The sequence below is a fragment of the Molossus molossus genome, unplaced genomic scaffold (assembly GCF_014108415.1).
Source record: "Molossus molossus isolate mMolMol1 unplaced genomic scaffold, mMolMol1.p scaffold_m16_p_1, whole genome shotgun sequence".
Lineage (NCBI taxonomy): Eukaryota > Metazoa > Chordata > Mammalia > Chiroptera > Molossidae > Molossus > Molossus molossus.
The window spans coordinates 93,182,875-93,254,963 of NW_023425344.1; the positions used below are offsets into that span (position 1 = coordinate 93,182,875).

Genomic DNA, 72,089 nt, shown 5'->3' on the forward strand with positions numbered 1-72,089 from the left:
CATTTTATGTTTTCTTTTCCTGTGAAATTAAAGATGAGGTCATCGTTGAGTTGTGTTTTTGTTGGGATAGTAAGAAAAAAGTGTAGAAGGTATTAACAAGTAATTTGGGGATTTGGGAAAGCAATTTGCTTAGGGAAATAAAAGTCTGCATACATGGCAGTGCTATGAATCCAGCTGAATTTTTTTTAAAGAGTATGTTACAAATGTATATGTGTAATATTGTTCATACACACACACACACACACACACCCATAGATACACACATGAGCATATACATATACATATACATATACATATACATACACATATGCATGATGTTGCCTAGTTGGATAATTCTATATATTTCTCTGTGCAAATATGAGAAATGTCTGGAAGCTTATGAGTATAAAGAATTGGTCAATGATATTTTATATATACATATCTGATATTCATGCAAATAGAACCACCTTCAATGATGTATCTATGTATCAATCTAGGATAAAATTTAAGATGGTTTTCACTTTGTTTTTTGTACTTTTATGTATTTTTGCACATTATGAATGAGCATTAAGGCAAAGAAAAAGGAAAAATATTCTGTAAGTTAAATTGACTATGTATCTGTAAAATAATTTACTGCAATAACCTAACTATATATTTTAGCTTATAGTACTCGTTCAACTCTAAATAATTCAGAGGGCAATGTTTCAACAGGCTCCAACCTCATTTAGGAGCTACAAGAAACCAGTGTCAAAGCTCCAATTTTATAAGAGCCTACAGCTTTCTTATAGTTTCCTTTTTAATGTTACTGACACCAGAAATTGCTAATGAATAATTTCCCTTTTTATGCCAGCAGCTACAAAATATATAGTCAATTAATTAATATTCATAGGGGTCTCTGTCTCCTTTTGTCCCAGCAGGATGACAAAAAAAAAACAAACTAATTCTAAGGTATAGCATTAGGTATTACTCAAAAAAAATTCTCTGATGTGTAATAAGTTAGGGTAACTACGGATGAAATAAAGTTGAATAGCAGGTTTTCTGGCTTTGTAATTTTACTTCAGATGTTCTCAGAGCCTTTAAAGACTTCTCTAAAAGGTGAATTTTGCAGTATTTCCCAGGCTGCCTTGTCTCAGGAAGCGCGCATGTGCATACGTGCGTGTATGTGTGTGCACACGAGGATGTGTGGAATGCACTGGCATGGGTATTGCCTCACGGAACATATTCTGAAAACTGGGAAATGCTATTTGATGGCATATCTTAGTGTATGCCTTTCCCCACTGAATTTTTTAATTCCTCCTATCTCAGATATTTTATTTTATTTTTTATTTTTTTAAATAAATTTTTTATTTATTTTTTGTTACAGATATTTTACCTTTTTTACCCCATTGGCACCCCCTCCCCACCCCACTCCCACCCCATCCCTGGCTTAGTAGTCCATGTCCATTGGTCATGCATACATGCATATAAGTTCTGTGGTTTATCTCCTCCCACCCCTCCCACCCCCTCTTCTGAGGGATGTCAGTCTGTGCCCTACTTCCATGTGTCTGGTTCTACTGTATTCCTCAGACTGTTATGTTCATTATATTTCGTATATAAGTGAGATCATGTGGTATTTGTCTTTTTCTGCTTGGCTTCTTTCACTTAGGATAATGCTTTCCAGGTCACTCCATGTCGTCTCAAAGGATAAGAGATCTTTCTTTCTTACCGCTGCATAGTACTCCATTGTGTATATGTACCACTGCTTTTTTATCCATTCGTCTACTGATGGACACTTGGGCTGTTTCCAGATCTTAGCTATTGTAAATAGTGCTGCTATGAACATGGGGGTACATATATTCTTTCTGATTGGTGTTTCAGGCTTCTTAGGGTATATTCCTAGCAGTGGGATCACTGGGTCAAATGGAGGTTCAATTTTTAATTTTTTGAGGTAACACCATATTGTTTCCCATAGTGGCTGCACCAGTCTGCATTCCCACCAGCAGTGTATTAGAGTCCCCTTTTCTCCACACCCTTGCCAACACTTGTTGTTTGATGATTTGTTGATGGCGGCCATTCTGACAGGTGTGAGGTGATACGTCATTGTTGTTTTAATTTGCATCTCTCTGATGATTAGTGATGTTGAGCATTTCTTCATATGTCTTTTGGCCATTTGTATGTCCTGTTTGAAGAGGGGTGTATTCAGCTCCTCTGCCCATTTTTTAATTGGGTTATTTGTCTTCTTTTCATTGACTTGTATGAGCACTCTCTATATATTGGAAATTAACCCCTTATCTGATACATCATTGGCAATGATGTTCTCCCATACAGTGGGTTGTGTTTCCATTTTGATGATTGTTTCTTTTGCTGTGCTGAAGCTTTTTTAGTTTGATGTAGTCCTATGTGTTCATTTTCTCCTTTGTTTCTGTTGCCTTAGGTGATGTATCAGTAAAAATTCTGCTCCATATGATGTCCAAAATTTTGTTGCCTACATTTTCTTCTAGAATTTTTATGGATTCACGGGTCACATTTAAGTCTTTTATCCATTTTGAGTTTATTTTTGTGTATGGTGTAAGTTGATGGTCTAGTTTCATTTTTTTGCATGTAGCTGTCCAATTTTCCCAACACCATTTATTAAAGAGGCTGTCTTTACTCCACTGTATGCTCTTGCCACCTTTGTCAAATATTAATTGAGCGTATTGCCTTGGGTCCATTTCTGGGTTTTCAGTTCTGTTCCACTGGTCTATATGCCTGTTCTTGTGCTAGTACCAGGCTGTTTCGGTTACAGTCGCTTTGTATTATAACCTGATATCTTGTATTGTGATCCCACCTACTTTGTTCTTCTTTTTCAAGATTGCTGTGGCTATTCGGGGTCTTCTTTGGTTCCATATGAACTATTGAAGTATTTGTTCTAGTTCTATGAAATATGTCGTTGGTATTTGGATGGGGATTGCATTGAATCTATAGATTGCTTTGGGTAGTATGGACATTTTAATGATGTTAATTCTTCCAATCCATGAACAGGGTATGTGCTTCCACTTTTTATATCTTCTGCTATTTCTTTTTTCAATGACCTGTAGTTTTCTGCAAATAGATCCTTTACTTCTTTGGTTAAGTTTATTGCTAGGTATCTTAATTTTTTTGGCGCGATGGTAAATGGGATTGTTTTTACCATTGTTGTTTCTTTCAGTGAGTTCATCATTGGTGTACAAGAATGCCGTCGATTTCTTGATGTTAATTTTGTATCCTGCTATGGCGGGATGGTAAATGGGATTGTTTTTACCATTGTTGTTTCTTACAGTGAGTTCATCATTGGTGTACAAGAATGCCGTCGATGATGTTAATTTTGTATCCTGCTACTTTGCCAAATTCATTTATTAATTCTAGTAGATTTTTGATGGAGTCTTTAGGGTTTCTATGTATAATATCATGTCATCTGCAAATAATGACAGTTTCACTTCCTCCTTTCCAATTTGGTTCCCTTTTATTTTTTCTTCATGTCTGATTGCTGTGGCTAAGACTTCCAGTACAATGTTAAATAAGAGTGGCGAAAGTGGACATCCCTGTCTTGTTCCTGTTCTTAATGGAAATATTTTTAGTTTCTGTCCATTGGGTATTATGTTGGCTGTAGGTCTTTCATATATGGCCTTTATTATGTCTAAATATGATCCCTCTATTCTTACATTGCTGAGCGTTTTTATCAGAAATGAATGCTGGATTTTGTGAAATGCTTTTTCAGCATCTATTGATATGATCATGTGGTTTTTATTCTTCATTTTGTTTATGTGATGTATCACGTTTATTGATTTGCGAATATTGTACCAGCCTTGCATCCCTGGAATGAATCCCACTTGGTCATGGTGAATAATTTTTTTGATGTATTTCTGGATCCGATTTGCTAATATTTTGTTCAGGATTTTGGCGTCTATGTTCATCAGGGATATTGGCCTGTAGTTTTCTTTCTTCATAGTGTCTTTTTCTGGTTTTGGAATTAGAATTATGCTGGCCTCATAGAACGTGTTTGGAAGTCTTCCTTCTTCTTGAATTTTTTGAAATATTTTGAGGAGAATGGGTGTTAGTTCTTTTTTGAATGTTCGGTAAAACTCCCCCGTGAAACCATCTGGGCCTGGGCTTTTGCTTGCTGGGAGAGTCTTGATTAGCTCTTCAATTTCCTTAGTTGTTATTGGTCTGTTCAGGTTTTCTATATCTTCCGGGTCTAGTTTTGGGAGACTGTGTGTTTCTAGAAATTTGTCCATTTCGCTTAGATTGTCGGATTTGTTGCCATATAGTTGTTCATAGTAGCTGTTAACAATCTTTTGTATTTCTGTGGTGTTCATTGTTACTTCTCCTCTTTCATTTCTGATTTTGTGTATTTGGGTTCTCTCTCTTTGTTTCTTGGTGAGTCTAGCTAAGGGTCCATCAATCTTATTTATCTTTTCGAAAACCAGCTCTTTGTTTCATTGATCCTTTGAATTGTTTTGGTTTTGGTCTCTATGTCATTTATTTCGGCTCTGATCTTTACTATTTCCTTCCTTCTACTTGCTCTGGGGTTTTCGTTTTGTTTGCTTTCTAGTTCTTTAAGTTGTGAGGTTACATAGTCTATTAGAGATTTTTCTTGTTTTTTGAGGTAGGCCTGTAGTGCTATGAACTTCCCTCTCAGAACTGCTTTCACTGCATCCCATAGATTTTCTGTTGTTGTGTGTTCATTTTCATTGGTTTCCAGGAAGTTTTTAATTTCTTCCTTATCTCCTCGGTCACCCATTCATTGTTTAATAACATGCTATTTAGCCTCCATGTGTTGAAATGTCTTTGCATGTTCTTGTTGCAATTGATTTCTAGTTTCATGCCATTGTGATCTGAGAAGATGCTTGATATGATTTCAATCTTCTTGAACTTGTAGAGATTTAGTTTGTGTCCTATCATGTGGTCTATCTTTGAGAATGTCCCATGTGCACTTGAGAAGAATGTGTATTCTGTAGTTTTGGGGTGTAATTCTCTGTAGATATCTATTAAATCCATTAGGTCTAGTGCTTCATTTAGAGTCTCTGTTTCCTTGCTAATTTTTTGCCTAGAGGATCTATCCAGTGCTGTCAACGGGGTGTTGAAGTCCCCTGCTATGATTGTATTGTTGTCGATTTCTCCTTGGAAGTCCTCCAGAAGATTTTTAATATATTTTGGTGCTCCTATATTGGGTGCATATATGTTTACCAAGGTTATATCTTCCTGTTGGATAGATCCTTTCAATATTATGTAGTGGCCTTCTTTGTCTCTAGTTATGGTCTTCATTTTGAAATCTATTTTATCAGATATGAGAATTGCTACCCTGGCTTTTTTTTGCTTTCCATTTGCTTGGAAAATTTCTTTCCATCCCTTCACTTTCAACCTATATGAGTCTATTGTTGTGAGGTGGGTCTCTTGTAAACAACATATAGATGTGTCATGCTTTCTTATCCAATCAGCTACTCTGTGTCTTTTTATGGGAGCATTCAATCCATTTACGTTTAAGGTGATTATTGATATGTACTTATTTATTGCCATTTTAGTTTAGTATGGTTCTATTTTTCTTCCCATTTCTCCTGCTAATTACAGCCGTCCTTTTAACATTTCTTGCAGTGCTGGTTTGGTGCTAATGTATTCCCTTAGCCTTTTTTTTTGTCTGGGAAGCTCTTTATTTGATCTTCTATTTTGAATGATAGCCTTGCTGGGTAGAGTAGTCTTGGATTCAGATTCTTGTTTTTCATGACTTTAATTATTTCATGCCATTCCCTTCTGGCCTGTAGTGTTTCTTGTGAGAAGTCAGCTGAGAGCCTTATGGGGTTTCCTTTGTAGGTAACCTATTGCTTATCTCTTGCTGCTTTTAGGATTCTCTCTTTGTCTTTAATTTTTGGCATTTTAATTAGTTTGTGCCTTGGTGTGGGCCTGTTTGGGTTCTTCTTACTTGGGACTCTCTGTGTTTCTTGAACTTGAATGCCTTCTTCCTTCACCAAATTGGGGAAGTTTTCTGTCACTATTTTTTTGAATATATTCTCTATCACTTGCTCATTTTCTTCTTCTTCGGGGACTCCTATGATGCAAATATTATTACGTTTCCAGTTGTCCCATAGTTCTCTTAAGGTGTCTTCCTGTTTTTTAATAGTTTTTTCCTATTGTTTTTCTGATTGGTTGATTTTTTCTACCCTGTCTTGTAATTCACTGATCCGGTCCTCAGCTTCCTCCACTCTGCTTTTAAACCTTCCAATGTGTTTTTCATTTCTGATATGTCATTTTTTATCTCTTCTTGATGGTTTTTAATTTCAAATTGGCTTATTTTCATTGTCTCTATGTCCTTACTCATGCTGTTCAGCTTCCTCAAGATCATGGCTCTGAATTCTAGCTCTGTTAATATGCCTAATTGCTCCACATTGCTCTCATCTTCAGTGGAGGTCTCTTGCTCTTTCCTTTGGCTTCTGTTTCTGTGTTTCACCATTTTGGCTATCACTGTGGGCTCTGGAGCCTGTCAAGTTTTCCCTGTGGGTGTTGGTGTTCTGCTGTTTGTGGCTCCCTCTCCTGGGTTTAGATGAGTGAGGGATGACCCACATTAAACACCACTGTCAAGTCTTACTTTCCTGTTTAACGTTGCCAGCCCAGGAAAGGTACTGTTACCCTCTAGCTTTTTGCCTGGAGGCTAACAGTCAAGGTTACTTGATGAGTTTTGGGTTGTCAGTTGATTGAAAAGCTCCCTCAGGTGCTCAGCACAAGGGGATTTCCCGAGGGTGGGGCAGATGCTGGTTGTTAATGAGCTTCAATTAGCACTTCAATGGCCCACAGGGTGGGGTTGGATCTCCGAGGGAGGGGCTGCTGCCTCTCCCCAGAGCTCTGGGAAGGAGCAATATGCCCACCGTCCTGCGTGGCTGCACTCAGCAAAAGCTTTGAGTGCCCTCCAAATCCCGAGTGTCCCCACACCGTTCCAGTCCTGTCTGCCCTCCCTCTGCCGGAGCCCAAGGTGAGTGGCTGTGGCTGTTTCAGCCTCTGTCCCGGCTGCACTGTGGGGCCGCCTGGGAGTGTAACCCGAGGGCGCTGCTCCCAGCTGAGGCCGCTGCCGAGCTGCCGACCGTGGGCTCCCAGCCCCCGTCTCGCCGCCTTCGCAAGCCTACCGGGATGGAGTGAGTCAGTGTCCCTCGTCGTATGGCCCTCGCAAGCTGCTTTTCTGTTGCTTTTTCCTGTCAATTTGTCTGTGTTATAGTTGTAATTCCAGTTTGGTTCTGGGAGACGGTCTGTGTAGCTCCGTTCACTCCGCCTCCATTTTTTCTCTCCTGTCAGATATTTTAAATTTACATATCTTGCTTACTTTTCTGTAAGACCACTTAATTTTTTTAAACAACTGAGAGTAAATAAACAACTTATTATGTAACGATAGTATAGCACTTTTTTTTCTTACCAATCAACAGGGTTTTTATTACAAAAAGGCTCCTATAAATGTCAGTCTGTTAAATGACTTTCAATTTCTATGATAAAACTGAATTATAATATTGGACTATATATAAAATATGTAATTATATAAAATTGAATTATGATGTGTCTTAGTTGTTATATATGGACAATTCTCTACTTAATTAGAAAATGGTGGTAAACTGACCTTGCAGAGATGTGATGGTCAAAAAATTTCTATCATTTTTCATTTGTAACTCCATTGGTTATTATAAAAATAAGTAGTAAAATATTATAAGTTGCATTACATTGTTTAATCCCTTTAAATTAATTTAAGTATGTAATGTTGGGTAATTAAGTCATTTGCATTGAATTAATAAAGATAGTCAAAGCACTAAAATAAATGAGAAGGAATAGACCCATGATAATAACAACATCTGAGAACTAATGACACTCTTCTTTCATTGTCATTGTTACACATATATGGTTTTATATGTATACACACACAATGCCTAAGTGGTGCTCAGCTAGGTCTAATTAATATTTGAAGTTATTTTCAAACACTGAATTTGCCAAAACAAATTTTAGCAATTAATTATCCTTGATTTTTATACTCCTTTTATTTGTAGAAAAACTCAGTCCATGTGTTCCTTATTCTTCAACATTTAACTCATCAAAAAAAAAAATGTTTTGGAAAGAACACATATTGTGCAAAATCTTTTGCGGTTTTATAATAACTTCCTTATCCAAGTATTCTGGGATAGGTATTTCTATGAAAAAAATTATTAAACAAAAGTGGTAAAAGATATTAATTTGGTAAATTATAGTGAATTATTCTCGGCAAAATTTCTCCTAATACTTATAAATATGATCTGCTAAATTACTCAATGTATATAAGAATATACCTTTTGCCCCGCTGGAGTGGCTCAGTGGATTGAGCAGCGTTCCATGGACTGAGGGGTCCCAGTGTGATTCCTGGTCAGGGCACATGCCTGGGTTTCAGGCTTGATCCCCAGGAAGGGATGTGCAGGAGGCAGCTGATAGATGTTACTCTGTCACATCTATGTTTCTATCTCTCTGTTCCTTCCTCTCTCTCTAAAAAATCAATTAAAAATAAAATAAGCCCTCGCCGGTTTGGCTCAGCGGTTAGAGCGTTGGCCTGCGGTCCTGAGAGACCCGGGTTCGGTTCCCGCTGAGGGCGCGTACCTCGGTTGCAGTTTGTCCCCGGCCCTGGTCGGTTGTGCGGGTGGCAGCCACTCGATGTGTTCCTTTCACATCGATGTTTCTCTCTCTCTCTGTTCCTCTCTCTCCCTCCCACTCTACCTGAACAAAAAATGGAAAAATGTCCTCGGGTGAGGATAAAAAATAAAATAAAATAAAAATAAGAATATACCTTTTAAATAATCTGGAGAACCTAATATGGACATAACATACAGCCAAAAATATAGTTTAATGGTAAAAAGAGAATCAGGAGAAAGTAGTGGAAATTATATGTACAACAAATAGATTTTTATTACATAGACATGTTATTAATAAACCCAAGATAATCTAAATCAGTGATGTTGCTTGAAACTTTCATGTCCATATTTATTGGCGCTATATCTATGATAAACATTCTAATATTTAAAAATGTTCTTAGAATTTTTTAATTAAAAAATATCCATATCTTAATATTTTATAAGCTATAAAATAAGATATAAGCTATATAAGAAGATATAATCGTTTAATATCAAGCAAAAAATAATGCCCAAAACTTAAAAAGAAAAAAAAATGAAGCATATGAGAAAGCAAGTACTATAGATTTAACAGTTTTCTGAGTTAGCTAAATTCTGAAGAGATCAAATTGATTTAAGCCTGAAACACCAATCAGAAAGAATATATGTACCCCTATGTTCATAGCAGCACTATTTACAATTGCTAATATCTGGAAACAGCCCAAGTGTTCATCAGTAGATAAGTGGATAAAAAAAGCTGTGGTACATATATACAGTGGAATACTATGCAGCTGTAAGAAAGAAAGATCTCTTATCTTTTGAGATGACATGGAGGGGCCTGGAGAGTGTAATGCTAAGCAAAACAAACCAAGCAGAGAAAGACAAATACCACATGATATCACTTATTTGTGGAATATAATGAACAAAATAAGCTGATGAACAGAATAGACCCAGAGACATAGAAAGGAGTACGGTTTAGACTGACAGACCTCGGAGGAGGGGGTGGGGTGGGTAGATGCGCTAAACCAAAGAACTTATATGCATGTATGTGGAACCAATGGACATAGACAACAATGCACGGGGGGTGGGGATGGGGAGGAGGGTGTCTAAGGGGAAAAAAGGAGAAACATCTGTAACAAAAAGAAATTAATAAGAATTGCAGAAAAATAAAACAAGAAGACAAAAAAATATGTTTCAGGCAAATAAGATGTACTAGACTTAGAAAGTTCAGACATACTGAAATACATCTAAAGAATAAAGTTTGATAAAATAGAACTAATAATAGTTTTATATCTAGTCTTATATATATTATATATATATCATGTATATAATATATAGTTATATATATGTATATTTAGTTTGTTTGTTTTGTTAATCCTCACCCAAGGATATCTTTTTCAATGACTTTTAGAGAGAATGGAGGGGGCAAAGGGAGGGGGGAAGAGTGAGTGAGAGAAACATAGATGTGTGAGAGGCACATTGATTGGTTGCCTCCCGCACTTGCCCAACTGGGCCGGAGATCCAACCTGTAACCCAGGTACCTAAACACTGAGCAACACCAGCCAGGCCTATATGTATGTATTTTTAATCTGACCTGCTTTCTTACATCTAATCAGCAACCCATATATAATAGAAATATCTATGTCTATGTTTATGCCTGTATGTCTACATCTATGCCTGTATGTACCTATGTATGTATCATCTTTCAAGATATGTATAATCCAGGTGTATAACCCTCCTTCTTTAATGGTTGCTTAATATTCTACATTATGGATATATCAAAACTGTTTTACTACTTGTTTCCTTTAAAAAAAACAAACAAACAAACAAAAAAAAAACAAGGACCTGACTAGTCAATAATCTATAAGTACTAAACTCTTAGAATCTAAAAATTATTAATTTCATTGTTGTTGAGTGGTATTCATTTATCACATGCACACTTAGCAAGGTAAGGTAAATACTTATCAAGTGCCTGTCATGCCCGTGATGTGTATTATACCAGAGTCGCCTAGAAGAGCACAATGCCCTCATGGAGAAGACCATGCAGGGGCAGATTTTACACATCTGTGAAAATAAGTCAAACATGGAGTTGTGCAGAATTATCATAGGAATTTTGAAGTATTCAGGAAGGTCTAGGAAAGTTTGTGGGGATAATTTGAATTTGGCTGAGATCTGTATCATGAGTAGGGGTTAGCATGGAAGAGGAGAAAACAGAGCAATTTCGGGAGAAGGGTATGATGGGCTGGGTCGAAAGCCAGGGGGGACCGGAAGAAAAAGCGTCAGGAGTAAGGTGTGAAGAAGGCTGATTCGTCCTCAGTGGGCTGACCACACAAGACCCCCTATGCATTTTAAGTAATTTGTTGTTATCCTAAGATTAATGGGATGCCAATGTACAGTTTTTAGTTAAATACATCAAATTTGTGTTTCAAGTCCTTTAGTATGGAGTAGAGAATGAATTGTAAAAATGTGCTTCCTGCCCTGGTTGGTTTGGTTCAGCGGTTAGAGCATCAGCCTGAGGTCCAAAAAGTCACGGGTTCAATTCTGGTCAAGGGCACGTACTTCGGTTGGGATTTGGTCCCTGCCCTGGTCAGCGTCCCGGCAGGAGGCAAACAATGGATCTCTCCCTCCCTCTTCCTCCCTCCCTCCCACTCTATCTTAAGATAAATGAAAAAAATATTCTCACATGAGGATTTAAAAAAAAGTTCTTCCCAATAGAACTGAGGAGTCCTCTTTGGAAAGCCTTTTTTTTTTTTTTCTTTTTAAGTAATCTAGGAAGAAATGTTTGTAGCTTGAGCTATACTGTAATGATGGAGAGAAATAATGATGAAAGGAGCAAATGTATTGTAGGAAAATTGTACAATGAAATCAACAGGATTTGGTTTAGTTAATAGAAAGTTAATTTGGCTCTAAGATGAGCTACAAGTTCTAGGCTACAAGTAATTAAGAAACTTGTTATACTCAGTATTTAAAAGAAGAAATTAAGTGGGAGAATTTTTTAATTATTATTTTTATTATTCTAAAACTGATGATTTATGAAAGCATTTAGTGTTTAAGAGTTCAGGCACTGGGCAAAGGATGTCTTCATTTGAGTCCTAGATTCACCATTTACTCATTTTGTGGTGATAAATAATGTGACCTCCCTCTGTGTGTTTTTTGTTTTGCCTTTTTTACCTGTAAAATGCAACTGTCAACCTCGTGAAGTTGTGAGAATTAAAGAAAGTATTAAAAAAGAGTGCTTAAGATGACATTTGGCACATTTCATGGAGCTAAATAAATATTTGTTATTATTGAAATTACTCTATTATTACCATTAATTAGAAAAAGCATTGTGATTAAAGTTTATTTTAAAATTCCAAGTAAAGGTGAGAATCACAGTTTCTATTCATTCAATTGTTATTACCAGGTTGGAAATCCTCTCTCCTTTAACAGGAACATTCGGTGTAAAGGGGGATTTTGAGCGTTAATGTTCAATCTGCTTATCTTTGACATTCCCCAGGGCACATGACGACTCAGAGCATCTCAGCAGTGTGTGTGCTTGCCTTCGGCTTACTCAGGGAACAGAGAGATCATGAAGAGACACGGGATCGATTGCCTTGGACTAACACTATCGTGAGCTGCATAATTATTATCGAGATAATCAGAAGAACATAGTAGATTTATTTCTAGGTTGAATAAAAGAACATGGATTTCCACACTATGCTAGCATTCACTTCAGATATCCTACTATTTCATTAATTTAGGAAATAAACATTTTCTGCTGCTTTAACTCCTCGGTGTAGCTATTCTACTCACTGGAAGTCACTCAGTACCAGTAATGTATTATAATTGGTTGCTACAGGGTACTGACCATTATTTGGCAATGAGAGGTGAAAACTACACCAAATATTAAATGCTAATATATGTGCTGTGTCTTAATTCATCTTTTTATTTTAGGATAAAAGGAAATCAGGGGAAATGAGTTTGCCAATAAACCTTGATATATTTCTCCCTAGAGAAATTATCGTAAGATTAAATTTCAAAGAATACAATAGTATTTACATTAAGCAATTCAAAATATGTCAGCCCCTACTAATTGGTCAAAGTCTGGAATTTTTAAAATAGGAAAAATCAGCTTCTGTTTAATTTCATTTTATGCCTTATGTTAGAAATTTGTAAAAATGTCTCTTCCTAGGTATCAGATAGTAAAATAACAATGAATTCAGCTCCAGGCAAGCTGCTTTTCAGGCAGACCTGTCAAGAGAGAGACCGGCAACCCAGGGTAATTCATTCTTGCCACTGGATCGGAATTTCTAAAATATAAATAGTACTAACTTACAACAAGAAATAGAAAGTGGTGTTCTTTGTATTTATTGAGAGGCAAAAGGTGAGCAGTAAACAACCGAAAGCTGTATGGGATTTAAGAATAATAAAAGGGGGATTTTGTCAATTTTTTAAGGACACACCTGAATCAAGGAACACGAGGAGTAAGGGATTCCAGTGTTTTACAAGTCTTTTAGCCCTCAAAATGATCTGGGCATGCAAATAAATCACATGCAAATAAGCTCTGGATCAAGATTTGAAAATAAAATATACCAATGAAAATAAAATAAATAGAGAAAAACAGAAATACCCAGAATAAGCACAAAGCTCTGGTCTTTTTGCTAATTAATTCACATGTAACTTGCATTCCAGAAGTAACAGAAAGACTGAGCTGTCCGTGGATCCTAAAGCAGAGCGGAGGCCCGGTGTTTCTCACTGAGGTCACCTGGCAGATCCCCGCTGAGAGAGCTCGCCCTCGGGGCTGCCACCGTCCTTGCTCTCAGAGTTCCTGTGGGGGAAAACCTGATACCACTTTACCACGGCAGATGTTCTTACTTCGATATCCATCCCACAGCATTTATATATCTTTGAGTTTTTAACACTAGTATATTGAAGTACACAGGAACATATGAGGATAAGGAGATGGAGATAAAGGCAAACAAGCCTCTAGGAAAGGTTCCCACCCCCCACCCCCACCCCCGTATTAATTCACATAAAAACATGTCTCAGAACTGCCCATCTAGGGTACTTAGAGCTACTTCCCCTTGGGTTCACTGGACAGAGCCTATGAGGGAGGCAGGAAAACATCCTGTAGTTATAAATTTGTCATCAGGACAGGTCAACAGGATAGAAAAGCAGTGATGCCAAGTGCACACCCACTTGTCCCTGTGTCAAGATAGGGAATGGCCCTTGGTCGCATCTCTGGGTGTGTGGTAGGCAGTTAAACAGACATGAGCAGAGAAAGGACGTGACTGCTCAGGTACGGAAGATCACCCGGGAGGAAAGCCCCGGGTGCTAAGCAAGGGGCAAAACTGGGAAAACCAGGACCTCACCCCTTTGGTGACCTTTCCTCCCCTAGCATATGGCTAGTCATGTGGTAGACCCTTCAGATGGTAATAAAAGGGCCAGAGAATAGCCTCATACAACTCCCATACAAGCCTTGTATGACCACTCCCTTAAGCATTGGGCTCTCAGAACAATGAAGTTCTGACCTGCATCAAAAAATATTAGGGACAAACCAGACATGACTTTTAGGCCTCAGTTGTATTTCAGCTCAGGGCCCAGAATAGCAGCAGAATCGGACAGAGAGACACCATGGCAGAACATCAGGACCAGATGCAACAACCTTCTCTGCTAGAGCAGACCAATCAGTGGAAACCACAACCCTGAAAGGACACACCTGGAAATCTGGTGAATAGTCTATTGAGATACTCCCCTAAAATTCCCCATTTTTAGAAAACAGATAAAATCCCTCAAGATGAAGGAAGCCAGCATGGGCTCCTCTGGAGCTCAACCACAGCTTTCTTTCCCCTTTCTTCTTCAGACACATATCTCTGCTCCCTGTCCCTTAAGCTGTAAGGGTCCCAGCAAGACTTGCAACCAGGGGAGCAGTGGGCAGCTGCAGCTTATCCTGGGCTAACTCCTCTGAACCCATCTCCAAGGCCCCCTTTTCTCTGACTTTTCAGAGAACTAACAGCAGCCTTGCCTTAGCTCACTTCTCTCACTGTGACTTTGACTTCTCAGTGAACCCACACCACCCTGCATGGCTCACTTCTTTTCTACAACATTTCTAGAGATCCCAAGCAGAGCGCCGCAGAGGCTCTCTCCTGTTGCTTGTTCTATCCTAAGCCCTTCCTTTGTTTCACTGTCTCCAGCTTTAGTAAACATACTCTTCAAATCACCTGGACTTGTATTGGGACATCTTTCTTGCATGAAGTCAAGAACCCACACACTGCAGGCTGGACTGAGGTAGACCTGCTCAGGGCCCAGTTCCTTTCTGGTGACAGATGTCTATGGTCATTTCACTCAACTCTCTTTCCTGATGTTGTCACATGAAGCATTTTTATGTGTCATTACATTTCCAGCATCACTGGGGACTAAGACTCAGGCTGTTTGTGAATAGCACAGACCATTTCTATACACTTAACAGATGAATATTATTGAAACGTCCTTTGTAGGAAATTTATTTCAAACTAATCTTTCTCCTTGTCCTTTATAGTAACAGCTCTATTAGCACATACCTATACAAAAAGAAAAAAAAAGTCAAAGGCTTTTAAATCTACCAAGACCATTAAGATTTTTTTTTCTTTGACCTTGGAGTAAAATCTTTCTCAAGAACAGGGTTCAGTCCCAAAACTCACACAATGAGTGTGAATCACTGCCTAAGTGTCCATAATCTAAATAGTTCGAGTTCTAAACTTAATTCTGCCTTGGATTTGCTGCATTACACTGGGAAATGCCTTTGCATCTCTATTTTCTGGTTCCTACATCACTAAAATGGTGTTAATAAAAGTCATCACCTGTCTGCCTTCCGGGGATATTGTGAAGATAAACTCATATTCTCAGTCATGCACACAGCTAATAGAATTCTCAATAGTAACTGTGTTAATAACCATAACAGCAGCAAGGAGACGTTATCCTGCTGTGGGTGTTATAATTTATTGGCTTGGGAACTCAACTCAAGGCCCATGATTATAGAAATCTATGAGGAAATGACACTCTCATCTGCACACTCTTTGGAGATGGCTGTTTCTTTAGCTTTTCTATAGAAATTAGAAATATTTGTCTTCATTTGGAAAGGTGAAGAGAGTTTATTCTCTTATAACTTTAAATTTACTAATAAATGATGGTACATTCTGCCTGCATTCATGCATAATACAGTTTTAAGAATAAAATAAACTGGTCACTTTGTTTTTCTTATTGTGTTTGAAAGTGTTGGCAGAAAATGGAACAGAATGCACATAGGACTGACTCATCCATATGCAAATAGGCAACTACCTGCAAGGCAGGATTTGCTGAAGGCTAAGATGTCTCCCTAATGCCTCCTGGTGTGAAACTGTCAAGATTCATTCAGTCTTCAGGGATGGAGGCATTGTTATCTGTGAGAGGCTAACACATAGGTTGGGCTTAGTTGACCTGATTAACTGTCAAATAGTAGAAATGGGGGTTGAAGTGTGGCTAGAGGAGGATGGGATGTGCAATGCTGCTCCGTCTACTTGGGTTTCCATTAGCCAGGCTGAGCTAGCTGCTTTAACAGAGGACTCTGATGCCCAGCAGCTTCATACAATAGACGTTTACTTCCTGTTACTGTACATCTTCAGGCATGTGTTTCTAGGACTGCCTCTGTGTGATGTCTCAGAGCACCAGACCCCTGCTCTTGTGTGGTGTTGCTCTCCCCTGTGACCTCTGAGCCCTCTACTCAGCTCTCAAGTAGGGAAAGAGAGAGTGAAGCTTCGGTGAGAAAGGTTTTAGTAGACAGAGGATGAAGTGATAGCTTATTCCGCTGGCAAGAACTCACATATATGACCATCTCTAATAGCAAGGGGAAATATATCTTGCTCTGTGTTCAAAAGGGAAAAGGAACCTCATCATCTCTTCCACTGAGCCTTGGGATATAGCAAGAGTGGGTAACAGCATAGTTTGGGTGTCAGAAAAACCACATAGTCATTCTGACAATTCTACCATCCACATGACCTTGGATAAATTGCTTAACATGCCACATAATAGCTGCATTCTGTTGAGCAAGTTTTCTTCTCCTCTTCCTCTTTCAGTTCTTTCTCTTTCTCCCTTTTTTTTCTCTTTTTCTCCCACTTTTCCTTTTTAAACGTTGCAGCCTTTTTCTTCTTGGGACTTTCCTCATAGGGTAATACTGGAAATCATATTAGGTTATGCATATAAAAGTTACTGCTTTGTCTGGGACCAGATATCTCAAGAACTCATTAGTTCCTATTATTTTTATATACCTTGGAAATATTTGAGGTGGTGGTAACAAAATGGGTTATAGATACCAGAGTTTCATTTTGTCATCTGGCTAGAGAGGAGTTAAAAGAGTTTTCAGTCTTTGAGATATCAAATAATGAAGATATTTACTGTACATATTGACCCTACACCCATGTTCCTGAAAGACAGAATGTGGAGACATCTGAGGCTGCGAATTTCAACTTTGCTATAGTATTCCTCAGATACACAGTTTCCTTTCCAAATTTTTTGAAGAAAATGTATCAGTGCGAGAAAATAAGACCTTTTTTAAAAATAAAATCTACATGAAATTCTAGAATCTTTGGGGATTTGAGCCTTATATGTTTCTTCAGTCAGTCTATCTACACTAATTAAATCCACTTAATTGAGCTACAAATCTATGAGGATGAGTTCTTAAGGGATTTTGCAAACGTCCTGCTTATAGATAAATCAAAATGATTACAAAGTAGTCCTTCACACTGTGCTTGGCTGCAGAAGACGTTGAAATGAAAAATATGATAGAGGAAATGTGCACATTCTAAAATATGGAAAAGACTTGGTTCAGGTTCAGGATTAGTTGTGCGCAGATGTTGCTGTTGGCTCCTGTTTAAAAAGTTTTCTCACTGCAAATCTGAATAATGGTTTTATGTCCCCTGGAAATGGGATGCAGATTGAGATATTTTACCTATCAATTGGCCTTTTTGCTCTACTGCTATAATGTTCAAAGTGTTCTGAACAAATAGTAATTAAAGATGTTATTCTTTCTAAAAGGAAGATAAGTCATAGGGCCTTGATGTTAATGTAATTTCTCAGCACACTTGTGTCATCAGTATTCTGAGATCCTCCCACATTTAAAATTCATGGAATGAAGCTTTCTGAATTTCAAAATGCTTATCAACCTACTCCCCCCCCCCCCCCCCCAAAAAAAAAAGTATTTAGAAACCAGGTGTTAGAGGCCAGCTGAGATCGAAGTTTGGCTTTTTAAACACTAGGAATAATGTGAATTCTTTTTCTGAAAACACTTCAAGAAAAGGAATTAATGGTCTAATCTAATTTTTACTTTTGGCCATCATTTATAGATCCAAGAAATAAAAGTCATGTATTTATAATTATAATTTGTCAAGCTGAAACTAATATAATCAATCCCATTGTTGGGTTAAATTATCATTTACACACCTGAGCAAATGAATATTTCTGCAGCTTCAGTATTCTAGGTTGTAAACGTTCTTATATTTTAACATCCAACATAATGGCAAAAGAGATTGGATTTTTCTGCAAAATACTAATGTTGGTATATTTAAATATTTCATTTCCTTTTTTAAGTTCTTAGTTTATTACTCCTCTCATGAAAATTCTGCACAATCACCACAGATAAAGTTACTAAAGACTCTCAACTCCTTCCGTTGTCCAATCTCCAGCATTTTGCCAGCACCCACAGTGGTGTTTACAGTCCTCTGACTTTCTTCATTCTCTTCTTGCATTCCTTTAGCTGTTTTTCTTGAGGTCTTCTATTTTTCTCATACAGGTCATTTCTTGCAAGCCTGTGTTTGGGTTCACTTTTCTTTTCATAATCCGAGGAATCATAACTCATGCCAAAGCCAGTTGTCTTGCCACCAAGAAAATGGGTTCTGAATCCAAATACAAAGATGACATCTGGTGTGTTCTTATAGATTTTGGCTAGTTTTTCCTGAATTTCTGTCCCAGGTATTCTTGCCTTCCCTTCCCAGGGTAAGGGACATTGATGACCATTTGTTTCGACGGAGACAGTCTATTAATCAAGAATGCTATGGTCTGGATAGTCACGGTGTCGTTCATGATGGCGCTGACCCTCAAGCATCCAGGGAGGAAAAGCTAAATAGATAATTTCTTTTTTTTTTTAATCCTTACCCGAGGATATTTTTCCATTTATCTTCAGATAGAACAGGAGGGAGGGAGAAAGAGAGAGAAACATTGATATGGGAAAGTCACATCCATAGGTTGTCCCCAGACTACCCCCACTGGGGCAGGGGAAAAACTGCAACTGAGGTACATGCCCTTGGCTGGAATCAAACCCTGGACTCCTTGGTCCATGGGCCGATGCTTAACCGCTGAGCCAAACCAGCCAGGGCTAAATATTTTATTTCTTTTTCTTTTTTTTTTTATCCTTACCTGAGGACATTTTTTTTCCATTATTTGTTCAGATAGAGTGGGAGGGAGAGAGAGAAAGAGAGAGAGAGAGAGAGAGAGAAACATCAATGTGAAAGAGACACATCGAGTGGCTGCCACCCACACGACCAACCAGAGCCGGGGACAAACTGCAACCGAGGTACGTGCCCTCAGCGGGAACCGAACCCGGGTCTCTCTGAACCTCTGGCCAACACTCTAACTGCTGAGCCAAACTGGCCAGGGCAATATTTTATTTCTTAAAAATGGAACATATGATTTGAAAAATTAAAATTCAGTATCAAAATTGTCAACTTAAGAAATGGTTTTATATAAAACATAATCTATCCTTTCCCAATGAAAAAGTCAAGAACATTTTAAAACCAGCTTTTCAGATAATTATTTTTTTACAATTTATTTTTAAACAAGATTGAGAAACTGATAGCTGGCTCACAGGCAGTGTCCATGAGACTGAAAATGTTGCAATGAAAAATATGCCCCTAACATGGCCAAATTAAATTTCATAAGGTTCATGCACTTGCTTCTTGGCCTTTACTTCCAAATTCATTTTATCTCATGTACCATCTATTAAAAAGCAACAGGGAAAGTTATGCTGAGTGGCTGTCTTTCTATAGAAATTCTGGGAATGAAACTATGGTTTCTGATTCCATTTAGCACTGATGATGAGGAAGCTACATTACAATGATTTCCTTTGTTGCCTTTTACAAATATTCACTGTGACATATGCATTTATGGTGTAAAACATGTTCTCAACACAAGCATCAGCAGGAAGAATAAGGCATGTAGATGCTAAAGACAGATTCAGAGAGGCTCTGAAAAAAGCCCAGGGATTTAAAAACCAAACAAATGGTCACACCCTCTTTCTGGAATGGGGAGAAGAGGACCACCACCACTCCTGGTGGTGGGGCTCCCAAAGTGTCTGGAGGTCAAAGGTGTAGGGACCTCTTCACCATCACGAGACATCCTTGCTCTTAGTTGGTGGCTAGGACTAAAGAGCCAGCAAGGGGCAAAGGCCCAGGCTCCGCCTCACTCAGGGCTTGCCTCACCTCCAGTGTCTTGGCTGAGCCGATGGCAGAGTGGAAACCTGCCATTGGATTTAGTTCCCAAACCAATCATTTCACCAGAGTGAAATTTTAATTTAAAAACTTAAAAAGATATATATATATCTTTATATATATATATATATCTTTTTAAGTAGGTGGCCTATATATATATATATTTTTTTTTTCTCTCTCTCTCTCTCAGACACACACACAGAAATTCACATGACTCCTTAAAATTTTCCCTAGTATTTATGGCCTTGGCTCATATTATTTTAGGCCATATAAGATATTTAGTTGAAAAAGTATTATAGCTTGTATTTTTTGGGTGGATTGCATATAATGAAGCAGTTTCACACATATCTCTTATGCTCTTCCTACCCTAGTTTTATGGGGAGAAACGGTGAGGGAAAGTTTCATGGAGACCAAAGAACCCTGTCAAAAGCACATGACTGACCCTATGGGATGTAGCCTGGCCAATCTCTCTTTATATGATGACGATAATTACTTATAATTGCATTGTATAGATTAATGTATCTTACCTGGAAATGCTAGGAAGTTCAGTTTCTGGAAGGCCAAAGGAAATAATGTGAGGCATTAATCCATGCCAAGAAGGACAGGCCAGTTTAGATGGGAAGCTCAAGAAATTAGGGAAGAATGTTAAAAAAAAAAAAAAAAAAAAAGTTAGAGGAGAAAGGATAGCTGTCAGATATGACAAAAATCATTCTCTTGAAAACAGCCCAATCTGCTGGAAGGAAATGTAAACACACACCCACATACACACACAAATCACTATTCAACTGCAAAAAAGTGAGGCATTTTGAAAAACTGAAAACAATGTAAAAATGGAAATTCAAGAGAAAAAATATAAAATCTGGATTTTGCTCTTAAATATCTGATAAAATCTGGTGAACATGAGTTTTGATTTAAAAACTGAAGATAAAGAAAAGGATGACCGCCTGGCCGATGTGGCTCAGTGGTTGAGCATCGATCCATGCACCAAGAGGCCACCGGTTCAATTCCCAGTCAGGGCACATGCCCAGGTTGTGGGCCAAATCCCCAGTGGAGGGCATGCAGGAGGCGGCTAATTGATGTTCTCTCTTGTCAAAGTTTCTATCTCTCTCCTTCTACCTTCTCTCTCTAAAATCAATAAAGAAAAAAAAAAAATCATAGAGAAGAGAAGAGAAAAAAAAGAAAAGAGAAGAGAGAAAAGAAAAGACAAGACAAGACAAGACAAGACAAGACAAGACAAGACAAGACAAGACAAGACAAGACAAAAGTGAAGAGTCTAATGGGACCCAGAAGACTACAGCTCAGTAATGGATCTCTGGAGCCAACCTGGCCCATAGAATAAAATAGAAAAGGGCTTTGCTCGGGCTTGAAGGAAAAATAAACTTTCTTCTTAAAATTCATTAGAAAAGCCAACCCACATGTGAAATTAAGGGGTACATCTGCACCATCTATCTATACATAAATAATCACCCATAGAGGAGAAATTAATTTTCTGTGGTTCCAGGTTTATTGTACACATAGAAAAAATGCAAGTGCTTTTGGAGAAATGGCACTTCACCCATTCTGCAGAATATTCTCACATATAAATTTGTAAGAAAGGTGACATTACGGTTAAATAAGACACACAAGAAAGTAAGCTGAAGAGGTTATTAAAAGTGATTAAACAGCAAGAGGAGAAAATGACAAAGAAACATATCATTTAAAATAACCAAATTGAAATCTAAAGCTGAACAACAAAATGAATAATTGTTTTTTAAAACAGTAGCTATAACAGCAGTTTTTAGACCTAAAGAAAGAAAGAATCGAAGAAATATAATGCATACCTAAAAACTATTTAGGATGACATAAAAGAGACAAAAGGTTGAAAATATGAAAGACATATTAAGAGAAACATATAATAGAGAAAGAAGTCTAACATTTGAATCAGGATTTTTGGAGAGAAGAGAGTGACGAGGAGAGAAAATATTCTAAGAGAGAAAAGCTGAGAAATTTCTGGCAAGTCTGATAGGTGTGAATACTCAAGTTTAGGATCTCTTTGGTTTCCAAACATCTCTTTGTGGAATATTTGTGAGAGTGTCCTTTTCAAAGAATTGATATATTTCCTTTAAGTTATAAAATTTTAGGTCATAAGATTGTTCACAATATTACTTTATTACTCTTTCTCTGTCCATCGGTTCATTAGTGATGGTCCTGATTTCATCTTTGATATTAGTAATTTTTATTGTTTCTCTTTTTTTTTTCTTGTTTAGTCTTCTTCCCTTCTTTCATTTTTTTCTTGTTAAAGGATTGCCATTTTACTTTTTTCAAATAACCCTGTTTTGATTTCATTGATTTTCTGTTTTCCTGTTTTTAACTTCACTCATTTCTGCTCTAATTTTTATTTCTTTTCATCTGCATTCTTTAGATGTGCATTCCTTTTTTTCCTCTACTGTCATAACATGGAAGCTTAAGTTATTGATTTTAGATCTATCTTCTTTCTGATATATGCATTCAGTGCTTTAAGTTTCCTCCTAAGTACTGTTTTTGCTACATCCCCAAAATTTTTGTTTTATTTTCAAATTTCTATTGAAAATCTTTTATTTAGTTAGTTTGAAGTATTTTTAATTTATCTTGAGACATCTTTCACCCATGTATTATTTACAACTGTGTTGTTCAATTTCCAATATCTTAGGTTTTTCCAGCCATCTTTCCAATATTAATGTCTAGTTTAATCCTATTGTGTGAAGAGAGCCTACTTTGTATGATTTCTCTTATTTTATAATTGTTGAAGTATGTTTTATACCATAGAATATGGTCTGTCTTTGTGAATGGTCCATGAATTTGGAGGACAAAAAAGTGTAATCTGCTATTATTGAAATCTAGTCAATTGATGGTGCCGTTCAACCATATACTTACTGATTTTGCACCTGCATTTTCTGTCAAATACGGGTAGAGGTATGTTGAAATCTCTGACTACGACAGTGAATTTATCTACTTCTCCTTACAGTTCTATCAGTTTTTTTCTTCATATATTATGATGTTCTGTTATTAGTTGCATACACATTGTGAATTGTTATGTCTTCTTGAAGAATTGACCCCTTTATTGTTATATATGGTCACTCTTTTTTGACATTCAGATGATTTATTTGCATGATTAATAACCACATTTCCAACAGTGCAGCAGGCATCTGAGAATAACATTATTTTGAGTTAAAGCAGAAGACCTTCTGGAGAGAGACCCCCCCCCCTTTCGAGTCAGACAGCTCAAATGCCCACCACATCCAGCAGTGCAGAAAGACGGAGCTCAGAGGCAACCTCCTTTCTCCTCGAACTTGGGATCAGACCTTCCGGGTGCATTAGGCTGGGTCAGAGATGAGCCTGTTGCCTCTGACAGCTGCAGTTGCTCCCTTGCCCTTTTGTTCTGAGAGCTCACAGTTGCAGATGCTTTCATCACAAGCTCCAGAGTCTAAGGCAGAGACACCAGAGCCTGAGGAAAGTAGAGGAAAAGAGAAGTTGAATCTGGAAATGCTCCTGAGTGTTCAATCACTCCTGAAGCTGTTCTTCAAACCTCTTGCTCTCCCGAAGACAGCTGGACAGGCACTGGGCCAGGAGCTCCTGAGCAGAGGCTCTGGGCCCCAGATCCTCCACCCTGAGAATCCTCTTCGCTTCCCACACTCCACAATTCTCTTCTCTGCGCAGTGCCCTGAAGCAACGGAGCGGGAAACCGGTTTGCAGGAAGACGAAAAGACGTTCTCCCCAAACTCCCCTGACTCAGCTAGCTGTTGCTCCTTTTGCTCTGCATTCTGGCTTGTTCCCATGACAAGGAAACATCATGTTTTTTCAAGTGGTTTTTAAAAATATCCCTGGCCACTTTGGGTTAGCAATTGGAGCATCAGCCCATGGACCAAAGGGTTATGGGTTCAATTCCAGTCAAGGGCATGTACCTCGGTTTTGGTTTGGTCCCCAGCCCTGGTCAGGGTCATGCAGGAAGCAACTGGTGGATATGTATCTCTCACATTGATGTTTCTCTCTCTCTCTTTCCCTTCCTTCCATTCTATCTAGAAATCAGTGGAAAAATATCCTTGGGGGAGAAGTAACAATAAATAAATAAATAAATAAATAAATAAATAAATAAATAAATAAAATGTACATGTATCTGGTCATCTTCACTCAGCATCTCTGATGTAGTGGGGAGGGAGGGTGGGGATGGGGTTAGGGAGTGGAGAGAGGATCCAGCTCCTCAGCCTGTGGTTGACACTCGAGGCAAGGATGTCGTCCCATGAGATCCAGGCAACTGAGGGTAGCTTCTCAGGGGCGGAAGGAGGGGCTGCTTCTGCTGGTGGCTGGGGATTTGAGAGGCATATTGGTGGCTATGGAACACATGGAGGTTAGGGAACCAGGGGTGTTCTAGTGAAGGTGAGGAAGAAACATGAGGGCTTCTCTGCCCCCACACATACATAGCCACCACCCCCAACCTTGACAAACTCTATGACAGGCCAGGGCAGGGGGCAGAGCTGCTCAGAGGATAATGTGCAGCACACCATTGAACAGCTACATGCCAGCTCGCCAGGCTTCTGTGAGGCCAGCCCTCCTGGCTGCCTCACTTCTGTCATGGAAAAACCAAGCACCAAAAAGTAGAAGCATGTTTCATGTTCATGGACTGGAAGAATCAACATCATTAAAATGTTCATACTATCCAAAGCAATCTATAGATTTAATGCAAGCCCTATTAAAATACCAATGGCATATTTCATAGATCTAGTCCAAAAACTCCAAAGGACCCCAAATAGCCACAGCAATCTTGAAAAAGATAAACAAAGCTGGAGGGATCATAACACCAAATATCAGGTTATACTACAAAGCCACTGTAATCAAAACAGTCTGGTACTGGCACTAGAACAGGCAGATAGATCAATGGAACAAAACAGAACCCAGGAATTGACCCAAGACATTATGCTCAATTGATAATTGACAAAGGTGGCAAGAGTACACAATGGAGTAAAGACAGTCTCTTCAATGAATGGTGTTGAGAAAATTGGACAGCTACATGGAAAAAAAATAAAACTAGACCACCAACTTATAGCATACACAAGAATAAACTCAAAATGGATAAAAGACTCAAACATAAAAATGAAACCATAAAAATCCTAGAAGAAACTGTAGGCAGCAAAATCTCAGACATCACATGTAGAAAAATGTTCACCAATAAATCTCCTAGGATAAGGGAAACAAAAGAAAATATTTAAAAATGAAACTACATCAAACTAAAAATCTTCTGTACAGCAAAAGAAAATGAGCATCAAAATGAAAAGAGAACCCACTGTTTCGGAGAACATATTTGCCAATGATACATTGGATAAGGGGTTAATTTCCAAAATATATAAAGTACTCATACTTCACAACAAAAGGAAGACAAACAATCCAATTAAAAATTGGTAGAGGACCTGAATAGACACTTCTCCAAAGAGAACCAACAAATAACCAAGAGAAATATGAAATAATGTTCAATGTCAATAATCATCAGAGAGATGCAAATTAAAACAACTATGAGGAATCATCTCACACCTGCCAGAATGGCTGCCATCAACAAATCATTAAACAAGTGCTGACAAGGATGTGGAGAAAGGGGACCCTAATACACTGCTGGTGGGAATGCAGACTGGTGCAGCTACTATGAAAAACAATATGGTGTTTCCTCAAAAAATTAATAATGGAACTTCCATTTGACCCAGTGATCCCCCTTCTAGGAATATACCCTAAGAAGCCTGAAACACCAAACAGAAAGAATATATGCACCCTATGTTCATAGCAGCTCTATTTACAATAGCTAAGATCTGGAAACAGTTCAAGTGTTATTAGAAGATGAGTGCTTAAAAAGCTGTGGTACATTTACACAATGGAATACTATGCATCTATAAAGAAGATCTTACCCTTCGAGACAACATGGAGGGAACAAGAGTATTATGCTAAGTGAAATAAGCCAGACAGAGAATGACAAGTATCACATGATCTCACTCATTTTTGTAATACAATGAACAAAATAGGCTGACGAACAAAATAGAACCAGACACAAAAGTAGGGAACAGACTGACAAACCTCAGAGGGAAGCGGGGGACAGGAATAGCTAAACTAAAGAACTTATGTGGATACAGGCATAACCAATGGACACAGACAACAGTGTGGTGAAGGCAGGGGGGACAGGAGTGGGTAGGAGACTGTCAACAGAAGGCAAAAAGAAGGCCATCTGTAATACTTACAACAATAAAGATAAATTTAAAAAGCAAGCAAATTCATGGCCAAACCCATCATCCTTGTACAGGGCCTGGTGGCAAAGGTCAAGGGCATGGGAGAGGCAGGAGACCAGGCAAAGCAAATTATAGATGTAATGAGTGGTCTCAATAGTGGTATCATCTGGAACCAGGTCACCTGAAACCAAATCCCTTCTTCCCCATCCTCTGACTCTGGCTGTTGAGCCAGCGCTTCCTGGACGCAAGGGCAGAAAAGGTGTCAGACCTCCTTCCCGTCTGCAGCTTCCAGTCGGCCCGTGGTGGGCCAACCACGCCACAATTCTGCTCTCCGGCCAGGCAGTGCGACCTCTAATGCCTTTCTCTTAGCACTGATAAATTATATGAGATTTAATATAAGGAATGAGGTCATGTGATTATGGAGGCTGACAGGTCTCAAAATCTGTAGACCCAGGAGAGCCCTGGTGTAGCTCCGGGAGAGGCAGCAGGTTCCAGACCCAAGAGAAGCCTGCGGTTGCACTGTGTGTCAGTGGGAAAGCGCACGCCCCATGATGAAGGCAGGCAATAGGAATGATCTCTTACTCAGGGCAACTCTTTGTTCAGCTGGGGACCTAAACTGATTGGATGAGGCCTGCCCACATAGGGCAAGGCAATCTCCTTAACTTTGTGCACTGATTCAAATGTTAATATAGTCCAAAAGCACCATCACAGAAACATGTTTGACCAAATACCTGGGCATTCCATGTCCCAGTCAAGTCGACACAAAAAATTGATCATCTTTTTCATAACGAAATTGGAAAGAGAAACACAGATGTAAGAGAAACATGTATAGGAAGTCGAATATAAAATAAGTTTCTAGTCAGTGGCAACTTGTTCATTTCTTACTTATGCCTTGAGTTATTCAACTATATTTAACCACATTTTATTGGTTTTATTGTTTAAGCACACCTGAAATGTATTCAGTGACCAATGACAATACGCAAGTATCTACAAATTCGTATTGTAATAGTAGTATTGAAATGTGCTCTGATTTCTGTTTTTGTTTTGTTTTTTTCTACTCAAAATGAATTATTAAGATAAAGTTCAACAGCTATAATAGACATACATGTAAACTACCTGGGTTATTTTGTCAAAGTATCATGTATATCTAGGGGTCACATTTCTTGTCTTGACAATCTATGAGACTCTATAATAAATCAATATCATTAATCACATTTTCACAAGTATTACATTTAGGGATATAATTCTATGTAAAATCATATTTTCCAAAACTAAAATTGTTATAGAAATGTTACTAAATATTTAGTTTAAATTTTACTTGTGAAATCATGTTTACTTTGTTCTTTGTAATATCTATCATTTTGCTTTTTAACTTTCTGATTATTCTGTTTTACAGCTGTTTATTTTCACTTTTTTTCTGTTTTACACAGAAAATGTTACTTAAAAAGATAATTAAAGAGACAATACAGATTATAGGGTATTTTAAAAATATATCTGAGGCATGTAGACTTAATATAATTTTATTTATTTTAAGGTACAGTAAATAAAAGTGACTAAAGTTTTATGTATTTAAAGCTTCATTCATAAAGGGAAGGACTAAAGTACTCTTCTGTTTTAATTTATAAAATAGAAACTATTTCAAGCATACTTAATGGATAAAGTATATATACCAGAGAGGAAAGGATTCTAATTACATGCTTGACTTGAGAAACTTAATTTAGTTGCCTGAGAAAAGTGAATTTGATCAAAACATTTTTGTTGATGTCATTTGAACAGTCCAAATCGTCGGTATTTTCACTCAGAGTCTGATTAATTGGTGACAACAGATTTTTGATTCTTGTACCTAATATGAAGATACTTGAGTTCTAATCGTAAGTAAAATTTTAAAAGTCTGGGTCTATAGCATTTACTTGGAATGTTTTCTATGTAGTTACTTAGCTATATTGAACTATAGCTACTTAGTTATATGTATTTAAAAAATCAAACGAATCTCAAAGTGTTTTCACTGGTTAAAATTTTGATCAATATCTCACACCACACAAAAAAGTCATCCTGGTTAATTGTAGTTCTAAATGAAAAAATTAAAACACTGAATGTTTTGGGAAAAAATGTAGAATGAAATTACCTGGATTAGGTAAATAGTGCACAAGAAGCAATAATCAAAGATAAAGTTAAAAAATGATACATTGTTTTTCATTTAAATTAATAGATTCTGTTCATTAAATGACATCATGAGAGTGAAAATATAAGTTACAACTACATAATCATCTACAAGAAAACAACTAAAAATTGTGGTCATAACACAAAAAGGAACTACCTAAAGGTACTGACGAATGAACAGAGGCAGCCAGACTGGTGAGGAGTGCGCACTTTATGAAAGGACTGGAGATGAGAACTATAAAGGTTCTTTTGCTTTTAGCCTGGAGCCAAGGGCAGTCTCTGTAGTGTAAATAGTGGTAACGGGAGGGCAAGCATGGAAAATACCCACAGGGTTTCTGGCCCGGGACACCTGAACAGTGAGGAGGGGAAACACTGAATGCTGAAGAGACTGGGAGAATACCATGAGAGAAAGAGCTAGAGATGGGATCATCCAAACCTTTCCACCCACAGCTTTACTGACTCTGAAACTGCATGTATAGGATGAACTAAAAACATCTCAGCGAAAGACAAATGATCTGAGCAAAGACCTGAGCTGACTCTCAAGGTATAGAGTTTGCAGCTCCAAATACAACCAACAAAATTATCTGCTAAATTATATGAAATAATCTCTCTAGCCGGGTAGCTCAGTTGGTTCCAGTGCCATTTGATATGTGAAGGTTGCAGGTTTGATCCCCTGTCAGGGCACATACAAGAATCAACCAATGAATGAATAAATAAGTGGAACAAGTAGTGTTTCTCTCTCTCCTTCTCTATATCACTCTCCCTCTTCCACTTGCTCTCTCTCTAAAATCAATAAATAAAGTTTAATAAATAATATGAAAAAATATTCATCAGAGAAATGTAACAGAATTTATAATCTTAATCTAGAAGTTAATATTCATAATACCCAAAATATAATCCAACATTGGCAGACATAGGAAGAATCTAGAAAATAGAACACATTCTCAAAAGAAAAAAAATCAAGAGTCTGATCCTGAGATGAACCAGATGTCTCAACTAACAGACAATAATTTTAAAGCAACCACTATAAGTGTTTTTAATAAATAAATAAAAACATTTCCAATGAATGAGAAATAATCAGCATTAACAAGAATCAAAAACAATAAAGTTTTGTTTCCATTCCAAATGGCAGTTCTAGAACTGAAAAATAGAATTTTTAGAAAAAATAGTCACACACGAATGGCTACAATTAAAAAAAAAGAACACGAAGCGCTAGCTAGTGAGGATGTGAAACAGGAGATCTCATACGTTGCTGGTGGGAAAAGAGAATGATTTATAAATTCCTCAAAAGTTAAACTCATATTGAACAAGCGATTCAACAATTTTACCCTTTGGTATTTACCAAAGAGAAATGAAAACATGTTAATAAAGATTTGTACAAAGTAGTTTTATACCTAATAAACTAACCTGAAGTCAACCCAAAAGTCCACTAACAGAAGAATAGATTAATATAGTCTAGTTACTCAATAAAATAGTACTGGGTGATAAAAATGAATGTCTTATTTTTATTAATAACATATGTATCAATAACACTTTAATAAGTGAAGGAAGACAGACAAGAGGGTATGTTATCATTTCATTGGTATAACATCCTAAAACTGGCAAAACTATTTTGTATTTACAGAAAGTAAAGCAATGCTTACCTGGGTTTGGGAGGAGGAGGGGATGATAGATCAGGGCATAACAGTTTGTGGGGTGAAGAAAATAGTCTGTGTTTTTATTGTGACAATGGCAAAATACTTTAATAGGCAATCATATATATTTGGGGTTCACATCAGAACCTATCCAACTTTTGAAGAGTCATAAGATATTAAATTGTCTTAATTTTCTTAACAGTTTTTAAAAATTCTTACCTGAGGATATCTTTTTATTAATTTCAGAGAGAGAAGAAGGGATGCGGGGGGGGGGGGGGGGGATCAATATGAAAGAGAAACATGGACCAGTTTGCCTTCTGTACCCACCCTGACCAGGGATAAAACCTGCAACCTGGGTATGTGCCCTGACTGGGAATTGAACCCATGACCTTTCAGTGCACAGGTTGACACTCCAACCCACTGAGCCACACTGACCAGGGCCACGGTTTTTTATGCTTATATGAATAGAGACTCTTCATTCCTCCTCAAGCCTGTTAACCTTAAGGAACACATTGTGAAATGCTGCTGAAGGAGGCTTAGAAAGAAAATGAAACAAGGTATTAACTATAAGCCCCTTCCACCCTTGTAGAAGAAATGACAAGAATACAAATATCTCTATCACCAGACATTTAGTGCTAAGTGCTAAAAAAAAAGATTAAAAAATAAATGAGAGGATTGGGAAGTGGTGCCCGAAATGTTGACAATGTGTCTCATATGTCACTTTTTAAATGCAGTTTCAAGTCGTGAGAATGATACCTTTTGAACTAAAACTTCCCAAGAAAGTCTCTGTTTTTAATATTACCTACAGGTGCTAGAAATATTAACACTCTCTTAATAAATTTAGATTTGAAGAGAGCTCTCTTGAGAAACAAGAATAGTTTTGATATATAATTGTACAGTGGTAGGAATTCCAGAGAAACAAAGAAACGTTGCTGTGCAGGTACAAAGTCCCCCAGGTACAGAGATAATGACACATGTATCCAATCCATGTCTCTGTTTGGGGACTCATACATTCCCCTTCACTAATGAAACAGAAGCTAACAGGTAAAACACTTGCATGCCCAGCAAGCTACACTAAAACCTAAAGCAGAGCTTAATCCTGCACTTGATGTTTTCCCTCTGCCTTTCTCAAGGTTCCTAGTGGAATTCATTTATTTAAGTATCTAGTTTTTAAAATGAACGATTTCTAGCAAAGAGTTTGCCTTCGGTAACCTTTGGCAGCTTGTCATTTAAGAGGCATGCTGACCCTTGACCAGCAACTTTTACAGCTGTTTATCTCTCTTTGAACTTGACACACACTGAACCCAATTTGCTGAGTAGGTGTGTTTTCCCCCGTTCATAAGTTGAACACATTTGGAAACTGCTTTACTTCTTATGGCATGCTAAATGCTGCCTTGGTGGTAATAAAATAAAAGTTTCCCCAAACAACGATATTTCTTTCAGCACGTAGTTCATACAGCATCATTCCAATCCCTTTTCCCCATCCTAGTTTATGACTCCTAAGGGAGCCATGGGTCCTGAGTGTGAACTGAATAGCTTAGCTGAACCCACCTTAGACAGTTTGGAGCGTGAACACCAAGTGCCCAGGCCCGGGTAATGAGCCGACTGCAGAACTCTGGTCAGTTCCTCCCTGCACCAGCAGGCCCTGCAAGCTGTGGAGTTCACTCCAGATCTCAACATACACTGTAAGGGGTCCTCTCCAAGCGTGTCATGATGTCTAAACTCTTTCATGCATTTCTAAAATTTCAAACTGTTTGAAAAGGCTCAATAAGGAATGAGAAATCTACACACCCAAAAGCTAGCATTCGTTTGGAAAGATAGACCAACCCAGACCTCTCCTATTTCTGACCCAAGTTATTTGGTAAACTGCACCTCTCGCTGGAAGTAATCCTGTGTTACCTTTCTTCCACTCTCCAGCTCCTAGGCTTCACTGACACATGGCCTTGGCAGAGGACTGGAGAGCTTGTGTTACTGCAACCCACGCAGCTTACCCCATGTTGGGTCTTCCCTGCCTTATGACATTTAGTTTCACCTTTTCTATAACATACATGGAAGAAGGTACAAAGAGAGTATCTCTTTTCACATTGTGTGCATAGCAAATTACGATGAATGCCCAAGGTGTTTAAGTTCACACACTAGTTATCAGCCATTCAAACTATATAGTACCCTTTCTATTTAATTCCTCACTATACCGTATTGTTAAAAGAGATTTCATCATATGACTTTTGGATGTTCTTTCAAATCAGTAAACTCAGAAAAAAATTAAAATATCCCCCCAAAGAGTTGTTTGTAATTATATTCAGAAAATTCAACTGACTGCCAGAATTTTTAAACATTTAAATGGATATTTTAGCTATGTGTGAATATAGACTATGTGCAAATATTTTCTTTTGTCATCAGAATGAAATATGCTGTTATGACTAAGGTTACTGAAATAATTTGTTGCATTTTATTTTATATTTTGAAGTTGGTGTTAATATGAATTCCTATAATAGGATTATCAGAATATCTGAGTAGTAAAAAAAGATGTGAAGAAAATCACTTCCAGTTCTATTAGGTGCAAAGATTTATTGAGATCCCAAAATATCATACTTGCCAAAGGGAAGAACAGTCTTCCAAACTCATCTTTCTTTTCTAAATTCCGTTGTCCAAAATCACTGCATTTACTGCAATTAATAAAAATCTCTGGCAAGGTATGAGAGCGTCCCTGCCGAAAGCTGTGAGCACTCTCCCCTGAGGACTTGGAATGACACTAAATTAATATGAGGGAGGAAAGGAGGAATTCATTAGTATTTGATAGCAGAGCATTAGATGTTGATTTATTAATCAAGACCAGCATCAGCTGAGTTTACTTTATAAACCATATCCTTTCCAGGTTTATCCTCATCACCACCATAACTTGTTTGTTTATTAACTTATAGTAATTTATCCGAAACAAACAGAAGGAGCTCTGAGATGGTGGCACAAGGGTGGATGTGCACATTTCCTCTTATGAAAATGACCAGAGGAGTGTAACAACTATGGGGGGAAACTGCATCAACATAGGAAAAGGAAGAAGTTGGCTAACTGCAAGCAAATGACAATAGAAACAAAGCAAGAGTCATAATATTGCCAGACACAATAGTGTTCGAGGAAATAAACTTTAAAAAAAATAATGAGGACAAATTTCCTCTTGAAAACTGTTACAATTCACATTACAGGCTTTTTTGGGGGTATAATTAGATTTTATTTTTTATATATTTTAGATTCTATAGCTCTGATTAAAGCTGACATGAATAGGTCAGATTTGTGTGTTATATTCTAGTGCTTCAAGGCCTTTTTGGAGGAATGGGTAATATTATGTTTTACAGATGCAGAAGGAACGGGTAGTGAGTCAAGGCCATTGCAATAAAGAAATTATGTACATGTTAATAATTCACTGCACATTTTATAACATTTTGAAAATCTATAGGTACAGAACAATGGAGAGGCTTATTACATTGTTATCAGTAGGCTTTTATTAGATCAATACAATTGGGGAAAATGAAAAAAGCACAAACCGTTGTGCTAATGAGCATGTAATAACAAATGCAGATCAAAATATTTAGAAATGCAAGGAGAATGTGGGACAATTTGAGCTACAAAATCATTAATGGCATAATGATTATAATGAATTATAACCCATGAAAAATGTCCATGAGTCTCTCCTGATATAAATAATTAACACATAAGTAAATGGGGGAGAAGGGAATACTTGTTCTTATGGCATAATTGCAACATACACTATGAACATAAAGAAAATTATGAAAATAGAAAGTCATCATTTACAATCATTACAATAAAGTTTGTTTCAAGCAAGGTTTATCATAGACCCTAAAATTAGCAGGCAAATGTATGAAGAGAAGAGTATTTACATACTCTAAAAGTATTACCACACAAGGTATTTATTAATGACTAAGGGAGGAATTGAATTGTACTTTATCCAAGTGACCAGTTAACATCCTCAATAATGGCACATATAAACACCATATGCCTCCTGGTTTGATGCACTGAGAATGACACAAGTTCTGTGGTATTCCTGTAAAAAATACCTAACTTGAGTTAAATCAGAAAGAAACATCAGTCAAACCTAACCTAAAGGGCATTCTAGAACATGACTGGCCAGGACACTTCAAAATGTCAAAGTCTTTAAGTATCATTAAAGAATGATAAATTCTCCCAGACTGGAGTAGACTAATGACACAGGTAACTAATAGGAATAGGGATCTGAGATTATCTCCTGAAACAGACAAAGAACAATAGTTGGATAATAGACAAAATTCAAATAAGGTCTGCAGATTTAGTGGGTAGCATTTTATTAATGTTAACTTTCTGGTTTTGAAAACTGTGTTGGAGTTATATTGGAGAAACCAAGAGAAAGGTGTATGGAGATTCTTTGCATTATTTTTTCACTTTTTTTGTTAGCTGTAATTATTTAAGATAAAGAGCTTTAAATATTTTTTTAAAGGCAGTATTGACAAATATACAAAAACTTCAGCACATTTTTCCCAGTTTTTGATAAATCCAGGAGACACCCATTTTTTTTTTATTGGATCGTTGTTGTTGTTGAGTTGTAGGAGTTTCTTATATATTTTGGATATCAACTTGTTATTGTACATTATTTGTGAATATATCTTCCTACTCAATAGGCTGCCTTTTTGTTTTGTTGAAGGTTTTCTTCTCTGTGCAGAAGCTTTGTACTTTGATACAGTCCCATTTATTTCTTTTTGCTTTTGTTTCCCTTGCTCAAGGCGATGTATCCAAAAACATATTACTCAGACTGATGTCTAATAGTTTACTTCTTATGTTTTCTTCTAGGAGTTTTATGGTTTCAGGTTTACATTTAAGTCTTTAACCCATTTTTAATTTATTTTTGTATATGATGTAAGAGTGGTCCAGCTTGATGTGTGTGTGTGTGTGTGTGTTTATTTGGCATGTATATGTCCAGATTTCCCAACACCACTTGTTGAAGAGACTGTCATTACTCTAGTGTATATTTTTACCTCCTTTGTCATAAATTAGTTGACCACATAAGCGGGTTTTTTTTCTATTCTGTTCCATTGATTTATGTGTCTGTTTTGGGCCACTACCATGCTGATTTTATTATTATAGCTTTGTAATCTTGCCATTTGCAACAATATGGATGGATCTAGAGGTCATTATGCTAAGTGAAATAAGTCAGGCAGAGAAAGACAAATATCTTATGTTTTCACTGTACATGGAATCTAAAAACAAAACAAAGCAAACACACAAAAAAACAAAAACAGACTCATAGAAACAGAGACCAAAGGAATGATTATCAGAAGGGAGAAGGTCAGGGGATTAGTGAAAATGGGAAGGAGAATATAGTCAATAGTATTTTGATAAGTTTACATGATGACAGATGACTTCTAGAATTAGTGGGGTGATACTATTTTAAGGTATATTGAGTCACTAATATTGTACACCTGAAACTACTATAACCAATATAAGATTGTGTACCAACTATACATAAATAGAAAATAAATTAGAAAAATAAAAGACTGAGGAAGATGGTGGCAGGCAGGACTGGAGGGAGGGTGAGCGTGTAAGAGAGTGTGAGTGGACGTGAAGGTAGACAACCAAATCCAAGCTGTGCAGAGATGCGAAGCAGAAGGTTCCTGTGCTGTGGACGGAGCAGCCGGCTACCTCAGTAAGCTGCTCTTCAGGGCACTTCTCTCTGCACTTCGGGGAGGTCCCACCATTTTGGAAGATCCCAGGTCTTCCCTGGACGGAGGCAGTGGGAGCGGCTAGGGCCCAGCAACCTGAGCCCACCAGCATACCTGGCACCATCGGACCAGTGGACACTCTGTGTCAACACAGACCGGTGCACAGTAGTGGAGCTCCCAAGGTGCTGGTCGCAGAAGCCGCAGACAGCCAGGAGCCAGCACCATCCTCCATAGTATCAGCCCGATCAGAGTACAGATATACCCCCAGCAACAGAGGCTGGGGAGCAGACATCCATCCCCAGGCAACAGAAGCACAGACCAGCAGCTGAGACCCATCCCCAAAAACTACAGCAAAAGTTGAGCAGGAATTGAGCCCCACGGGGCAGCAGCACTCCCCAGCCACCAGCTGTGGGACCTGGGGCTCCACAGAGGCCAGTGCGGTCCAGTAACTCACAAAAGCAGTGGGAAGCCGGAGCCTGAGAGGGACTGGTGCGATCCAGCTGCCCCTGGGTCCTAAGGGGTGCTGGGGTACCAGAGAATCCTGTGCTACCCAGCAGCCCACAAGAGCAGTGGGAACCCCAAGCCTGAGAGGGACTGGTGACATCCAGCTGCTCACCTGTGGGACCTGCAGGGTGTAGGGGCACCAGAGAGGCCTCTGCTACCTAGTAGCCCACAAGAGCGATGGGAAGCCAAAGCCTGAGAGGGACGGGTACAATCCAGCTGCCTGTCCACAGGAACTACAGGGTTCAGGCGCATCAGAGAGTCCTGTGCAACCCAGCAGGTGCTGTGTGATCTAATTACCCACTGGACCTGCATGGTGCTGAAGCACCAGAGAGGCCTGTATGACCCAGCGGGGACTATGCAATCCAGTTACTCATGGGACCTGTGGGGTGCTGAAGCACCAGAGAGGCCTGTGCGACCCAGCAGGGACTATGCAATCCAGTTACCCATGGGATCTGCGTGGTGCTGAAGCACCAGAGAGGCCTGTGCAACCCATCAGCCCATAAGATAGGCATAGAGCCCAGTCCCCAAAGGGACTGTGCGATCCAGTTACCCCTGGGGACCTGCAGGGTGTGGGGGTACCAGAGAGGTCTGTGTGACCCAGGTGCATACAAGATAGGCATAGAGGATGTGAATATGGAGGTGGAGTGAATGGAAGCTACACAGACCATCTCCCAGGACCAAACAGGAATTACAACTAAAATAAAGACAAATCCTTGGGAAAAAAAGCAACAGAAGAGCAGCAGGACAGGACCATATAACCAGGGACACAGGTAGGATCTGCAGAGGTGTGAGAGGGTGGCAGGCTGGGAGCCGAAGGACAGCAGCAGTCTTAGCTGTGAGCAGCGCCCTTGGGGAATAAAGACCAAGCTCACTACACAGCGCAGAAAGCCTGGACAGAGCACTAAAATAGCCACAGACACTCACCTCGGGGACTAAGGCAGAGTGAGGGCAGACTGGACTGGAACTCTGTGGGCACACCCAGGATTTGGAAGGCACTCAAAGTTTTTGCTGAGTTGCGGCCACAAAGTATGGTGGCTGGTGTGCTCTTTCCAAGAGCTGTGGGGGAAAGCAGCAGCCCTCCCTCCCTGGGAGATTCAGCCTTTCCCAGGTGAAGCAAAGAAATGCAAATTGAGGCTCAATAACAACTGGCATCTATCCCAGCCTCTGGAAATTCTCTTATGCAGAACACCAGGGCTATACACCAAGGCACTGTGTAACTGACTACTAGCCTCCAAGAAAAAACTAGAGGATAACTGAACCTTTCCTGGGCTTGGAAATCTACCCAGGAAAGTAAGACTTGACAGTGGTGTTTAACCTGAGCCCACCCAAGCTCATCCAAACCCAGTAGAGGGAGCCACAAACAGCAGAACACCAATACCCATAGGGAAAATTTGGCAGGGTCCAAAACCCATTGAGATAGCCAAAATGGTGAAACAAAAAAACAAATACCTAGTGAAAGTACAAGAGAACTCTATCAAAGATGAGATCAATGAAATGCAGCTAAGCAAATTATCAGAGGTAGAGTTCAGAGCCATGATCTTGAGAAAGCTCAACAGCATGAGTAAGGCCATCAGCACCATGAGTAAAGATATAGAAACATTGAAAACCAACGAATTGGAAATGAAGAATGACATAGCAAAAATTGAGAATACATTGGAGGGACTAACCAGCAGAGTAGAGGAAGCTGAGGACTGGATCAGTGAATGAGTAGACAGGGTAGAAAAAATCAACCAATCAGAAAACCAAAAGGAAAAAAGAACAATTTAAAAACAGGAAGATAGCTTAAGAGAACTGTGGGACAACTGAAAACATAATAACATTCACATCATAGGAGTCCCTGAAGAGGAAGAAAATGGACAAGGGTTAGAGAATATATTTGAAGAAATAGTGACAGAAAACATTCCTAACTTGGTGAAGGAAGAAGGCATTCAAGTTCAAGAAGCACAGAGAGCCCCAAGTAAGAAGAATCCAAACAGGCCCACACCAAGACACAAACTAATTAAAATGCCAAAAATTAAAGACAAAGAGAGAATCCTAAAGGCAGCAAGAGATAAGCAACAGGTTATCTACAAAGGAAACCCCATAAGGCTCTCAGCTGACCTCTCAACAGAAACACTACAGGCCAGAAGAGAGTGGCATGAAGTAATCAAAGTCATGAAAAACAAGGATCTGAATCCAAGACTACTCTATCCAGCAAGGCTATCATTCAAAATAGAAGGTCAAATAAAGAGCTTTCCAGACAAAAAAAAAAGCTAAGGGAATATATTAACACCAACCCAGCACTGCCAGATATGCTAAAAGGACTGCTATAATTAGTAGAAGAAATAGGAAGAAAAATATAACCACAATAAAAAAAATGGAAATAAATAAGTACATATCAATTATCACCTTAAATGTGAATGGTTTGAATGCTCCAATAAAAAGACACAGAGTAGCTGACTGGATAAGAAAGCATGATTCACATATATGTTGTTTACAAGAGACCCACCTCACCACAAAAGACTCACATAGGTTGAAAGTGAAGCAATGGCAAAAAATCTTTCAAACAAACAAAAAGGAAAAAAAAGCTGAAGTAGGAATACTCATATCTGATAAAGTAGATTTCAAAATGAAGGCCATAAGTAGAGAAAATGAAGGCCACTACATAAAATTGAAAAGATCTATTCAACAGGAAGATATAACCTAGGTAAACATATATGCATCCGGTATAGGAGCACCAACATATGTTAAAAATCTTCTGGAGGACTGCAAAGGAGAAATCGTAGCAATACAATCATAGCAGGGGACTTCAATACCCAGCTGACATCACTGGATAGATCATGTAGACAAAAAGTTAACAAGGAAACATAGACTCTAAATGAAGCACTACATCAAATGGATTTAATGTATAACTACAGAGAATTACACCCCAAAAGTGCAGAATTCACATTCTTCCCAAGTGCACATGGGACATTCTCAAAGACAGACCACATGTTAGGGCACAAACTAAGTCTCTACAAGTTCAAGAAGATTGAAATCATATCAAGCATCTTCTCAGATCACAATGGCATGCAACTAGAAATCAATTGCAACAAGAACATGGAAAGACATTTGAAAACATGGAGGCTAAATAGCATGTTATTGAACAATGAATGGGTTATCATGGAGATCAAAGAAGAAATTAAAAACTTCCTGGAAACCATGAAAATGAACACACAACAACATAAAATCTAGGGATGCTGCAAAAGCAGTTCTGAGAGGGAAGTTCATAGCACTACAGGCCTACCTCAGGAGCAAGAAAAATCTCTAATAGACTATCTAACCTCACAACTTAAAGAACTAGAAAGCAAACAAAAAGAAAACCCAAGAGCAAGTAGAAGAAAGGAAATAGTAAAGATCAGAGCAGAAATAAATGACATGGAGACCAAAATAACAATTCAAAAAAAATCAATGAAACAAAGAGCTGGTTCTTTGAAAAGATAAACAAATTGATGGACCCTTGGCTAGACTCACCAAGAAACAAAGAGAGAGAACCCAAATACACAAAATTAGAAATAAAAGAGGAGAAATAATAACTGACACCAAAGAAATACAAAGGATTGTTAACAAATATTATGAACAATTATACGGCAATAAATTATACAATCTAAGTGAAATGGACAAATTTCTAGAAACACATAGTCCCCCAAAACTGGACTGGGAAGAGATAGAAAATTTGAAAAGACCAATAACAACAGAAGAAATTGAAGATGTAATCAAGACTCTCCCAGCAAACAAAAGCGCAGGCCCAGATGGCTTCACGGGGGAATTTTACCGAACATTCAAAGAAGAACTAACACCCATTCTCCTCAAACTATTTCAAAAAATTCAAGAAGATAGCAGACTAACAAACTTGTCTTATGAAGCCAGCATAATTCTAATTCCAAAACCAGAAAAAGACACTACAAAGAAAGAACAAACTTATCTTATGAAGCCAGAATAATTCTAATTCCAAAACCAGAAAAAGACACTACAAAGAAAGAAGACTACAGGCCAATATCCCTGATGAACATAGATGCAAAATCCTGAACAAAATACTAGCAAATCAGATCCAGCAATACATCAAAAAACTTATTCACCATGACCAAGTGGGATTCATCCCAGGGATGCAAGGCTAGTACAATATTCTCAAATCAATAAATGTATTACACCACATAAATAAAATGAAAGATAAAAATCATATGATCTTATCAATAGACGCTGAAAAAGCATTCAACAAAATTCAGCACCCATTTTGATAAAAATGCTCAGCAATGTGGCAACAGAGGGATCATATCTCGACATAACAAAAGCCATGTATTAAAGACCTACAGCCAACATCATACTCAATGGGCAAAAATTAAAAGCATTTTCCTTAAGAACAGGAACAAGACAAGGATGCCCCCTTTCACCACTCTTATTTAACATAGTACTGGAAGTCTTAGCCACAGCAATCAGACAGGAAGAAAAAAAAAAATCCAAATTGGAAAGGAGGAAGTAAAACTGTCATTATTCACAGATGACATGATACTATATGTAGAAAACCCCCCCAAGACTCCATCAAAAATTTACTAGACTCAATAAATGAATTTGGCAAAGTATAAGGGTACAAAATTAACATCAAGAAATCGATGGCATTCTTATACACCAATGATGAAATCACAGAAAGAGAAACTAAGAAAACAATCCCATTTACCATTGTGGCAAAAAAAATTAAGAAACCTAGGAATAAACTTAACCAATGAAATAAAGGACCTATTTGCAGAAAACTACAGATCATTCAAAAAAGAAATAGAGGAAGATATAAAAAAGTGGAAGCACATATTTTTTTCATGGATTGGGAGAATTAACATCATTAAAATGTCCATATTATCCAAAGCAATCTATAGATTCAATGCAATCCCCATCAAAATACCAATGACATACTTCACACAACTAGAAAAAATACTTCAAACGTTCATATGGAACCAAAAAAGACCTCGAATAGCCACAGCAATCTTGAAAAAGAAGAACAAAGTTGGAGAGATCACATTACCAGATTTCAGGTTATACTACAAGGCCACTGTAATCAAAACAGCCTGGTACTGGCACAAGAACAGTCATGTAGACCAGTGGAACAGAACAGAGAACCCAGAAATGAACCCAAGGCAATATGCTCAATTAATATTTGACAAATTGAACAAAAGCATACAGTGGAGTAACGACAGCCTCTCTAATAAATGGTGTTGGGAAAACTGGACAGCTACATGCAGAAAAATGAAACTAGACCATCAACTTACACCTTACACAAGAATAAACTCAAAATGGATAAAAGACTTAAATGTGACTCATGAATCCATAAAAATGCTAGAAGAAACTGTAGGCAACAGAATTCCAGACATTATATGCAGCAGAATGTTCACTGATACATCACTTAAGGCAACAAAAACAAAGGAGAAAATGAACACATGGGATTACATCAAACTCAAAAACTTCTCCATAGCAAAAGAAACAACCACCAAAATGGAAAGGCAACCCACTCAATGCAAGAGCATAATTGGCAACGATATATCAGATAAGGGGTTAATTTCCAAAATATATAGAAGCTCATACAACTCAACAAAAGGAAGACAAAGAACCCAATTAAAAAATGGGCAGAGGAACTAAACAGACACCTTTCCAAACAGGACATACAAATGGCTAAGAGACATATGAAAAATGCTCAACATCACTAATCATCAGAGAGATGCAAATTAAAACTACAATGAGGTATCACCTCACACCTGTCAGAATGGCCGCCATCAAGAAACCATCATACAACAAGTGTTAGTGAGGGTGTGGAGAAAAGGGGACTCTAGTACACTGCTGGGGGGAATGCAGACTAGTGCAGCCACTACTCCAATTGATTACTGGAGAAATGGAAAATTGGAACTGCAAACTTCAACAATTTAGAATTCATTATAAAAATGTATTCAGTGTGGTCAAAGCTAGGTTTAAAAAAACCTATAGCTTTATAATTTTATATCACTGAATAAGAATAAATTAAATGAAATTAAATGAACATTCAATTGAAAGTGTTAGAAAAAGTAGAAAAAGTAAGGATACATTTTATAAAGGTAATTTACAATATTAGTGAATTATAACAGAAAAGGATATATAAAGAGAACCAACAATTTGTGCTTTATATAATAACAATATATACATATACCAGACTGGAAAATGCAAAAAATATTATTTGTGGTTTTCTCTGAGCACACAGGTTATTGCCAATTAATTTTTTCTTTATTTTCCAATTTCTTTTGGCATTAGAATGTATTTTATTATTCAGAAAAATCTCTTAAAACATTAAAAAGTTAAAATTTAGGATTATATATCCTGAATTTTTTAAAAAAGTCATAAAATTAAAACAAGAAATTCACCCAGGCCAGTGTGGCATAGCAGGTTGAGCATCATCCCATGCACCAAAAGTTTTCAGTTGATTCCCTGGCAGGACACATGCCTGGGTTTCAGGCTTGATCCCCAGTAAGAGGAATGCTGGAGGCAACCAGTTGATACTTCTCTCTTATAGATGTCTCTCTCTCTCTCTCTCTCTCTCTCTCTCTCTCTCTCTCTCTCTCTCAAATCAATTTTTCTTTAACTTTTAAATAAATCCTAAAAATCGCTACCTTAAAAATGATTTGAGATGACAGAGTGTGTAACCATTGACTATTATTTTTACTACTTTATATTTTAAGTACTAATATAGGGATATCGTCTTATTTTATTATATTGGATTGTACTTAACTTCTCCAATATCTATTCCTTTTTTTCATTGGGGAAAAATAAAAAGTTTCTAGTGCTTCTGAGGAAAAAAAAAAAAGTAGCAAAGCCTTCCCTCCCTCTCTCTCTGCATCCCAGTCTTCACCTCCTCATTCATACATGAAGAAGCCCATGGCCTCACTTAGGCTGGGTAGTCGTCAGTCTTTTTCCATCCACACAGAAGAGCCATCAGCCTTAGGAAAAAGCTGAGACTCTGGAAAAGTTACCTTGGTGATCTCTCAAGACATCTGGATCCAACCTACAGCCCCTGTATGAACATTAATTACCCTAAAGTGGAAATCTCTTCTATTGTCAAAGAAAACTTGAGTTGTGTTATTTGTTTCTCACCCTTAACACATCCTAATACATTCATGCCAATAGCTTCGTAATCGAATTACATTACACATGTATGTAGCATTAGAATTAGTTTTAAATCCAAATAAAACCAACACATTTAGAAACCTTACTCTGCCACTTTCTGTATTCTTGACAAGTTGTTCAAGTTTTGCAAATCTATTTCTCCACCTCAGTATGAGATTTTCAATATCAAATATATAAAAATAAGTGCCGTAAGTAGTTCTTGTAACATCGTAGGCACTCAAAAATTATACTAAACCCTTTATTTTTTTCTCCTTTTTAAATCCTTATGATACTTTAATTTTAACTATAACCACTTATGACATCTTCTTGAGAGTTCATTATTATTGAGAGACTGAATATACTAGTGGACAAGGACCAGGTCACACATCAAAATAGAAGTCTGACCCACAGTCTCCACAGCAATCATTCCAGAACTGTCAGGACATGGACAACAGTTGCCATCTACTCTCTTTTTGACCCCAACTCAGGACCAACCGGAGAAAAAATAAATGTTCCTTCAACATTCACATATTTCTCTTTCTTTTCTATATTTTATTTTTTACAATTAAAAATCTACTAACAAGTATATGTAGAGAGAGCATCAAACAATGCACACAATTTATAACTGTTCTGACATTAACAATTTTTAATCTTTCATTTGTCTGTAGTTGTTTCATTTTCCCCCCTCAGGTTCTGCAGACAGATTTGTTGCATAAAAACTACACCTCTGAGAAATTTGATGATGCTGGCATAGCGTTCTGGACTCTTGCTGCGGTATTACTGCCAACAGTATGCTCCTTTATTAAAAAACGTAGAGGCTCACTTGCAGCCAACATGATAGCAGGATGATCAAATGAAAAATATTTTTAAACACAAGTTTTATGAGACATGTAAATTATGGAATTAAATTAAGACCAAATATTAAGGCAATCACCATGATGCTGAGCCTGGTGTAGATTATCCTGGCAGTAGATGTACCTTTCTGTTGGCTGAACAATACTGTCATTTGCATGTGAAATAGATGCAGTGGTCTGTGGTGTCACTGGGTTTGGCATGCTAATTATAACACCTTCCCCCCACAAAATATAGGGCAGAAGATGGGCAATTGGTGGAAATACATGCTAGGAGACTCTATGCATCATTCTCCAACACACTACTTATTCCTCCTCAGTACACATTATCCCTTCTTTGTAATAGGACAAACAATAGTCCTTAACAGAACACATCTAAAAAGCTGTGGTTTGGGTTTTGTTTTTGGTAGGATATTTCTGTTACTCATTTGGGATTTTGTATGTAAGCTTCAAAACACATTCAACAAGGGTCATTTGGATGGAGACCAGATTTGTTGGATTTTCAACCAGTTCTGGGCTGAAATATTGACTCCCCTCAATTCATAAATTTTCTCTCCATTCTGCCTCCTGAACTGCCATCCATAGAATCACATCTTTGGATTTGTTTTCTTTTTTTCTCAATGTCCAAATCTATGTGCTATATACATTTTTCTTTCAACTCTCTGCTCTCACCACATAAACTTACATTCACTGGGGACCCAGTTTTACCAAACATGGTCCAAAGCACTAAAGATGCAAAGATACACAATCCCTGCTATTAAGAATATCACAGTTCAGGCAAGACAAGAGAAGTGAGGCAAGTTGGAGCCAAGGTCTGCAGAGGAGTGGGAGCATAGAAGAAAGATGTTTGCTGAGATTGGGGGATGGTGGTAGTCAGACAGGCTCATTGAAGCAAGGGTGCTTGAGATGAGTGCTAAAGGATGAATGAAAGATGGGGCAGGGCCGACTTCAGGGTATGTGACCTCTGCAGGCACACAGAGCTCACACTGGGAAAGGACCTGTGCTTGCTTCAATGCTCTGATGTCACCTTCCTGAAATTCTTAATTTGGGGACAAAAAGCTGCATATTTTCACTGTGCATTGGGTTCTACACTTTATGTGGCCAGTTCAGGAAGAAGGCAATATATTGTGAAGACACAGAAGCACAGAAGAGGGTGATAAGTAAGTTGAGGCACAGCAGTGTGGCTGCCTATAAACCTGGGTTGGGCACCTAACTGGAGATAAGGCTAATAAGTAAGAGGAGAACCTAATGCAAAGACTGTCTATGTTTACGAAGTGAGAAGAGAGCTTCACTAGGCTATAAAAAACATTTCTATTGCCCTGGCCAGTTTGGCTCAGTCATGAGAGTGTCGGCCCATGGACCAAAGAATCGCGGTTTGAATGCAGTAAAAGACTGGTACCTCGGTTGCAGTTCGGTCCCCAGTCCTGGTCAATGTGTATCTCTGACATCGATGTCTCTCTCTCTGTTTGTCTCTCTCCCTCCCACTTTATCTAAAGATAAATAGAAAAATATCCTTGAGTAAGGATTTTAAATATATATATATGTATATATATATAAACATTTCTATTTAAAGAGCAAGCAGAGGAAGAGAAGCCTACAAAGGAAATAAAGAAAGTATGTCCAGAGAGAAGAAACAGGAAGCAGAAGCAGGGTTTTGAGAATTCAGTAATGACAAAGAAATGCCTATTGGGTTTTGAAATATGGAGAATATTGAACAAGAGTTAACATTATATATAGGAGTAATAAGAAGTTATATTTCAGTGAGTTCATCTTTATGATATTGGAAAAGAAATGACGGGAGAGAATGGTGATGACATTGTAAAAGAGGGAAAAAGTATTGATTTGTGAAACAAAGTTCCAGAGGGACAAGCCAGATCTGTTCCCATTTCTTATTCCCACTGACACCAGCTTATTCCAAGTCCTCACCACTTTTCACCTAAGATTACAGGAGATTGTCATTAGCATCTCCCCAACATAATCCAATATTCACATCCCCCACAGAGCAATCTCATTAAAGTCACATTCAGTGATCACTTCTTCTAGTCATGTCACTACGCTGGCTCCCTTGAGCTCTTTAAATATCTGCTATCCTCATCTCACTGTAAGAACTTTCATTTATTCTTTCAGACTGACCTATTTCATAAACTCTTCCTCAGTAATTAATTTCTCTTATACCCTTTCCTATAAATGGTACCTATACTTCATAATTAGCTTGATAGATCACCTCCAATAATCTGCATTTCTGCCATGCCCAATAATTTCTTCTAAGAAAAAATATACCAAGTTTAGTTCATATTTAAGTTACTGTGTGTCATGTAACCTGCCATCTTTATTTTAATAACATGTTTCAGAAACTACACCAAGGTTCACCTGAAGACCACAGCAAACTCATGGGGTCACCAAATTTTTTTTTGTTTTTAACTCATCTTTATTGTTGAATATAGTACAGATGTCCCCCCCTTTTTCCCCCATTGACCGCCCCTCCTCCCCCATCTTCCCCCTTCTGCCTTCCTCACACTATTGTCAGTGTCCGTTGGTTATGTGTGTATGCATAGAATTTCTTTGGTTTATCTCATTCTACCCTCCCTCCCCACTTCCCTTTGATGTTCATCAGTCTTAACAACAAATTTGTACTTCTTAATTCTTTCATCTTTTTCACTCATCCCCCCAACCCCCACCCATCTGTCAAGCAACAAAAGGTTTTCTGTATCTGCTTGCTCATTTTGTTTGTAGATTCAATTGTTGATAGATATGTATTTATTGCCATTTTATTGTTCATATTTTTTTTTCTTCTCTTTCCAGAAGACCCTTCAACATTTCATATAATAGTGGTTTGATGGTAATGAACTCCCTTAGCTTTTTCTTATCTGGGAAACTCTATGTATGGCCATCAATTCTAAATGGTAGCTTTGCAGGATAGAGTAATCTTGGTTGTAGGTTGTTGCTTTTCATCACCTTGAATATCTCTTGCCACTCCTTTCTGGCCTGCAAAGTTTCTTTGAGAAATCAGCTGACAGTCTTATGGGAGCTCCTTTGTAGGTAATGAACTCCTTTTCTCTTGCTGCTTGTAAGATTCTCTCTTTGTCTTTAACCTTTGGCATTTTGATGATGATGTGTCTGGGTGTGGACCTCTTTGGGTTCATCTGTTTGGGACTCTGTGCTGCCTGGACTTGTATGTCTGTTTCCTTCACCAAGTTAGGGAAGTTTTCTGTCATTATTGTTTCAAATAGGTTTTCAATTTCTTGCCAAAAGGTATTTTAAACGTTTGAAGGAAACACAAGATACTTGACATCTATCAAACATTGCTAAAACACTGGCTTGGATAATTGTTAGTTACAACATTAGATCACACTATATTCCTTTCAGTAATATCACATCTTTGCAAAACAGGGATTTGATTGGTTGTTGTGACAAAAAGCATGTGTAATGAAAACTGCTGTGGATCAAGGAATAAGGATTAAGAAAATGTGCATATTTTCCACTACTAAGTAATGGTAGTTACTTAACTATAAAATAAAATATTATTTTTATTTGAACTTATGTTTTTACTTATTTATTTATTTTTTGATGGTCACTAAGTTGTTAGTACATAAACACTTATTAAGTATTTGGACTTACCTACTTAAAAAATGGGGCTGTTAAGTATTTATTTTGGAAATACTGCAGAGATACTGATGGTAAGTGTGGACTGAGAAAACTTGAGGTTCTCTGCCCTAGTTTATTAGACTAGGAACCTCGGGCTGAAGCCAGTTGCAGCAGTCTGGACAGCAGTCTGTGAGATCAGTCCAACAGGAGATCAAGCTGCTAAAACCCATCTAGCCATCAGGTCTGCTATTCATGGGAGAGTCCATGTGAAATAGCCCGCAGTGGAATGGCTCTTGTATGGAGAGGAATTAGGAACCATGAGGCAGAAACCAGGAGGCAGAGTGTGTCTGGATTAAAGCCCAGCTTATAACTAACACACTTCAGGGTTGAGCACCACAGAAAGAGAGCGCTGGCCATCCCACGGCAGAGCAAACCAGTCAGGGAGAGCAAACCAGATAGATACTGAGAGCCTGGCCCCTAGGAACAGCCTGTATAAGCTGTTTTAATACAGCTGCCCTTCAGTGTGAGTGCAGTGGGCAATGCCCTTGTTCCAGCCAATGAATATGTTTTCTTGTTTATCTATGAATGTTTGCATCTTTATTATCTCCTTTCAACACATACATCTACTGTAGCTAATGTGTCCCTGACCTTTGCAATCCAAAAAATCCGTCATTGTATTAGCATTTGTTATATGCTGTTTGCTCCTTTAGTTGTTTTATATGTACTTTTAATTTTTCAAATATGTCTGGGAGTTTTTGTTGTTCAGCAGGCCTATTTTATGTAAAATATACACTATTTGGCACATAATTTCTTATTATAAAGTACGATTTAACATATGGAAGGTCATATATTATTAACCTTATTAATTCTGCTGCCTTATTTTGAGTACAAAAAAAAAAAAAAAACTATGCCCATTAAAAATAAAACAAAAAAGCTAAGAGTATATAGACTGAGTCATATAATCACAATTTAGCCTTAAGATTTTGATTTCAAACAATGATATTCCTATGCCATGAAGTTAAAGGTGTTTGCAGAGTTGTACCTAATTGAGCCCTAACGTCCATCACTGGCATCAATTAAAATCTCTAGATGGAACGTAACCCAATAGGTAAGTTAGTGTGTGGTATTTGTTCAATAACTCTTTTTAAAAAAAAGAATTTTTTAAAATTCTTATCGGAGGATATTTTTCTATTTATCTTCAGATAGAGTGGGAGGAAGAGAAAGGAAAACAGAGAGAAATATCGACATGAGAGAGACACGTCAACTGGTTGCCTCCCGCACGACTCTGACCAGGGCCGGAGATGAACCGCAACTGAGGCACGTGCCATTGGTCAGAATCTAACCTGCGACCTGCAGGCTGACACTCTACTGCTGAGCCAAACAGGCCAGGACTAAAATATTTTTTTTAATTGATTTTGAGAGAGAGAGGAAAAGAGACGGAGAGAGAGATGTCGATGTGAGAGTGAAACATCAATCAGCTGCCTCCTGCACGCCCGCTCCAAGGGGATTGAGCCCACAGTTCCAGGTGGTTCACAGCCGCACCAGCCAGGGCTGTTCAATAACTCGGAACAGCACAGTAAGACTCCATTCTATAACATTAACATTTCAATTGTGATTCAAATTAATATTTTTTATTAATCTTAATATTTGCTCAACATAGTTTTTAAATGGTTCACTGCTAAAATATATATTGAGACCCAAGGAGATCTACCAAGAGAAAATTCCAGCGAAGGCTCTCCTCTTTGATGAAGCTATCAATTTTTTTTATGAGTCTCTTTTATTTAAAAATATGTATTTTTTAAAATATGTTTTTGTTTTCATGTTGTACATTAACAAATCTTGTCATCTAGAGCTTCTTGCAAGTTTGCTTATCATCTGCTCTATTCTGTGTTCTTGTAGTCTATTCTTAAGAGAGGCTGTTTTTCTTTAGAAATTCCATGGTCTCTTGATGAAACATATTATCTCTCATATTTTCAAAGCCAGATATTCACTGACCCAAGATCATTAATGATTAATGACAGTGACATCTGAAGAATGTTGACTTTGTTTATTTGGCTCTTATGCTACTTGTGTAATTCAGAGAGCAGGTCCTGGGGGAGGGGAAGGCCATGTGAATATTTATGAAGACATAAGTAAATATATATGTTCTTGCAGAACTGTTTTCATTTGTGTAGACTGGTATACATATTAGATGCCCATCTAATGTCTCATTGTTGGAATAGTCTGTGATATAGACTTCTTACATAGGCAGGTACTTATATTTGTTTTCATTTCGTGAATATTTTACTTAATTCCTTAAGATGTTTCAGGGTTGCACTGTCCAAATATTATAAGACTTGTGTAATTTAAGTCACATGTAAGGAACACATTTTCTAACATGCATCCGAAATGAATTTGTAGTTTAGCATGTGACAGCATAGATATTTATAATTTTTCTTATTCCTTGCTCTCTAAATGAAAATTTTCTCTCAGATTCAGTTCCAGTCAAGGGCAGGCATGCATCTCGCTTGCAGTTTGATCCACAACCCTGGTGGGGTCGTTCGAGAAGCAACCAATCGATGTGTCTCTCTCGAATGGATGTTTCTCTTTCATTCTTTCTCTCCCTCCCTTCCTCCAACTCTATCAGAAAATCAATGGAGATATATCCTTGGGTGAGAATAATAATAATAAAAAAATTCCTTTAGGTTCTGTTAAAAAAAATCAGATCAGCCCTGGCTGGTTTGGCTGAGTGGTAGAGTGTCAGCCTGTGGACCAATGAGTCATGGATTTGATTCCAGCCAAGGGCACATACCTCGACTATGGTCGTTCCTGGCCCTGGTCAGGGTTGTACAGAAGGCAACCAGTAGATGTGCCCCTCTCACGTAGATATTTCTCTCTCCCTTTCCCTTTCTCTCTTTCCCACTCTATCTGAAGATAAATAGGAAAAATATCCTCTGTTGAGGATTAAAAAAGAAAAAAGAAAAAAACAACAACATCAAATCAGTTCTGCATGTGACAAATGACTACAATCTATATTCTACCAATGATTGGTTACATTTCTCTACTTTACTAATTACTTGATTTTTTTGTTATTATTTCTAAATAGTCACATGATATTGAAACTTGCTGATAATTTAAAGGTAGTACATTCTGGGTGTTCACTTAGGAAGATGGTAGTTTTTTTTTTTATCCTCACCCGAGGACATTTTTGCATTTTTTGTTCAGACAGAGTGGGAGGGAGAGAGAGGAAGAGAGAGAGAGAGAAACATCGATGTGAAGGGACACATCGAGTGGCTGCCACTCGCACGACCAACCAGGGCCGGGGACAAACTGCAACCGAGTTACGTGCCCTTAGCGGGAACCGAACCCGGGTCTCTCTGTACCGCAGGCCGACGCTCTAACCGCTGAGCCAAACCGGCCAGGGCGGAAGATGGTAGTTTTACAATCAAAATATTTTCTATTAATTTATGAATTAGATACATAATTTATTTGTTTAATAAGTATTTATTCAGTGCCTTTTTTTGGAAAGTACTACAAAAGTGTGGTCTTCAAAAACAAATAAAACCTAAATCTTGCCTCAGGAGAGAGTATACTTTCATTAGGAAAAGTAGGAGATACATAAAAACACACAGAATAAATGTTTTGTGTTTGTAAAAGGGAATTGCCTGTCCACAAAGCTCCATATTATAGCATCATTTAGGGTGCGGAGTATATACATATATATGTATTATATATATAGATATGTAACGTATACATATATTCTACATAAAATAAAATAAAAATCACCACAGTTCTACTAGTTTAACAAAAATTGGGTTAATAATTTTATGCATTTCTTTCCAGTTCTTTTCCTATGAATTTAAATTTTACATAATTGCAATCGAAGGTAAAATATAACTCGGTATTCCTTAAAAACTTTCATTATTGTAGCATAAGCATTTGCACAATGCTACATTTCTTCACAGTCATCATTTTGAATAAGACATAACACTTCTTTCAGAGGATCTGCTGTACTTTTTTGTTTTGTTTTGTTTTTTGTGGCTATTTTTTTTTTTTATTAATTAATTTTTGTTACAGATGTTTCTCCTTTTCCCCCCCACTGATTCCCCCTCCCCACCGCCCTGTCTCCAGCTTTGTTGTCCATGTCCATTGTTCATGCATACATGCATATAAGTTCTGTGGTTTATCTCTCCCCCATCATCCACTCTTCTGGGGATTGTCAGTCTGTACCCCACTTTCATGTCTCTGGGACTACCCCATTCCTCAGACTGTTATGTTCATTATATTCCACAAATCAGTGAGATTATATGATACTTGTTTTTCTCTGTTTGGCTTGTTTCACTTAGGATGATACTTTCCAGGTCCCTCCATGTAGTCTCAAAGAATAAGAGATCTTTCTTTCTTACAACTACATAGTACTCCATTGTGTATATGTACCACTGCTTTTTTATCCATTTGCATACTGATGGACACTTGGGCTGTTTCCAGAGCTTAGCTATTGTAAATAGTGCTGCTACAAACGTGGGGTACATATATTCTTTCTGATTGGTGTTTCAGGCTTCTTAGGGTATATTCCTAGAAGTGGGATCACTGGGTCAAATGGAAGTTCAATTTTTAATTTTTTGAGCTAACACCATATTGTTTTCCATAGTGGCTGCACCAGTCTGCATTCCCACCAGCAGTGTACTAGAGTCCCCTTTTCTCCACACCCTCGCCAACACTTGTTTGATGATTTGTTGATGGCGGCCATTCTGACAGGTGTGAGAAGATACCTCATTGTTGTTTTAATTTGCATCTCTCTGATGGTTAGTGATGTTGAGCATTTCTTCATATGTCTCTTAGCCATTTGTATGTCCTGTTTGGAGAGGTGTCTATTTAGTTCCTCTGCCCAATTTTTAATGGGTTCTTTGTCTTTTTTTCATTGCGTTGTATGAGCACTCTATATATATTGGAAATTAACCATTTATCTGATATATCATGGGCAATTATGCTCTCCCATACAGTGGGTAGCCTTTCCATTTTGATGATTGTATCTTTCGCTGTGAAGAAGCTTTTGAGTTTGATGTGGTCCCATGTGTTCCTTTTCTCCTTTGTTTCTATTGCTTTAGGTGATGTATCAGTGAAAATTCTGCTGCGTATGATGTCTGAAATTTTGTTGCCTACAGTTTCTTCTAGCATTTTTATGGATTCATGAGTCACATTTAAGTCTTTTATCCATTTTGAGTTTATTCTTGTGTACGGTGTAAGTTGATGGTCTAGTTTCATTTTTCTGCATGTAGCTGTCCAATTTTCCCAGCACCATTTATTAAAGAGGCTGTCCTTACTCCACTGTATGCTCTTGCCACCTTTGTCAAATATTAATTGAGCATATTGCCTTGGGTCTATTTCTGGGTTCTCTGTTCTGTTCCACTGGTCTACATGACTGTTCTTGTGCCAGTACCAGGCTGTTTTGATTACAGTGGCTTTGTAGTATAACCTGAAATCTGGTAATATGATCTCTCCAACTTTATTCTTCTTTTTCAAGATTGCTGTGGCTATTCGAGGTCTTTTTTGGTTCTAAATGAACTTTTGAAGTACTTGTTCTAATTCTGTGAAGTATGCCATTGGTATTTTGATGGGGATTGCATTAAATCTATAGATTGCTTTGGGTAATATGGACATTTTAATGATGTTAATTCTTCCAATCCATGAACAAGTTATGTGCTTCCACTTTTTTATATCTTCCTCCATTTCTTTTTTCAATGACCTGTAGTTTTCTGCAAATAGGTCCTTTATTTTTTTCGTTAAATTTATTCCTAGGTATCTTAATTTTTTTGCTGCAGTGGTAAGTGGGATTTTTTCTTAGTTTCTCTTTCTGTGAGTTCATCATTGGTGTATAAGAATGCCATCGATTTCTTGATGTTAATTTTGTATCCTGCTACCTTTCCAAATTCATTTATTACATCTAGTAAATTTTTGATAGAGTCTTTGGGGTTTTCTATGTATAGTATTATGTCATCTGCAAATAATGACAGTTTCACTTTCTTCTTTCCAATTTGGATCCCATTTATTTTTTCTTCCTGTCTGATTGCTGTGGCTAAGACTTCCAGTACTATGTTAAATAAGAGTGGTGAAACTGGGCATCCTTGCCTTGTTCCTGTTCTTAATGAAAATGTTTTTAATTTTTGTCCATTGAGTATGATGTTGGCTGTAGGTTTTTCATATATGGCCGTCATTATGTCGAGATATGATCCCTCTATTTCCACATTGCTGAGCGTTTTTATCAGAAATGGATCCTAGATTTGTCGAAGGCTTTTTTGGCATCTATTGATATGATCATGTGGTTTTTATTCTTCATTTTATTTATGTGTTGTATCACGTTTATTGATTTGCGAATATTGTACCAGCCTTGCATCCCTGGGATGAATCCCACTTGGTCATGGTGGATAATTTTTGGTGTATTGCTGGATCCGATTTGCCAGTATTTTGTTCAGGATTTTGGCATCTATGTTTATCAGGGATATTGGCCTGTAGTTTTCTTTCTTTGTAGTGTCTTTTTCTGGTTTTGGAATTAGAATTATGTTGGCTTCATAAAACGAGTTTGGAAGTCTTCCTTTTTCTTGAATTTTTTGACATAGTTTGAGGAGAATGGGTGTTAGTTCTTCTTTTAGTGTTCAGTAAAACTCCTCCCTGAAGCCATCCAGGCCTGAGCTTTTGTTTTTTGGGTGAGTCTTGATTACATCTTCAATTTCTTCTGTTGTTATTGGTCTGTTCAAGTTTTCTCTCTCTTCCTGGTCCAGTTTTGGGAGACTATGGGTTTCTAGAAAGTTGTCCATTTTGCTTAGATTGTGGAATTTGTTGCCATATAATTGTTCATAATAGTTGTTAACAATTTTTGTATTTTTGTGGTGTCAGTTGTTACTTCTCCATTTTCATTTCTGATTTTGTGTATTTGGGTTCTCTCTCTTTGTTTCTTGGTGAGTCTAGCTAAGGGTCCATAAATCTTGCTTATCATTTCAAAAAACCAGCTCTTTGTTTCATTGATCCTTTGAATTGTTTTTTTGATCTCTATGTCGTTTATTTCTACTCTGATCTTTACTATTTCCTTTTTCTACTTGCTCTGGGGTTTTCTTTTTGTTTGCTCTCTAGTTCTTTAAGTTGTGAGGTTAGATAGTCTATTAGACACTTTTCTTGTTTTTTGAGGTAGACCTGTATTGCTATGAACTTCTCTCTCAGAACTGCTTTCGCTGCATCACATAGATTTTGTGTTGTTGTGTCTTCATTTTCATTGGTTTCCAGGAAGTTTTTAATTTCTTCCTTGATCTCTTCAGTAACCCATTCACTGTTTAATAACATGCTATTTAGCTTCCATGTGTTCAAATGTCTTTGTATGTTCTTCTTGCAATTGATTTCTAGTTTCATGCCATTGTGATCTGAAAAGATGCTTGATATGATTTCAGTCTTCTTGAACCTGTAGAGACTTAGTTTGTGCCCAAACATGTGGTCTATCTTTGAGAATGTCCCATGTGCACTTGAGAAGAATGTGAATTCTGCACTTTTGGGGTGTAACTCTCTATAGATATCTATTAAATCCTTTTGGTCTAGTGCTTCATTTAGAGTCTCTGTTTCCTTGCTAATTTTTTGTCTAGAGGATCTATCCAATGATGTCAGCGGGGTATTGAAATCCCCTGCTATGATTGTATTGCTACGATTTCTCCTTTGAAGTCCTCCAGAAGATTTTTAATATATTTTGGTGCTCCTATATTGGGTGCATATATGTTTACCAAGGTTATATCTTCCTGTTGGATAGATCCTTTCAATATTATGTAATGACCTCTTTGTCTCTAGTTATGGCCTTCATTTTGAAATCTATATTATCAGATATGAGTATTCCTACCCCAACTTTTTTTTCCTTTTTGTTTGCTTGGAAGATTTTTTCCCATCCCTTCACTTACAACCTATGTGAGTCTTTTGTTGTGAGGTGGGTCTCTTGTAAACAACATATAAATGAGTCATGTTTTCTTATCCAATGAGCTACTCTGTGTCTTTTTATGGGAGCATTCAATCCCTTTACATTTAAGGTGATTATTGATATGTATTCATTTATTGCCATTTTTATTTAGTGTGGTTCTATTTTCCTTACCATTTCTCCTGCTAATTACAGCAGTCCTTTTAACATTTCTTGCAGTGCTGGTTTGGTGCTAATGTATTCCCTTAGCCTTTTTTTTGTCTGGGAAGCTCTTTATTTGATCTTCTATTTTGAATGATAGCCTTGCTGGGTAGAGTAGTGTTGGATTCAGATCCTTGTTTTTCATGACTTTGATTGCATCATGCCATTCTCTTCTGGCCTGTAGTGTTTCTTGTGAGAAGTCAGCTGAGAGCCTTATGGGGTTTCTTTTGTAGGTAACCTGTTGCTTCTCTCTTACTGCTTTTAGGATTCTCTCTTTGTCTTTAATTTTTGGCATTTTAATTAGTTTGTGTCTTGGTGTGGGCCTGTTTGGATTCTTCTTACTTGGGGCTCTCTGTGCTTCTTGAACTTGAATGCCTTCTTCCTTCACCAAATTAGGGAAGTTTTCTGTCACTATTTCTTCAAATATTTTCTCTAACTTTTGCTCATTTTCTTCTTCTTCGGGGACTCCTATGATGCGAATATTATTACTTTTCCAGTTGTCCCACAGTTCTCTTAAGCTATCTTCCTGTTTTTTCATCATTTTTTCCTTTTGGTTTTCTGATTGTTTGATATTTTCTACCCTGTCTTCTAATTCACTGATCTGGTCCTCAGCTTCCTCTACTCTGCTTTTTAGATCTTCCAATGTGTTTTTCATTTCTGATATGTCATTCTTCATTTCTTCTTGGTGGTTTTAAATTTCCAACTGGTTGATTTTCAACATTTCTATGTCTTTACTCATGGTGCTCATGTCCTTACACATGCTGTTTAGCTTCCTCAAGATTATGGCTCTGATTTCTAGTTCAGTTAACTTGCTTAAATTCACCTCATTCATCTCATTTTTGATAGAGGTCTCTTGTTCTTTTGTTTGGCTTCTGTTTCTGTTTTTCACCATTTTGGCTATCACAGTGGGCTTTGGAGTCTGCCAAATTATCCCTGTGGGTGTTGGTGTTCTGCTGTTTGTGGCTCCCTCTCCTGGGTTTGGATGAGGCAGGGAGGACCCACTTTAAACACCACTGTCAAGTTTTAACTTCCTTGGTTAGAGTTGCTAGCCCAGGGAATGGTAGCTATCCTCTAGCTTTTTTTCCTGGAGGTTATTAGTAGAGGTCACCTGAAGAACCTTGGTTTCTGAGTTGCCTGAAAAACTCCCTCAGGCACTCAGTGTAAGAGGATTTCCCGAGGGTGGGGCAGATGCTGGTTGTTAGTGGGCCTCAATTAGCATTTCAGTGACTACCAGGTGGGGTTGAAGCTCCTATGGAGGGGCCGCTGCCTCTCCCCAGGGCCCTGGGAAGGAGTAAGATGACCACAGTCCTGTGTGGCTGCACTCAGCAAAAGCTCTGAGCACCCTCCAAATCCTGAATGTCCCCACACAGTTCCAGTCCAGTCTGCCTTCCCTCTGCCAGAGCCCAAGGTGTGTGGCTGCTGCCAATTTAGCCTCTGTCTGGGTTCTGTGTCATGGAGCCACCTAGGACATTAACCTGACGGTACTGCTCCCAGCTAAGGTCGGCCGAGGCTGCTGCACCGGCCGAGGCTGCTGCACCAGCTGAGGGCATAGCACCCAGCTGAGGTGGCCGCAGGACCCAGCCAAGGCAGCTGCTGGTCCCAGCCGAGGCCACAGGACCCAGCCCAGGCCGCTGCCGACCGTGGACTCCCGGCCCCCTCTCATGTCCTCGCAAGCATACCAGAATTGAGTCAGTGTCCCTGGTTATGTGGTCCTCCAAGCTGCCTTTTGGTTGCCCCTTCGTGACGATTTGTCTTTATTTTCGTTGTAATTCCAGTTTGGTCCTGGGAGATGGTCTGTGTAGCTTCCATTCACTCCACTGCCATTTTTTTCAATCTGTGCTGTACTTTTTCTTTCTCTTGTTCTTTTCATTTTGGTTGTTTAGAGCATTTCACTTTCTTGCATAGATTATGTTGAAAAAATGGCCATGCATATAGTTTTGAACTCTAACATTTTAAAGTATTTTCTTAGAAAAGATTTCCAAATGTGAGACAAACATTATGTACATTATTGATGGAGTGTCATTTTAAAGCTGTATTTCAATATCAAGATCAAGACTCTGCATCCTCTCTTGTCTGAGAACACAAAAAAATGTATATTGGAGCATTTCAAACCATGTCCCAGCATCTTGAGACAATAAATATTGACACAAGGATACTATCTGAATGTCAGTGAACATTTCTGTTAAAGACTATTGAGAATACATTGACAAGAATGAGCACTTACTGGCCTGGCTGGTGTGGCTCAGTGGAATGAGCATTGTCCCATGCACCAAGAGCTCATGGGTATTATTTCTGGTAGGCTGCTGGCTCCATCCCCAGTAGGGGGCATGCAAGAGGCAGCTGATTGATGATGTTTTTATCTCTCTCCCTCTCCCTTCCTTTCTCTCTAAAATCAATAAAAACATTTTTTCAATTATAAAAAGAAGAGTACTTACTGAGAGTACAAATTGTAATTGGGAAGAATATACAACAAAATTAACTTCCTTCATTTTGGAAGTAACACATATTTGGAAGAAAACATATCATAGATTTGTTAAATTTTATTTTGTTTGTTTCTTCCGAATATTTCAATCTAACATTTTTTACAATCCCAATTATTACACTGTCACATTGATATATAAACATGCTTTCCCCAAATCATGTTGTTCACAGATTTTATAGATCAGTTATCTATTTTGGTTTTCATACTTTTCAAAACTAGACAAAAATGTGTATTGTATCACATGAGACTTCCATTAAGGTGACTGTTAACCACCATCATCTCAAATACTAGGATTTTCACTCAATCCACAGTCTTTCCATTTTATCGACAAGGTTATGCGTGACTTCATCAAATGATTCACCAGCATCTAAACTGTAACTTAGTAATGAATTTCCTGTGCCTAAATTTGTCATGTTTTCCTGTCCCCGTGAGTGACAGGAAATGCAAATTTGATCATAGTAACACTCAACTATAAACAAAAAAAAATCAAAGGAAATCTGGAAATGCAGAAATCACAGGAAAGCTGCTACAAACTCTCTCAACTGCTTTGTCCCAGAATATTATCCTCAGTGTTACACCTGATGCTCTGGCCAAACCCCATCCAAACAGACCCCAATCTTATTTACAGCTGGCGATGGAAACAGTCTCTTCCTTCTGCCTTTTATGTCTCTTATGAGAATCATTCATTGAAAGAATATAACTATTTATTATGCTGGTGACAAGGACATCTGAAATATATGGTACAAAGGAGAACTTAGAAAGGTGGAATTCAAACTGAATATATATATTTTTAATCCTCACCTGAGGATATGTTTTACTGATTTTTTTTTTCAGTGAAAGAGGAAGGGAGAGAGAGAGAAATAGAAAAAGAAAAAGAAAAAGAAAAAAGCAAACAAACACATAAATGTGAGAGAGAAACATTGATCAATTGGTTAGGTTGCCTCCCATACATGCCCTGACCAGAGAACAAACCCACAGTCTAGGTATGTGCCTTGACTGAGAATTGAACCCACAGCCTTTTGGTGTATGGACAGTGATCCAACCAATTGAGCCACTGGCCAGGGCCATATTGAATATTAACAACAACAAATTCTGACCCAGTGCTTTACAAGCTATTGTATTCATTTTTCTTTTTTCAGCCTCATTATCTTTCACTTTCTAATCTACATTCTGCTGCTTCGGCACCCTTAGTTATTCCCAAACTTCTGGGATATGCTATGTATTGATCACTGTCTTGATATTCACACCCACAATTTTGAGTACTGGATACCAGTTTTAAATGAACTTATAGGGACCTCAAATTCTGCATATGCAAAATCATACTCATCTGTCTTATTAATTCTGTTACTCTGACTTCTACATCTCTAGGTACCACCATTCACACAGTTTGTGAAGTCAGAAATTTGGGCTTTATCTTTGACTCTTACTTTGTCCCTATCTCCTTCATCTAATGCATCTTAAGTTCTGAGGGCTCTAATTCTTCCTCTGGCTTCCTTGCCTGTCTCCTGAATCATTTCAAAACCTAAATCCATACCCAACACTTCAAAAACATACATCGAATGCTCAAATCCCTTCCGTGGCTTTGTATTGCTTTTAGAATAAAGCTCAAACTCTTAACATGTTCTACAAAATCTGCATGCTCTGAACCCTTGCGTGCCATCCCAGGCTCACCTCCCACCATGTCATGTCTTTCTCTCCAACTCCCTGTTATACAGAGGGCATAATTTCAAACCCTCCTTCCCTCACACCCCTTTATAATATATTCTTCCTTCTCTTCTATACATCCTTCTGCCCCAAACCTTTTCTTGACCAATTTATACTTTAGGTCTCAGTTTAGATGTCATTTCCTGACACATGGTCATCATACTGAGCAACTCTAGGAGGTATTATTTAAACATAAAATTGTGAGTGGCTTGCACTTCAGCAGAACATGATATTCTATGCCCTGGTGTCCCTTGAAGTTGTTCAGTATGTACCAGCTTAGGCATCTCATAACACTAATTTTCTGACTTTTCAGTGACTACAGCACAGTATTTTTATTTATTTTTCTTGTCATTTCCATTTATCCCTTTAGGAATGCGGGCCTTCAGAAGAAAGAAAGAATCTATTTTGTTGAGCATTCTGTCTGTAGAAACAAAATAAGCACTGGTTATACGAACAGATAAATGAATGGAGTCAATACTCTTTCCTCTATCTGTCATAAAGCCATTTCATGCATAACTTGTCAAAGACAGACTTGTCCAAAATTTATCATAAGACTGTTCATGTATTCACTGTTCAATGTCACATTCAGCTCGTAATACATGCCCTATACCCTGTTCTCTCTATATGTTTATATACTTACATATAAACATTTATTCACATGTAAACATTTATTGAATAAAGAAGAGAATAAAGAAAAAAATAAAGAAAAACACTTATTAAGTCTGAAACATTCCCGATATTTTATGTATGTTGTTTTATTTAATCCCCTTAGAAATATCTATATGAGTAGGCACAGAAACACACACATACACACACACACACACACACACACACGACTTTGAGAAACTAGTTCACATACCCAAAAATCACTCCATATGTGTCAAAATTAGATTTAAGCCTAGTTTGTTATTTGCTAACATTACTTGTCCTACCCAATCAATAGAGAAATTCTTCTTTTTATCAATGTATAATGCAGCGGGAGTAAGAGGTCCATGATTGGAGGGAAATATGCAGTCATTCATTTTAAGGATTGTAAAATGGATGAATAAAAGCTTAATTAGGCTTGTCACATATGAATATTTTTTGTTTTGGTTCTTGTGTCTAGTCCCAAGCCTGGTTCAGACTAGTCAGAGCTGTGAAATTATTAAGGTTTTAAAGGGGAGCTATCTCCAAGTGATACCACTGCAAGCCCTCCGACAGTTACTGATTAGGATGTGACTTTTTATACCTTTGATTTTGTCATGATATTGACTAATATGTGTTAACCCCTGTTAGAATAATTTTGTTAAGAAAAATGGAAACCTTTCTATATATCCTAAAGTATTTATGGAAGACACGATAAATGGTTCATTATCCTGGCCTTTACGTTTTTGTGTAGTTTAGAAGAATAATAGAAGAATTTTTAGAAAATCAGAAAACCTATCAAAGCCAAACAATGTGTATTTCTGCTGGTGGAATTTCAGAGCAATGATCCAGGACAAAGAGACTTTTACTGTGACATCAATTTACTCCCTAAAGAGACCATTGTCAGTGAGCACTATAATTTTTATGAACAGAGTAATCTCATGTGATTTTATTATTTTTTTAATATGTATAACATTGTATTTTTCTTTGGTTGTCAGCATTATTACATGAATTTAAAAGTTTTTGTGCTTTGAATTTTTAGAGTGAACATTTCAGTTCATGTATTAATCTTTTTTTAATAAAGAGCTTCTTAGAAGCTTTTCTACAGCTGAAAATAATTAAATCCTCTCATAAAATTGAAATGCACAAATTCCTTGGTAATACAAATAATTATTCTGCAGATAACAATGTGTAGAATCTTGTCTTCTTAAATTCCAGGTGTTTCAGAGTTAAGCCTTACTTTAATCAGGTTATACTCTTCATAATTTAGTCAAATTTGCATAGGTTAAGTAAATGCTTTCTCCTTCAAAATCAAGTATATAATAAACCTCTATTTCAAATTTATATAGAGCCTTTGGCTACTAGATAACCTTCAGGTCCATTTATATTATATTAATATCAGGAATCCCATTTTCGGTACTTTTGTCCCTGGCACTGTGGCATAGAAAGAACTTGTCACCAGACAGTGTCCTATAGAGAGTTGAGCAAAGATACTTTCAAGAATTGTGTTAAGATTCTTAGAGCAAGGAATGTGCTATTTTTCAATGAATGTTATTAGAATGATCAAAGAATATGATTTATTTCTTTCATTAAATACATTATTTTATGAATACTTTGAGTTTTCATTAGTTGATTTTAATCATTAAATGTAAACTATAAGAAAAATGATCCTTTTAAAGTCAATTATTAAAATATTCAATTATCTGTCAGTGCTTCTCTTCAGTTTTAAATATTGACCCTTGACATTAATGAACTGAGGTGATTAGCATTTTCTTTAGAAGGGAACTATTCACCACCAATTTAGGTTCATTTTACTTATATCAAATATGTATTTTATCTAATTAGTCATTTTAATTAATTAAAATCTTTAAGAAGAGTATGAATAATTTGCAAACACCTTTCACTTAGAGTCCCCAGATGTTCAAATGTTTACTGTGTTTGCTTTATCTATCTCCTTCTTTCTACACATATGTGTGCACATTAATTTTCTGAAATGCTGAAGAGGAAGTTGAATATATGATGATCTTTCTTCCCTAAATAATACACTGTAGCCCTGGCCAGTTTGGCTCAGCGGTTGGAGCGTCGGCCTGCGGACCAGAGAGTCCCAGGTTCGATTCCCGCTAGGGGCACGTACAAAAAACAGAACAAAAAATACACTGTATATTGCCTAAAAACAATGTTATTCTTTTACAAAACCACAGTATAATAATCAAATTTCAAAAATTAGCATTGATGCAATATTACTGTTTCATATACAGACCTAGTCCAGATTTTTCCAATTGTCATGTCTTTTCAGTTTCACTTAATTGGGAACAGTTGCCAAATCTTTATATATTTCAATATATTGCTACCTTACAAGAATATTAGATATTTATTTTGTAGCATGACCCTCAATTTAAGTTTTCCACAGTGCATCATTCCAGAGAGCATATGCTGTCAGCTCTGTTATTGCAGTGTTAGATTACCGGACCAGGTTAATCCACTGAAAAGGTACTGTTTTATGCTCTGTGTTTATATTCTGTTGTTAGATACTTTGAGACCGCAAAAATCTGGTTATTCCTCAAATTTTCACCTGCTCATTTTAGCATTAACTAACGATTCTAGCCTATGTCAATGATTACTATATTGTAATAATATAATATTTTAGTGAATGACAGAATTAATAAATGACAGCAATCGCTCATAGATGAGCATAGACTAAAAAAGTTATTTTTTCATAGTTCTGTAGAAGTGGGTAGGTACATTTTGACCCCAGTCAAAGCCAAGTGCTGTTTGCATTGACCAGATAGCTGAGTCAATTACACTGGGTTTAAATTGTGACATTATCATCTGCTAGTTATTTGACTTTATGCAAAATATTTAACCAATTCTCAGATCTATTTTCTGTTCAAGCGGAATAAAAACACATCACTGAGGTTTTCTCATAATATTTAGATGAGGTGCTTTATGTAGACCACTATGACAGCTACTACTTATTTTTCTAGATTTTATTTCACATTTATATAAAAATTTTATTTCACCTATCAGTCACAATACATAATCTTCCATTGTATAATCCATGAGAAATGTGTTACTTTGACATTGTATTTCAACTGTCATGGAATAATATGCTTATATAGACTAAAAAAGAAGTATGTTTCAATTTAGTTATTCCATTCAACTTTCCATTTTTAAGGACACATTTCTTTGCTTAATTAAAGTCACGCATTTTCAATTGAATCTAAAAAGTAGGAATGATACAAGTCTGACCAAATTCTTAATTTTCTTAAGGTGAATTCAAAATATCTCATTTTTAATTTTCTAAATTTCCATTTTACTCTAAAAATATACTGTTCTCTGTCTGCTCTTTTTGGCTTCCCTGAAATAGCATGCTGGTGCTGGCCATGGATGAAACACTGGGATTCCAATTAAAATTCAGTCACTGAATTATGAGATTGGAGAAAAAAGTCCAACATTTGCTCATGTTTCCAGTGGCAAATTCTATATTTAATTGCTCCAACCTTTTCTAAAGTTATGACTATGTATTCAAGTCATACACTGTACTTTTCAAATGCAAATTTCCATAGTCATCATATTTTAAAATATCTTTATAATGAACTGAGTATAAATTTTAAACATCTGTATAGCATGGAGAAAGTCACTCCTATGTTTTGACATGAAACTAATGAAATAATTGAACTATTCAAAGTGTGGTTGATTCATGAGAAAAGCAATGCTCTGGAGGGATTTCCATGGCCAATTAAATGCTACAACACTAAAGTTATGTGAAATTTGGACATAATGTCTAATACTCGGTTTTAATATATGTCATCTTCAATTTCATGCCTCATCCTATTTACTATGACTTGATAATGCTTGTATTTAAATGGGCTTCTTTATACAAACTCTATAGAAATATAAATTACTATTTAGTATTTTTCTTATCAGAGAGCATCAAAGGAGTTGATTATAAATATTTTCAGTCTCTAGACCAAACATCAGACAAGAGCAGGGTGACATGAAGAGTCTTTAAGAAAGTGTATTTATCTATCTATTTTCATACAAGTGCAGAACCAAATCAACCCAGAAAGATGGTTATCCTTTACATTTATTTGTCAAAAAGAAAAATTTTTGTTAGGGTGTTTTGAACTAACAACCAATACAGCTTAGATGAATTTACACCAACCCAATGTACTTTCTTGAAAATTAAACATGGTGTCCTTGTTTCATTCTCAATAAACAAAAGCAGATCAAATATTTGTAACATCTGAACAATTATCTTTAGTAATAAAATCTTCTACCAGCCTTTTCATACTGAAACATCATTGTGTTCACCTTCCTTTTTTTTTTTCTATCAGCTTTTGTTCCTCTGGCTTCCACTTGAAGTTCCTCCATATTACTAGCATTGTCCGAAATTGGATAGTGTGCTACATACACCTTCCTTAGAATCCGTGCTTCCACCCACTCACTGACAACCTATTTGGCATCATATTGCCTCGAGTACTTGGAAACCAAATACAAGCCTCATAGCCCCTCTTAGTTTTATTTATGAGACTTACAACTGTATGGCATTGGGGAAATTATATTAGTCTTATAGAATTTGTTTTTCACAAAGCAGTACTAGCACATGCTTGTTATACACAGTAGAATCAAATCCATGTAGATTGGTTCTTGAGTTTCACTCCAAGTGAAGTTCACGTACAGGCCAGGAAACTCTATGGTGTTGGTAGTAATCATCAATTTATATATGGCAGAAAATTGTCAAGTGCTTTTTTGCAAAGGAGTCACAATTATAGTGCACTCCTTCCATCATCTCAAAACTGTTTACTTTGAACTAGGTGTTGAACAAGGTGTTTCTTGCTCTTGAATAAACTAAGCATGCTGTGTTAGAAGGAGGCTGTAGTAGCCGGATACAAAGGTGGGGATTGAGGACAAGTCCAGAACTGAAAACACACTCAAGAACATTCTCACCCTCTGAGAAAATTGGCGATTTGATCAGCCCCAGATTGTGTATTTATTCTTGATTTTTTGCAGTATTTTGATTTTAAGTGGTTAGATTATTCTTGACACACTCCCACTAAACTGAGCCAGATTTGGAGGGATGAACCATCCTCAGTTAATTGACCCCCCTCTTAGTATCCTAGTAGAAACTGGAAGCCTATCAGTATTCAATACGTGGTGATTCCATGAATAAAATAAAATTCAAATCCATCTATTTTAAATTTTTTTCCAAAACCATGATGAAGTGTTCCAGATTTATTTTTAAATCTCATCTTTTTTTATAAATCATGTCATATAGAATGTGTGCATGATGTATGAATTTCACTTATTTAATTGTAAGCATCAGCGTTTTGAAAAGCTTGCTTCTAGATTTTCATATAATCTTCAGTCAGACTTCTTTTGGCACACAGCCTCACTGTCTGCATTTGGATGTGGTCATAAAATTTCTGTACACACCTTCAAACAGCGGTGCCATCCACTAATTGCTGCTCCCATCAGCCACCTGGACCCCAGAAGCTGAACTGACACAAATGGACGCTGGCAAATAAAAGAAGAAATTTCCCAAAAAGCCACACAAAAAACAAGAGAGATCTCCCAAATCACGTAGGTCTCATCAAAGCGCAGTGTACCAATATGAAACAATAATAACAATGCAATATTGGCTGTGAAACCTAAATGCACACCACTGTCGGCCAGGTAGTCACTTCAAACATATAAGTACTGTTGTTAAATAAATGTCAAGCTACAGCAGATAAAATTAGCAGATGAAACTCATAACAGCTTTCAAACAAAAGGGTTTGAAAATATTAAATTTATGTTGAATGGATGAGTAAATGCAATGATAGAAATGTGAGTTAAAAAATTGAATCTTATCATGTGAGCATTTAATATATGCCCAGAATGTAGAATATAATGCCCTCTATTCCAATGTATTATTATAGTATCTCTTTTAATGCTCTATAAATAACAAATCTGTTACAATGTATGAATTACCCAGCCAATATTAGAATAAAGTTTATCTGTCTGGAAAGAAGAATCACTTGCGTTTCACAACCACTCTTCATGCATGACTCAAAATGATATTATTATCCTAAAGGCACAATAGTTTCAATATTCAATATCCACATGTAGAATTTCCCCTTTTTCCTTTCACCAGCTCAGACTTCAGTGTTCCAAAAGAATACTTCAGAATGAAATGCCCTAAATGAGATCTTGACTATATTTTAGGGTACACTTATAGTTTTGTAAAGGGTAATTTTGACTATGAAAAATGTTTGCATTTTATGCTGACCATAAAATTCAACTTTTTTAAAGATGGAAAACAACTGTGTTTTTAAAAAGGCCCAAATTTTCACTGAGAAAGTTACAAGAATCAAGTCACCTATTTTGAATAGTTTAATTGATTTTTTTATTGTATTTCTTTTTTTAGATTAAAAATTTATGTACATGATAAAAAGCTTCAATTGGGTACAAAAAAGCCAATGGTAAAAGACAGCTATCCCTCCCACATCTGACTCCCAAACTCCCAAGTCCCTCTCCTCTTTTTATCCTTACCTGAGGACATTTTTGTGTTTATCTTCAGATAGAGCGGGAGAGAGAGAGGGAGCAAGAGAGAGAAACATCGACATGAGAGAGACACATCAACCTGGGCCAGGGACAAACCACAACTGAGGTATGTGCCCTTAGCAGGAACCGAACCCGGGACTCTCTAGTCTGCAAGCCAACACTCTAACTGCTGAGCCAAACCAGCGAGGGCCCAAATACCCCTCTTAAAGAGGTCACCACTGTTACCAATTTTTTTGCATATAACTTTTTGATATAATTTTATTTCTTTTGGATATATACCCAGAACTGAGTTTGCTGGATCATAGGGTAGTTCTTTTTTTTTTTTCCCAATTACAGTTTACATTCAATATTATGTTGTATTAGTTTCAGGTGTACAGCATAGTAGATAGACAGTCATAAACTTTACAAAGTGCTCCCCCAGATATTTCCAGTACCCACCTGGCACCATTCATAGTTATTACAATATGATTGACTATATTTTCTCTGCTGTGCTTCATATCCCTATAAATATTTTATAACTACCAATTTGTACTTTTTAATCTCTTCACTTTGTTCAACTAGTCTCCCAACTTCCCCTCCCCACTGGCAATTATCAGTCTGTTCTCTGTATCTATGAGTCTGTTTCTGTTTTGTCTGTTTGTTTATGTTATTCTTTATATTGCACATATAAGTGAAAACATATAGTATCTGTCTTTCTCTGACTGACATTTCACTTAGCATAATACCCTCTAGATCCATCCATCCTCTTGCAAATGGTAAGATTTCATTCTTTTTTATGACCAAGTAATACTCCATTGTATACATGTACCACAGCTATTTTATCCACTGGTCTATTGATGGGCTCTCAGGTTGCTTTCATACCTTGGCTATCGATGCATATAGTCTTTCAAATTAGTGTTTTGGGTTTCTTCAATATATACCCATATTCTTCAGATATATGCCCATAGGCAGTTCCAGTTTTAATTTTTTGAGGACCTTCCATAGTGCACAAGGGTTCTGTTTTCTCCACAGCCTAGACAACATGTCAGAAAATGTGCCAAATGTAATGTGTACATAGTAGTAACATGGATGATTGATAATGTTTTTTTAATTTAATTTTTAAAATATGTTTATTGATTTTAGAGAGAAAGAGAGAGAGAAACATTGATCGACTGCCTCCTGCACACCCCATACTGGGGATCAAGCCTGAAATCTTTTGGTGCATGGGACAATGATCAACCAAGTCACACTGGCCAGTGCTCTTTTAATTTAATTTAGGCAAGCTCCCATTAGAACTTCTAAGTGTTTTCCCTCTGGAATTACAGACTTATAACTCCCTTTCTGTAGTACTTGCATAGTAATTAACATTTATATAGTATACAGTGTACATAGACTTGTATATTCTTCAGTTGCTTTATGAACAAATGAAACTAAAAATACCTACATCACAGGAGAGACATAAGGAAAAAGGTCAAACAGCTAAATGCTCTATGTTCAAAAATTTCAACTTCTTACTCACTTACTTCTTTCAATTGAATGATATATATTGAGAGTCTTTGCAGATTAACTCTTTCTAGAGCAGCATACTATGAAAAAACAAAAATGGAGCTCCTCTAATATTAACAAATGTCAATAGAAAGCTTATTTTCTAACCAGTCACTGTTTTAATTGTTTTACATTAAATAACCTTTTTAGCCCTCAAAGCATCCCTATGAGACAGATGTTAATACTGGCCAGTGTTACAGAAGAGACAGATAAGGTGCAAAGAGAAATGGCATGCATACAGACACAGCACTGGTAAGTGGCAGAGCGTCGGTTTAGACCAAGCACCATGGAGGGAGGACCAGATTCCTACCTGTCATACTATGCTGCCTCACTGTCCAAGATAAGGAAAATAATCTGTTCCAAAATGTTTTTAAAAATCACAAGACGCGGAATCAATGTTTCCTTCTTGGCAGTTTATCGTTCCATTATGGTTCCTTTTAAACTAATCTGTGCAGCCTTGCTTTACAGTTAATACCAGGCCATAGATCTGAAAGATCAAAGCATTGCAGAAATTCTGAGGCCTCATAGCAATGTAATCCCCTCTGAGAGATGGCCATAGCTGGCCATAAATTCAAGCAATCCTGCTGGGGAAAAATGAGACATGATTACATTGGACGTGGGGGGAAATGCCTTCAGCTCAAAGTCTAGTTCAGATTAAACTACCCCTTTTGCTCTCTCCAAAAGAAGCCTTTGCTTAGATGCTCAGCGTTTCCACTTAGGCAAGATGAAGAACTAAGTGAATACAGCTGGAAGCTAAACCATTGCTCCAGATGGTGTAGATATTGCAAATCTGATGTTCCTAGGCAATGGCGGCACATGGAATTTTACTGGAGTTGAAGGACTAATGTGTTTGTGAGTGTGACTTTCACTTCTTTGGTACATGAACAAAAAGCACATCAATTTAAGGAAATGTCTTTTGCTCACGCAGCAGAGAAAAGAAATGGGGTAATTATCTACACAATCAAGCCTTTGACTCAAAGAGCTATTTTGAGTCCCTTCTTTTTTTTTTTTTTTTTTTCTTTAATAATTTGTTTAATTGTTTTACTTATTTTTTTTTTTAGTATGTTTTTTCTTTATTGATTTTAGAGAGAGAAAAAGGGAGAGGGAGAGAGAGATAGAAACATCAATGAGAGAGAACATGGATTGGTCACCTCCTGCATGCCTCCATTGGGATCAGGCCCACAACCTGGGCATGTGCCTTGAATGGGAATCAAACCAGTGACCTCTTGGTACATGGGTTGACGCTCAACCACTGAGCCACACGGCCAGGCTATTTTACTTCTTCAATGTAGAACAAGCATTAAGAGATCATTTACTTACTTGAGGTGTGTGTGAGTGTGTGTGTGTGTGCGCGCGCGCGCGTGCGTGTGCGCTTCTAGTTGTAGATGTATTCCTTTACTGTGTTTTGGGTGTGAAATCAGGATAAAATCTTTGTGCTTTGGCCTCAGAGCTGTAAACCATTGATGACATGGCCACATGCCTGAAGTGAGACTGTCACATTATCTCCCCATGATTTGCTCCTCCAGTGGCCGCCACTAGTGTAATTGCCTCTATGATCACCAAACATGTGGTTATAACCATTGTGTGTCTGTTTCTCCTTTAACTGTTTGTTTGAATGTTTTTTTGTTGTTGTTATTTTTTCAGCTTTACTGAGGTATAATTGACAAACAAAATTTTAATGTATTTAAACTGTACAACTTGGTGATTTGATATGTGCATACATGAAAGGATTTTCATCATCTGGTTAATTAACAAATTCATTACCTCATATATCTCTCTCTCTCTCTCTCTCTCTTTGGTGAGAACATTTAAGTTCTACTATCTTAGCAAATTTCAATTTTACAATACAGTGTTATCAAGTGTAGTCCCATGTTATACATTAGATCCTCAGAGCTTATTCATCTTACAGCTGAAAGTTTATACCATTTGACCAACCTCTCCCTGTTCCTGCAACCCCCCAGCCCCTAGCAACCACTTTTCTATATGCAGAGCGGCTTTTACACATGAGCACTGTTGGTAAGTTGTTTCACTAGAAAGGACGTGAAGAGGAACAGAAGTTCTCAGAAGTCTCCTGGGGGTGAAAATCCCCGTGTCTCTTGGAGCAGTTCACATGGCCTCCAGGGAGGGTATGGTGTGGCCAGAAAAGCTTCCTCAGTGCTCACTCATTCCTTTCTCTCAAACATGACTGAGTTCCCAATGCTCTTTTCATCACCCTCCCTATCAGTTAGAATTGCACATGGCTTATATTAACAGAGAAGCCCAAAATAGCCATGATTTTGAAAAGACAGATGTTTTCATCTCTCATGAGAAAGGAAGTCCATCAGCTGACACTTTAGAGATGGGATGGCCACTCCACGAAACCTTGAAGACTTTGCACTTTCTGTGCTGCAATCTTTATGGCGTCAGGTTCATTTTTGAGGTCCAGTCTGGCTGCTCACCTTCGGTCATCACTGAAGCATTGCAGGCAGCAGGAGGGAGGGAGGAGAACAAGGTTGAGCTCCCTTCCTTTACAGAGTGATCCTGAAATACCTGCTCATTTCTGTTTGCACCTTATTGGTCAGAATGTAGTCTCCTGCCAGAGATGAAATGTTTATGTAATCTTTTAAATAGGTTCATCCTGCTCAAATAATTGTGGGACTATGTAGAGGAACAGAAGAGATATTTTCATAGGAAACAGTTACCCTCTGCCTCCCCATCTCAACCACAATATTTCACTTTCCCCCATCACTGAAACAAAGAGCTGCAATAATGCCATGGTCCCACATCACAGCTACTTCAATGCATCACATAATTTTAAACATATGATGTAAACAATATTATAAAATGTTATTCTAATTTCTTAAATTATTCTCAAATTTCATTGGCCACCTTCCAACATCTCTTACCTATAAATGAAGAAAACAGTAACAACTGCGTTCACCTTTAGTTGTACCATTCCCCTGACTTCATTTCACAGTGAGGTAGAGTAGCCCCTGTACTATTGGAATTATCTGATTTGAGCTCATGCAACTCAACCTTCTTCTGGCCCTCACCCAGGTAAAGTTTGAGATAAAATTTCCAACCCAGTCTTTTTACCATGGCAAGTCTCCTAGAACTGCCATGAATATCACAAAGACAAAGGGAATTTCTCTCAATATAAGAAAGATCTGTTTTGCCCAGCCGGTGTGGCTCAGTGGTTGAGCGTCAACCCATGCAGCAAGAAGTCGCCAGTTTGGTTCCCAGTCAGGGCACATGCCC

General features: G+C 37.5%; 1 pseudogene; it reads right to left on the reverse strand.

Annotated features, from left to right (window-relative positions):
* Positions 1–18,276: 18,276 nt before the first annotated feature.
* Positions 18,277–18,647, reverse strand: LOC118631873 (annotated as a pseudogene).
* Positions 18,648–72,089: the final 53,442 nt, after the last annotated feature.